The sequence below is a fragment of the Platichthys flesus genome, chromosome 7 (genome assembly GCF_949316205.1).
Source record: "Platichthys flesus chromosome 7, fPlaFle2.1, whole genome shotgun sequence".
Lineage (NCBI taxonomy): Eukaryota > Metazoa > Chordata > Actinopteri > Pleuronectiformes > Pleuronectidae > Platichthys > Platichthys flesus.
In genome coordinates, this window is record NC_084951.1 from 5,719,183 (window position 1) to 5,791,271 (window position 72,089).

At 40.7% G+C, this 72,089-nt stretch overlaps 3 protein-coding genes across 3 annotated transcripts in view; 1 reads left to right on the forward strand and 2 right to left on the reverse strand.

Annotated features, from left to right (window-relative positions):
* Positions 1-21,536: 21,536 nt before the first annotated feature.
* On the reverse strand, positions 21,537-25,463 carry LOC133956388 (keratin, type I cytoskeletal 18-like). Its single transcript, XM_062391373.1, has 7 exons — positions 25,007-25,463; positions 24,333-24,415; positions 24,087-24,243; positions 23,707-23,871; positions 23,485-23,610; positions 22,573-22,796; positions 21,537-22,372 (listed from the first exon to the last, which is right to left on the reverse strand). The coding sequence occupies exons 1-7, from the start codon at positions 25,400-25,402 to the stop codon at positions 22,246-22,248; spliced, it is 1,278 nt and encodes a 425-aa protein (XP_062247357.1). The 5' UTR covers positions 25,403-25,463; the 3' UTR covers positions 21,537-22,245.
* A 642-nt stretch (positions 25,464-26,105) lies between these two features.
* krt18a.1 (keratin 18a, tandem duplicate 1) lies at positions 26,106-32,098 on the reverse strand. The gene is made up of 7 exons (XM_062391372.1): positions 31,553-32,098; positions 29,453-29,535; positions 28,909-29,065; positions 27,412-27,576; positions 27,201-27,326; positions 26,749-26,969; positions 26,106-26,661 (listed from the first exon to the last, which is right to left on the reverse strand). The coding sequence occupies exons 1-7, from the start codon at positions 31,991-31,993 to the stop codon at positions 26,547-26,549; spliced, it is 1,308 nt and encodes a 435-aa protein (XP_062247356.1). The 5' UTR covers positions 31,994-32,098; the 3' UTR covers positions 26,106-26,546.
* Positions 32,099-69,497: 37,399 nt separating this feature from the next.
* krt8 (keratin 8) overlaps positions 69,498-72,089 on the forward strand; it is a 5,377-nt gene continuing 2,785 nt past the window's right edge. The window contains exons 1-2 of the mRNA XM_062391382.1: positions 69,498-70,034; positions 71,736-71,944. Of these exons, the coding sequence (XP_062247366.1) occupies positions 69,600-70,034; positions 71,736-71,944 (644 nt within the window). The 5' untranslated portion in view covers positions 69,498-69,599. The remainder of the gene's footprint in view (positions 70,035-71,735; positions 71,945-72,089) is intronic.

Consider the following 72,089-nt stretch of genomic DNA (forward strand, 5'->3'; position numbering starts at 1 on the left):
ATTAATTAAATATCCTTTTTTTGATTACCAGAAATATTGATCTTTATTTTTTCCTTTATTACTTTATGAACAAACATAATTTTGTATTGGACATTTTTCTTTCTCACGAGTAATATATTGTGAAATAAAACTTAATAAGAATTTACATTTGTTCATAAAGTAAGAGAGGAAAAATGAAAATGATGATTTGTGTTAATCAAAAACAAGATAACTAATGAATATCCCGAATATTAAATGAATAAATAAATTGATTTCAAAGAAGATAGCAAAGAAACACTCATGCCATGCATAAAATAGGAAAATAATACAGGTCATTTTTTACCCATGGTGTGCATGAGAAGGCTAGCGATACAAAAAGTTTTTTTTTTTTCAAATAGTAAATTAAGGAAAAATTTAAATAAGGATTTGGAATGATCAAAAACAAGTTCATTGAGGAATACCTGAAATACTGAATGAATCAAAATGAATCGTCACTTTGGTAAAACAAATAATAAGTTCATTTAGAGTTGAGGATAAAAATCAGCATACACTGATCACTGTTGACTGCATTTGGTGTTTGCTGTATAAAGTAGTTCTTTGAATAAAAGTAATCACGATGTTTTCCGATGTGAGTTGCACTAGTGTTAATATTTCCTTATGGTTTTCTCCTCTTCAGGTGGAAGTCCAATCCTTAACCGACTGGTCGGCCAGTGTCTCCTTCAGGTATCTGCTTGTCAAACACTGCCAGGCAGAGTACAGGAAGAACTTTGACAGGGAGGGCATTTCTCCGAATGGGAGGTCCTGCCTGGAGCCAGTCAGGGACATGAGGGTGATTGATTGGCTGCGAAAGAGCGAAACAACGCCATACGCTCCTGTCGCTTCCTCAATACCATCAGGTTTATTGGGGAGCTGTTCATATCAAAGGTTCTGGCTGAGAAAGCAATGCACTGCTGCATCAGGAGGCTGCTGCAAAACGGAGACCGGCCGTCTCTCTCTCGAGAGAGAGAGAGAGAGAGAGAGAGAGAGCCTCTGTGAGCTCCTCCAGCTCGTCCAGCAGGACCTGGAAGTGGTCTATTCCAGGGAGGTGATGGACTCCTTCTATAACCAGCTGGAGTTCATTGCAGAGGAAGGGAAGAGGGAAACAAGGCGCTCCCTTTTGTTGAAGGACACAGTGGACGCAAGGAAGAGAGCAGGCTCCACCACTGGAGCTCAACAAATGAGGATTGACTTTTGATGTAAAAAACTGAAAGAAGTAATAGTGTAGTACTGACTGATTAATCATCTAATAATGCAATTTTGGGAATTTATAACCGGTGTCTATCTGACGCTTCTGTACAATGTACACTGTTTGACCTCATGCCCTGAGAAATGTCTGTACTCAGTTTGAGATTTTTACTACGTTTGCAATGAATAAAATGTTCATATTTAATTTGGGTTTTATCTTTTCTTGATCACATTTCAATAAGATGATATGTGGCAAATATAGCTTTATATTTCCCAATTTCACAAGAATCAACGAAAAGCACAGAGGACTGGATAGTTTATGGGACAATAGTTGACAGAGGCACAATTCTGAACTGTTTTAGATCAACAGGGGGCACTGTTGAGCCATTTTGCCATGCCCAGTGAAAATTCCTCCAGAATACTTAATTTTCACCACTTTCTAATTTTCTGCACATTTTGGTAAGAATTTGAGCATGTTAAAGCCCTCAAAAAGCCAATTAATTTGCCTGAATAATAACAATAATCCTTACAATTTCAATAGGGTCTCACTGTCTGTCAGTGCCTGTTAGTGCTCGGGCCCTAATAAATAGCGATTGGATTGCACCCATGCTTACTGTAGACACTGGGCAATACAATTCTTCTAAATGACAATACTACCATCTTGTGATGGAAAGGTGGAATTATATTGTGTTGTCTGAACTACACTCGCATTACTGTAATCACCATTATATTTGGGTGGGGATCGAGATCAGGGGGCAGATCCAAGATTTTTCTTTTTACTATCTTGAATATAGTGAATTTTTGGGATTTGAATTTAAAAATCAAGCATGCTTATTTAGTGCAGATCCAAATAAAAATCAGGATTCAGTGAATTTACGTGCGGTTTTATAAGGGGACAGTTGCCCTGATGGAGGTATGTGCTCTACTGAGTGCAATTCTATTCAACCTCAAACTCAAGTGTCTCACCAGCAGCCAGCATGACAATGGGACAAAGTGCAGATAGAATCAAAGCTTCAGCTGCTGAACCTTGTGATGAGCTCATTAAATTAACCATTGTTTCCAAACTCAAGAATTCCCTTTAATCATTTATAATCTTAATTGGTGCATACAAACAAGAGGTTGGGACATTTTAATCTACCCACCTACGATATATTACAACAAGTTTTGCACTCGTCACCCTGCATAAATGTTGCATATGTTTTGAGGTGTACAAATATTTTTGTAAATCCTCTTGCTGCTGTGAACAACAGTGACATACATTGGTTGAACTCAGTAAAACATCCCTCCACGTCCATTATACTGATCATTTGTACTCGACTGTCACTAGGGGGCAGTGTTTACAAAGCTGTCTGCGGGATGCAACCATAGAGAGTCTCTGTTCCTGCAGACAAACCTCTTTCTCGAAGTTCAAACATTTTCTCATCGTTCACTATATTCACAGAAATAATAAATTCAGCAGTTATAATGTCCAGGGACTCTTTAAACTTAACTGAATGAGCTCCATGCTTTGCTCTAGACACAGGGGTGTGGGTCCTCTGACTCACTCAATATTGATTTATATACTTTGAACTATAACACCGATGGACACTCTTCAATATTATCCATCAATATGACTTCCTGCTTCTTACTATCTCTGTTGCTGCAGTATAAAAAGCTTAGTGGCTTTGGTTTTGCCCTGTAACTGAAGTGATACTGGACTGAGGTCAAACCAGCTGCTGACTCAGTGTCACATGTTCATCGGGCTCATTTCATTTTCTGGCACATGACAGTTATGTTTCTGTCTGCATGCGCTCCTGTACCAGCATATTATTAAATCAGTCACACCGCTATCTCATGCTCCAGCGTCACACCGTCCATTGTCACATCCGACCGGTTCAGTGACTCCTCTGTTTTGCCCAAAACTCAATGATTGACTCTGTTGCAACTGCTTGTGCGGCCGGGTCTCTGAAGGACAAGGTGTGTGTGTCTGTGCCCATGAGAATGCCTCTCTGTGTGTATAGAGGGAAATCTACAAAATGGTGTTTATAGGGGCTGTCATCTGTTTGAACATGAGGGTGAGGGTGAGAGAGGAGACCAGCAGCCGAGGAGGATTTTTCTTTCTCCCTCGCAGACTTCTTTCCTGCTGGTCATCAAAACCAGGGGCTGAAAGTCTTGGTAACTCCCAAACAGTTCAATGATTGTTTTGACAACATTGACTCCCCCAGACATTCCAGCAGCAGCCGCCTGAGCTACTGTAGACTTTTACCGTTTGATATGACCTCTCTGTTAACAACAGTTTCTGTCTGGCTAATCATACACTGGTGGAGTTATCAGTCGTCGAAAAAAGAAAAAAAGGGGAAGTTGGTGTAACTGTGCCAGAGAAACGTAACTGTACTGAGAAAGCAGTCCATTATGAAGCCACTTAACTGATGTGTTTTGCAACTGTAGTCTGGACGATCACATGTACAGTACTTCCCATTCATGTTTTATCGTCATGACAACGTTTGACAAATGCACATCAGAGTTAGCCGTCAGTGGCAAACAGGAAATGGGACAAAATCTTGGTGTTTGACATTTGTGAAATACAGAGAAAAGGAGCTTTGACAATAATACAGATGGAAGTTTGTTGCGATAGTTCAAGACAAACTCAGCACAGAGGAGGGCTTTGTCCACCTTGACTTTTAAACACTGGACTGGTCTGATTTCCCAAAGCTTTTGTTAGCTTTCCTGATGATAAAAAAAACTGTCAGATGCCTTTTTTTATCACATATATCAGGGCCACTTAAAAGGGAAATAATATTTCAAGAATAATTTCTTACTTTTACGGGAATAGACTTATACCTTCATGAGAATAAAGTCGTACCATTAAAAGAATACAGTTGTAGTCATATGAAAATAAAGTCTTATCTTAATGAAAATAGTCTGATGAGAATAACATTGTAATATTACAAGATTTAAGTGTTATACTTAAACTAAATGAAGTCATTTTGATTCTCTCTACACTGTGTTGATGGTGAAAGTTGTAACATACATACTTGGTTGGATGTGCTCAAAAGGCACTAACCTTAAGGTTGGTGGTTCGAAACCCTAGCTGCTCCAGTTAAGCTCAAGCTGTTGATGAGCAAGACAGTAAAACACTAAATTGATGATTCTGTTAGAGTGTGGATGTGTGGTGGAAAAGTGTAATAACTTGCCGCGCTGTGTGAATGTGACTAGTCCTGTAAAGCAATAAGTGGTCGCTTAGACTATAAAAAGTGAACAGTTATTATGTTAATTTAATATCTGCTCTATCCAGAGCTTATAATTATTTACAGAGAAGTTCTTTCTCATGTTTCTATCTCTCATCTGCTTTTGTGAAGAGTGACCCCAAAACACATGGCGCTTGACATGCACATATTACTGTGCTATGAATAGTCTATGGAGGATATGTGCCTAGTTCTTTAGTGGAAAGTTTTTTGTGGTTTTGACTCATTTTTCCCCCACTGCTCTCTTTCCAACATGGAACTAGAGCAGATCCCTCTCATGTTGTGATAGAATCCCATAAAGCGTTTCCATATTTAGCCGAAAGACGAAACTGGAGAGTAACAGTGATTAAAAATGGCAACCACGGTGTGTTTGTGACAAAGCTTCAGTCGTCACGTCCCTAATAAATTCCAACCATTTCAACAACAGCTCATAATTTGAAACCTATTAACTTCACATCATCAGCTTGCCTGTGTTTAGATGTTCTCATAAAAGCAGCACAATAAATGACGGTGTATTATTATAAATGATGATGTGTTGAGGTGTGTGTTCGAGGTTAAATGAATGGTTGCAGGAAGTGCAACAGCTGTCCTCACGCCAGCTCCAGCATTGTGGGCTCCTGGTAAACAAACAAATAAAATCGTTGGATATTAGGTACAGGGGCGTTTCAAGGGACTTTGGAGGCCCAGGGCAAAGGAAAACTGTGGGGGGGGGGGGGGTGGCTCTATACCAAACCAAACTCAACCCAGCTACACACGATGCCAAATCACATCATTGCAATCTTCAATGATTCAGTATCAAAGTAATTAAAAAAAGTCATACTGTGCATACACATAATCGTAAACCTGTATGTGTGCAGGTAGATCATTGAGACGTTCTACTTTACACCAAACCTCTAAATTACGACGCTGTGTGGGAGAAAGCTAGTGAGATGGGGACTTGTTACTGGGTTTCCACCCATCGTGTGGTGGCAGTCTCCTGTGCATAGCTGATAGACTATAAGTTGGTCCTTAGCAACGCAAGCAACCATTCTCGGGGCCCTCCTCTCATATCAGGGGCCCAGGCGATTGCTTGCTTTGCCTGCCCTGTTACAACATCCCTGACTGGGTTGTGAGTTTCATTACCCTATTTTTGTATTATTATCATTTAGCATCTTTCAGTTAATTTGTCAATCTCATCACTGTCATCAACCTCAGTGTCCAAACGTCATGTTGGTTCCAGGGTAGTGTATCTCACCACCCTGGCTCCATCCCTCATTCATTACTGCTCAGACTTTGGCTCCAAATACACAAGACGTCTCTATTTGTGTCTAATAGCAGCAGGAAGTGGAGTTGCATCATCCATCTTCATATAAAATCTATAATAAAAATATCAACTGTAAGTATCCCTACAAGGGGACATGAAGTCTGGTATCCTGCGCACAACACATGCTACCTCCTGTAAGCATTTTTTTTTTTTTGCTGTTGAATGTCACTGAAGTGAAACACAATTATAAATTATGGACACAAATCCTACGAATACTCATTCATTTTTATGTTGATACATATATTCTGGATGTGTTTAGTTGCTAACACGTTATAGAACCTATATGGGGACAGAATGTGGAAGTTGTGTCTATAGATTGTTCCTTATTGGCCAAAAAATGTCACTGTTACTAGACTCTACGGTCTAGTAATGACTGGCTACAGATGCCTGCATGAGTATCCCTCTGGGGGGAGCTGTGGTTTGATTTGAGTACGATCACTGTGTGGTTTCTGGCAGAAATCTCACTTAGATTCCTCAGCCTAAGAAGATGAAAAAAAATCTCTAACATCAAGATGAAAATCTTGGTGTTAGAGTTTGGTGAGGATGATAGACCATTAGCGTTGTATAATGTGATTTATGTGATGTGTCAAACTGAAAACAAACTTCCGTGTGATGGTGGAATTTATGAGGGTGTATATGACTCGTAGGTGATTGAGGTCATTTATTATCATCATGTGAAGATATGCATATCAACATTGTATAAAACAAACAGACGTGAGAGAGAGCAACACAGAATGACCAGATAGCTGATTTATCACCACATCAAAATGTCATAAAAAAGAGGTACTCTTCAGTTCTGGAGTCATAAACAGGAAACCTATATAAAGTTAACAATATGAGTTACTGCAAACTCTGACAGGTTTACAAACATAACTAGAATGCCATTGAATAGAGCTCATACCTCCGCCAAGGCCCAACACCTACAAAACCACATAGAAATTCACTTGATCCAGATTTTTGGGGGAATCTAAAATAAAAAAAATCTTTATCAAGATATATAAATTATTCTCCGAGGAATCAAAGGAAATGTGGAAACATTTTACATCTTGCAAATTTAGAGAAAGTGTCACAAAAAATCCTGGATCCACTTCCTTATTGCATACAAACAGACTAATAAACAAACGCAGAAAACATAACCACCTTGACGTAGGTTAATAATTATTGATGGGAATCATTAGTGTTTAAAAATACAGAGACCTGACCCTAACCCCAACCAATTTGCGAAAGAAGAAGGTGTGGGAGATATCTCTCCAAAACAAGAGATACGACAGAGCTTCAGAGAGATACGACAGAGCTTCAGAGAGATACGACAGGGCTTCAGAGAGAGTTTCAATGGTAGTACGCCTTTAAAAATACATGTGTACGTGCAAAGATTCCATTCCAAATGCAGAAAATATTCTTGGAACGTGAGGTGTTAAACATCAAAGAACAGATCTGTCAGATGGAAGAGGAGATGAAAAAGGCAGTAGGGAGCCTCACAGACTAGCTGACCAAAAATAAAGGACCCTTTTGAAACTTTGTCAAAGAAGGGAAACAGAGGGAGACTGCTAAAACTGAAGACGCCTTCAAGATCAGAGACTTGGAAGAAAAGTTATTGCTCAGACAATAACAGGTTTAAAAAAGGAGAATTGGACGTTGTCCAAACTACAGAGAACTGCCCAATTCTCACAAAGGAAACTCAGGAGGTAGCTCTCATAAACCAAGGAATGTGAGCAGTGCAGGATCAGCCTTGCAGTGTCTAGAGAAGGAAATAATAAAGCAAGAGCATAAATGAAAGGAGACAACAAGCTGGATGAGATCCAACAAAAAATTAAATTTCTTACACGCATGTTAATGTTCACCATGTTCATCTGTAATTTTTTAGTTGTAAAAATGTATTTTTTAGACCATGAGTTTGTATAAAGCTTCTTGGTCGCAAACTGGAGGCTAGCTGCAGTAAAGGTCATAAATCCTGCCACCCCATGTTAGCTGATGGGATATATATATATCAAATTAAAAAGTCAAATTACACATCAAATACATTTAGGTAGTTGTTAGTACACTGATTTATGTTGATAAATGTTGAATAAGTTTGGTTTTAATGATTCAACAAAAACGGGCTGAAATGCCATGACTGACAGCTGACACTGGCTCACAATTGGTCTAGTGTGTATATCTTTGGGACCTTTGTACCCTGGCTCCACCCTTTAATTGCTACTGTACAGACTTTGGCTCAAAATGTGCCAGATGGTAATGATCAAATCCAGGATATTTGGGCTATATTTCTGGATGGTCGGGGAAAGTGGAGACGCATCGTCCATCTGTATGATAAAGACACTTTTAGGTAGACTTGCACCAAATAGCAGATACAGTATAGAGGAAGTAGGTTACTAGCTGGTCGATGTAGCATTTAGCTTGTAAATAGCAAGATATTTTTCAGGAGTTGGTAGAGACCAAAACAGAACCAAATTAAAGTGAATATAGGATGTGTATGAATAAGAGACTGTTTGCTTAGTATGTTATATAATTTAGTCTGTGTTCACAATTGACTGCCAACATGTTGCGAAATTAAATCAGTTACAGGTTAAAAGTGCAATTCATGACATTGCCATCCTCTTAGCTGGTAGCATGGCTAAACCGTGGTATAGTGTGTTAGTTAATGAGCCTCAGGTGAACTGTATGGGGAAATACAAGTGTGTGACCTTCCGCACACTCAAACAGCATATTGACAAGATGCTGGCTTAATTCCCTGCAGAGATACAATGTGTTTGTCGTTTCATTCCGCACCATATGAAGCGGTTCAGGTGAAAGGCTTGTGGAGGCACAAAGTCATTTTAATTAGCAGCTACTATAATTATATCTTCTATTATCTCAGCACTTCCTCAAGCTTGTTCCCTTTGTCTCTCTCTCCTCTCTCCTTTTGCTCATTCTTTTCACAAACTTGGCGAGCACATACTGTAGCTCTCATGAGGTTCTCCAGAGGTCCGGCTCACGGAAACGTCAGTTTGGTTTATATTGTCCTTCAAATGACAAAAGACATGCATAAGAGTATTTAGAATTTAGTTGTCCCGTATATAGTCTAGCATTTATTTATGCAGGATTGAGTTTTAATACCAACTAATACTGACTACACCAAAAACCCAGATCAAACATTGTTTGATTCCTTGAAACTGGACGTAAAATATTTTTGCAGCTGATTAAACCATTATCATGTTTATGAATTACATCACCAGTGAACACACACATACTTTGTGAACTCCTCAGGTCGGGGAAAGCTTCCAGGATTATAGTATTATACAGTGATGTCATTGGGAGGACGGTGCTGGGTTATACAAACTGACATCATTGTTTGGGAAGATTACCTTAACATTCACGTTACTATTTCATTAAGTGGAACAGGTTTACGTCATGCTTGGTTCCTTTATTAGCAGTGAGCACAACGAATGACCAGGTACACAGGGTTTTATTCATCCCCATCTTTCAACCGTAGTAAGACTTCACTGGGTTTTTTTTTTGTCGCCCTTATTTTTGACAAGCTCCTATACGTCTGACATTCCCAGGCTTTTTGTTGAGTCGAGAAAAAGCAGACGGTGATCTCAGTTTAAGGTGGGGCTGGCGTTATCTAGCTCCCAGTCAATGATATTGAGATTAGGTGGGCTGTCAGGTTATGTTTGGCTTAGGTCCCAAAAGACTTTGTGCAAAAGGTTTTGTCCTGTTGTCTCACCAGTTCAAGAGATTTGGAAAGGGTGTGTGTGCCAATTTGGGGATTTAAAGGATTTTCATGTCACAGCTCAAAAGAAAAATTAAATAAAAACAAGACATTATGATAATACGTCAAACACAATCAACAATAGACAATATATACTGAGGCAGGGAGCCAGAAAGGGTTCAAGTGAGTTTTAATTCTTATACTTTGTGAAGCTTCAACTAAAGTTACTCTAATAATAATTAAAGGATCAAAGGTTGACATGCCGCATGAGTTCCTCTCAGCTCACGGATCATTTTAGCATCTTTGATTTTATGAATCACAACTTTGCTGTTTTGATTCACATTTAATACATTAACTGAAACTCTTGCCTGCCTGAAGCAGGCAAGAGGCAAGAGGCTATAAACTCTGATATAATCTGACTATACACAACCTGCTCAGCACCTGAGATGCAGATAAAGTTAGTATCTAGTTGTAAACATTTTGAGAATATTTAGCTGCTCAAGAGTCACACACAAACCTCAGGAGTTGATAGAAACCAAAATAGTTTAATTTACCTTGTTAGTGTGATAACATTTGCTTTAAGCAATAAACACAATTAATGCAATAGTTGTAGAGATAAATTATGAATTACTAAATATGTCAACCTCATGCTAACACTAGATGAAAAGTCAACAAAAATAATTAGGATCCGTCCCCTGGGGACCACGAATTTCAGTATGCAACAACATCCCAATAATTATTAAGATATTTCAGAGTGATCCAAAGTGGACCAACGGATAAGTTAAAAACAGAGGTACTTGATGTGTTAATGTGTTTTTGCATCAAATTCCATTTTGTTGGCTTGTTTCTCTGCATCAAACCAGACAACTGACTTGTTAGTGCTATCATATCTGTTTCAAAGCCAGGTCACAATTTGCGTCAGACGGTTGTTCATCCCACCCTCTTACATGGGGAAGAGCCACAGAGCTGAACTTCTCTCTGCTCTTATAAGGAAGGTTTGATGTTAACTCTAGCAGCCAAAGATGAGCAGGGACGAGGATGAGAAGCCTGATTAGGTGAAGAAAGAACGAAAAACATTAAATGGTCAGCTTAGTGTGCTCATTTGACCGACGAAATAAAGGATGCCTTCGAAATTAGATCACTGAGGGAGTCTCCCTTACATAGCCTCAGTCCTGTCTGTGCTCGGGAGCCCAGCGTTGGCCCCAAATACCACAGAAAGACCAGAAGGCTCTTCACCCTACTTACATAAGAGCACTTCTTCTGGGCCAAGACTGAAAGCATGTTGCTCTTTAAGAGGCTGCGATCAAGCTGTCCACTGTAATGGAATTCATTTCCTCTCACTCTGCCTCTGCAGCAGCCTCTCTGAGTTGTTCCTCAGTTTTTAAAGGAGTTGTTTGCAGAGTGTGATTAGAGAGGGCATTGACCTGTGGAACAGATCAGAGCCTGGTTGTGATATCATGTCAGCTGAGCCTGTAACTCTTCAAGTGTTACATGTTATCATGTGAAGTTATCATGTGAAGGTCCAGGGACGTTAATGTTTGCAGAAATAGTTATTTTATCTGTTCAGGCAGTGCTTTTATTCCCACATACCTGGAAAACACTCGCCTGGACAAGTTAATGATTACATGACCCGTGTTTACAGGTCTGAAAGGTCTCATTATTTACCTGTAAGGTTGCATGCTAACAATCACATTCCACAAAACAACGACTGTTATATTCTCTCCAACTCAACCCACTTCCCTCATTTGTCAGTTTTTTCCAAAGCTCATGCGTTGACCTTTAGTAGCATTTTGCAACAGTCCCACCCCGTGTGGGTGAGAGATAAAGACCGGATCCCAGTAGCAGTGAGCAGTGAAAGGCCTTTTTTGGTCATATAACAGCAATGGGAGTCCAAATAAGCCAGCTGCTGGGAAGAACTATGTAGACTCAGCGCTAAACTGCATTAATGCTACTTGACCTACCACTCGCAAAATTCATCGGCATGCACTGGCTGTCTTCGTGGGGGCTGCTTTGGAGATTTGAGATCAAGGAAATAGTTAAGATCCTGATTATTAAATCAAGATTTATAAAACAGTAGATTCTGTCTTCCCTCCAGGCCATGGCATCTTAAGAATTTGCTTTCTTCTGTCTTGCGTAATACTGTTGGCAAGCACTGTGAAACTGATCTGGCCAGACATTGTCGGTCCTCTCTGAAATTACACAGACACAAGAGGGAGCGAAGTACTAATATTTGCAGCGCAAGAAAATCTGAGCAAAGCAGCTCATCCCTACAGAGTCCTATTATTTTAACTGAGTTTTAACTGATTAACTGTCCATTTGTCTAGGAGATGTCAGGTTGGACTGCTCTGCCTGGTCGTACTTGCTGAAATCCAGCAGCACGTCATGTACAGCGATTACACAGGAAAGGACCAGCTTGTGGCACTTCCTGTCTGTTAGTCATAGCTGTAAGTAGTTCCCTTGGGGACAACCCTTCCACTGCGGAGGATGTGCTAAAGAATAGGTGAGAGGGTGGACGTTTACCACCAGATGCCGATAGTCCCACATAAAACACACAAACCTAAATTACTACCCAACATTAAACGGTCACATGCAACCATGTAGGAAAAGAATAATAAGAGTTCAAGACCAGAGGTTTTTCAGAGGTTAAGAGAGTGTTCTGCCTGACTGGTCTGCAGAGGACTGTGATAGCTCTGTCACGCCTCCACAATGGGGGTGTGTTGTGGTGATGACAAACATTGAATGGCCTCTGTTAACACTGTAGATGGACGTTTCATGCACAATTGGACACAAATGCAGGTACAAAAAGACAAGTTAGGACACACATGCTCTTGAATAGTATCCGTTTCATGGACACGTCAAGGATGCATTTGGAAGAGAAATATGACTCCCAGATAAAGGGAGCAAAAAAGTTGCATAACTCTCATACACATGGGCTGTCCAGCAGCTGGTGCTTCACCTTTCTCTCTGCCAAAACTAAACATGCCCCGAAAGATATACTATGTGCTGCAATGTTTAGCATACAATCTTTCTCTTGTCCCCGAGTTACCATGGTAACCCAGTAAATACAGCGCAACAGGATCCCCAAAATGAACCTAACCTTTGGCCCACAACTTAACAACAACCAGTCAGAAAGATTAACAGCTGCTCATTTTCTCTGAGCCTGTTCCCACTAAGTCAACATCTGAACCCCCAAAACATCCTGGGTAAGCAATGATATCAGATGAGCCCCCACGGCTATAAAAGGTTAAGAAGAGAGTACCTCCTCCTGAGAGGATTGCTGAGGGGTTTCCTTTAAGACCTTCCACAGATAGGAGATGGACTGTGACTGGATTTGTGTTCTCCCTGAGTTTTCAGTTTCCTGTTTTATTTCGAAGTTTTGCTCCTCGTGTGTTTCCAGCTTTACTTCCTGTCTTTGTCCTGTTCCACCCCTGTGATCGTCTGCGCCTGTTCCTCATTTGTTTCACCTGTGTTCAATTACCCCCCCCCCCCCCCCCCCCCCCCCGGGTAGCTTCACACCGCCCTTTTCCAGTGTTGGGAGTAACGGCGTTTAAGTATAACGGCGTTACTAACAGAGTTCTTTTTCAGTAACGGAGTAATCTAATTAATTACTTTTGTCATCGTTACAACGCCGTTATCGTTATTGATAATGTAAAGTGGCGCGTTACTACAATTTGGTTGAATGAAGCGTGCGGTTGTAACAAATCACCCTGTTCAAACCCCAGGGAAAATGCTCTACGCTTTTAATTTTAAGGACACGGGCGGACTCGACCTGCTGTGTACCTTGCGCGCTGCCCGACCAAGTTATCATAAACGAAAGATCCCTGGTTGGACCGATGACCTTGCTATCGGTCTAACCCCTAATTAAATAAATATAAATATAAACGAATTCGACACAAAAAGGTTGCGTATCATAAGTGTATTTAAACAAAACCCACATCAATCCTACATATCCCCGTGCTCGAGCCCGCAAACCATGGCGGCCCCGTAAACATAAACACGCTATTTACACACATTCAACACATCAATATTTATTTTTATATGTTTTAATTCTATGCATCATATGGCAGGCTGCAATCTATTGAGTTCAAATAAATACAAAATGTTCTAAAATACTGTATATAGTGTTTTTATTCTTCAATCAGTTAATATAAACATCTTTGACGTTAAATATGTTACAGAACGTAACAGCGTTATAAAACATGAAAAATAACCCCACAGTTACTTTGCTGAGTAACTAATTACTCTAACAATGTGGTAACAGAGTTACTAACTCAATAACTTTTTGGGAGAAGTAATTTGTAACTGTAACTAATTACTTTTTAGAAGTAACTTGACCAACACTGCCCTTTTCCCACATCATGGTTCGGCCTTTTGCTTTCTTATGTCTTATCCATGTTTTCCACTGTCTTTTGTTTCCCTACTGTTTCCCTACTCCGTCATCTCACATATTGATGTTTTATGTCCGATCGTGTTTTATGTCCAATGCACCAACTACACCAAGGCAATTTCCTGTATGTGTAAATATACTTGGCAATTAAAAGAATTCTGATTCTGATTCTCTCGGCAACAAACAGCCAAGCCTCATAATGATGCTCAGGTTTGCTCCATGTTTACACTGACATGAGACTTAGCTTCCTGTGGGGCAGCTGGGCACACATATTCTTCCTGTATGTATGGTCAGGTGCAAGACAACAGGTTCAGGTAAGACTCAAAACAAAACACTGACAACTAGCCCAATAACCATTATGTGACTCATTATGTCATCCTTTTTCTCTTTTGTGTCCAACTGTCATTTTGCGTGTCTGCATGTGTAATATACATGTCCTTGCCTTTGTATAGCTTAGCTATATATGGTGAGCTTTTACAGCTCTTATATTAACTTAGAATTTGTTCAGTCTGTGTCGGTGGCCATTTGCCTCTAGCAGTTTGGGTGACCGGAGAAAAATTGGGGAGAAAGGAGAGGTGGTTGGAAAAGAAGAAAGTGAAATGATGTGTGTGTGTGTCTGTGTGTGTGTGTGTGTGTGTGTGTGTGGGTGTGTATGTAAATACAAAATCACCCAACCCTCATTCAACTTCAACTATCAAATGTAATACACTCAATATTTCAACCTTAATATTTAAATATTATCATGTCGATGATGTCGATGTGAATGTGTGAAAATGTTTTTTGGTATTTCTTTTAACCCTAGAAAAAACGTCCTGGTTTTAGTAAGGATATTTAGAGAGACGCCGGAGTAATTTAGTTCTCAGAGACACACCAGCGTATTTCTCTTTCTCACCTTTTGTTTGCAGAGATCGATTTCACCAGCGGAAACAAGCTGAAGCTCCGTCAAGGTCATGTTACACAGGTCTTTTTGTATGCTAGAAAATGTCATGAAAATGAAGTATGCAGGTTTGCCTGTGTGTCGATGTGTTGGTGTGTACATGCTGTTACGATGGAGGGTCATTCCAACCTTGGCAGACTCTCCCTTCCTGTGATGGAATTCCTCCCTTCAAAAACGAATATCTCTTTCTTTCTATGATTAGAGCTCCCTCTCCAACAGCCTTCTGCAATACACGGATCATAAGACAAGTAATGAGGAAACAAAGATATTAATTTAAACAAAACTCACCAACATCTTATGGTGGTTTTGATTTATTTTATTTATTTAACTGTTGTTCCAGATTGTTCCAAAAATTATCCAGATATGCTTTGGATCTCCTACATATTATTATTTCATCCTCCAAAACCAAACAACAACTAGCACTTCATGGAACCATATATTTTGACCAAAGATTTGTCTTCTTTGTCTTTACATTACCATAGCAGCGCAAATTCTAAACATATGTTAGGACTGGGCTATTTTCTTGGCCTGTGGTAATGCTGGTTGCAGCCTACTTTCAAAACTGTAAAAGTGACCTGCATTGTGTGTCAAGTAAAAAACAGCTGCAGGAGCACAGAACCCTGAAGCTGCGGCTGCTCAAAGATGCAAGAACGTCAACAACTGACTCATAAGAACACAACACAAGTCAATATTGAAAGAATACAATTTTCTTCTATTTGTTTTACTAGTAAACTAGGTGGGGGGGTGGACTTGGTTGTGGCCATCTCATACCCCATAGGCCTTTTAACTATACTGCTAACTTTGCATCTTGGTGTCCTTTAATCATGGCCATATCCACCACTGAGGCCTTTTCAAGGCAAATATAATAACCTTATGAAGTTCTTGCCTGAAAATAACTCTTCTCCGGTGCCAAAAAGAAATTGTACAACACCAAGAAAACTCACTTTGTTATCTGATCACTGGTGTGATTGCTTGTGTGTGGGTAGAGATAATGATTAGTCTTCACTCAACACAACGGTTCTTTGATTAGGTCAACAAACCTAACAGACAGCTGAATCCACCCAAAATGATTACAAGTTGACTGCTTGTATTTCAGGGCCTCTTATACCCAGACATCATCCGACCAATAGCTGCACCCCAAAAGAGAAAATTCACTATCTAATCACCACTATGCCAATGGAGGGTTGGGTGAAGTGGTTCAGTCCACAAAACACTTTAGGAGTTTCAGGGGTATCTGTTTATCCTTTACGGGTAGCTGGAGTCAATCCCAGTTGACAGTGGGTCAGAGGCTGAGTACAGCCTGGACAGGCCTCCTATGGGAGGAAGCTGGAGTTCCCGCAGAATATTCATGCAGACATGGGAAGAGCATGTAAGCAAACAGGAAAGCCTTGGCAGACAATCCGGTTTGAACCCAGAAGCTTCTTGCTGTGAGGCGACAGCTGACCACTCCACCACTGTGCCATGCTGGCATGTTTTGTCAGTAAAAAGGTTTTGAACTCATGAATTTGGTCCAGCTGCTATAAAATGGTCTGATATGTCAAGATTGAAGCATGTTGGCCACCTTAAAGTGAAGCCGCAGTGTCTTGAATGCCCTCTAGTGGTTGGCTGCAGTGTATGTCAAATAGAAACCTCCTACTCCATATTTGGGGATCGGAAATGGGAAAAACAAAAAATTTGAGGGTGTTTGAATCCTGGATATTTTGACTACACTTCTGGATAGTGGGAGGATTTAGATCTTAACAGTCAGCGTGTCAGTCAAATAAAGTCTGTTGTTGGCTGTTGTTAGTCGACATGTGTCCAGTAAACAGATTAGGTATTTAAATAGGGTAAAGTTGAGAGTGGCTTTAATCTCAAAACCTTGCTAAAATTGTGTTCCCGATTTTAGATTTCGATAATAGTCTGAGAGGGATAAAACAGTGTGGTCCTCAAAAGACAGTATTGCTTGTTGTCCATGCACTGAAAAGGGACAGTACGTTCTGTCTCTCAAGGAGCTTGTGGACAGGAGGGTGTGAGCGAGGTTGGGGAGAAAGTTAGGGTGGAGCTGTGGTCTTGGGGAGTTTATAGCTCCTTGTTGCCACTGAGTGCTGCGAAAAACTCTCCATAGCTTCTTTTACAACTTACACTGGTGACAATTTACACTGTATTTGTTCTTCTTTTTGTTTAAAGACTAAAATACTTGTGAAAGTTATCATAAGGAGGACTTTCAATGTGAATGAATCATTCGGCATTGATGTTTTCAGGAAACAAAATTTATAGTTTTGCAGAATGACTCTAAAGGTCTCCTGAATGCAGTATTATGAACGTAATAAACCATACAAATGTCATATAACACACCTTTGTGATTCAAGATTCAAGAGTTTTATTATCAAATGCACAGAGAAAACAATTAAGCAGTCGCTGGCAATGAAATGGTTGAGTCACATATGACTGAATGTAAGATCATGTGCTCGCCCTGGACTGTAAGAGAGCTGAACAATAAATGTTTTACACCCTCTTCTCATAAGAGGTACTGGGTCCACAAGTTCGAACCAAGAATGTCTTTGCTGTTAGGTGATGGCTATACCACTTTACCACCAAACCTCACTGGCTGGTTGTTATGTTTTTGCAAAATGATTATATAGTTCAGCTGTCTCACTCTGAACTTCTTCTGTACAGTTTTATGAATCTTTAAAACCATGAAGATGTCATACGGGATACTTTTCTGCTATCCATACATCAATGAGTGGAAGCTCATGTAAACTGAGCCCTGGTTTGCAAGAGAGCTGAGTAAAAAATAAAGTGTGATACTCTCGTCTCATAAACTTTTCCCTTTCTTTTTGCTCAGACCAGAGTTGCACAGTCTCACTTGCAACAGTAATCATTTACCCTTCGCTCTGGAATGTGTTTGTTACTCATTCAGAGAAAGCCAAGGTTAACGAAAGTGCTGCAGATTACGAGATTCAAGTGTATGGGAATCAAAAAAGGTCCCTTGTCTGGAATTGAAGCAGTATCACCTATGCTACTTCATGGAGATTACGTCTTTGCTTCATCATGGACAAACCTGCAATGCTTTTGAGTGTCTGAAATCTCCAACGTCTTTTCGCTCTGTATTGATGTATTTTCAAAAGAGGATATAGGCCTCAATCATCGTACTCCTGTGGGTGTACAGCTTAGGAGTTTCTGGTCCCCAAGTTCTTTCGGTTAGTTTCCATGGAAACCAGACAGATGAGTCACTCAAAAAAAAGTTCAGCCAGTTCAGTTTGGGAGGCGAACTTTGGATTTCCATCTCTCTCTCTCTCTCTCTCTCTCTCTCTCTCTCCTCATGCAGCAGCAGTGGAAAGTGAAAGCGGTTGCTAGCCTGTGGCACACTGCCCAGTTCTGTTCTCACTTAATCTGGCCTCAGCACCTCCTCCTCCTCTGCCTCCTTCACATGTCCACTCTCCCACACTCCTGTTTTCCTTCTTGTCACTCTTTCTTCCAATCTTTCTCAATCTTTTTCCCACACTGCCTTGCATCTTTTTTTGTCTGCTCCTCACCGTCCTCAAGCTACTCAAAAGGTTTTGCGTGTTCCAAAGTCTATTAAGGCGATTTTTATATGTTTACTCATCTGGTGCTGTGAGGCCAAAAATGTGCAGGGACATTACTCTCTCTCTAATGTTCGGATTCTGACGGCAGATAATGATTATGAACACTTCCTGTGGGCAGTCTGTGTTTAGAAACAGCTTAGTCTGCAAATTCGCGAATCAACTGCAGCTCCAGTCAAGACTTTGGGGTTTTCCCAACATCTTGTGTCTCTTCTCTGCTCTCATTTTGTATCCCGTGTTCTCCCTTTTATTTCTCATTTATTTATTTCCACCCGTCAGATTTTTTTCCCTCTAATTACTAGTGCGTTTATTTGTTTCAGGGCAGGACTTATTGATTTGGATTGTTCAATGTTGTAAATTTCTCACTCAAAACCGTGCCCTCACGCTTAAATATAACCCTTCTCCTTGCGCCCACTTTGCATCTGTGCGTGTGGGACATATTTGAACCAAGATTTTTTTCTTCTGCTCTGTAATTTTTTTTTCTGCAACAAGTCTATCAAAATGTCCCAAACAGGAATTCCAAGGTGAAGTGATGATGAATGAAAATTCAGCAGTGTCTTGAGTGAGAGCATAACAAATCTAAACGTGAATCAATGAGTCCTGCTCTCATACTCAAATACCACCCTCTTGAATGAAGAGCTGACAATGATTCAGATCAGACCTGCTGCTCTCATGTCTCCCACATGTGTCCTGCACAGACCTCTATCTCTCACGCACACACACACACACCCACACACACACACCCTTCCCTTTTCCTTCTGAACTCTCCCCCCCTTTTGCTCCCACAGGGATGAGGCCTGTTGTGTTGGGAGAACTGCACAACTGAGTGACTCACCGCCGACACACCCAGCAGATGTGTGGGGTAGAGGGAAAGATCAAGAATGTGTTTCCGTGCGCTTGACACGGAGAGTGAGCCATGATTAATGGTTTATCAATGTTAAGCCAGTTAGTTTTACTATGGAAAAGGGAGGAAGAGATGAAACAGCGGTCGTATACTTTACGGGGCTACTGACCCGACGTGACTGACTCACGACTTGGAATGCGTTCTGAATGAATGAACTCCTACGTTCTCATCTAAAAAAGTCAATTTTAACTCATTATCCCTGCTGATAACGCATGATGGGCCTGTTCTTGTTAACGTTACATAAAAAGGCTCTGCTTCTGTCAAGTGAAAAGGGAGGCACATTGTGCTGGGTGATGCTATGTGCTTGCAACACTTTGGTATGTGTGGAGTTGATCTTTAACATGTGAAACGTATTCATATTTTCTTGTGATTGTAGCATATTTTTGGGACAAACACATGGGCATTGTGATCAGTTTGATACTTTATTTTCACTTTTGGTGAAACTTATTCTTTGTCGCAGCAGTGAAATATGATGTTTTAAAAAATATGCTCAGAACTTCTTAATTCTCAAATGCCCAACTGTACATTAAAGGAGTTGCTCGGTTGCTTTCATTCTTCCTGCCTAGACTGGCTCTTAAGTTAAGAGCCGGAACTGGATCTTAACAAATTCCAAAGTCCACATTGTGTGCAAACAGTACAAGCTAGGGTTTTTCAGCTGAAACTAATATGAGGCTCAAACAAATCCATGTGAAAATAAAATATCTTATGTTGAAAACAGATTATTGAGGTAAAGTAAAGTCCTTGAATATACAGTAAGTACCCACAATGTTCCAAAAGAAAAAAATACAGTTTTATACGCCTGGTTTATGATGTGGTGTCATTGTGAGATGACCCTTAAGTCTCCAGTATTCTTTCTTCCATGCCAAGTAAAAAGGGCATGGGGCATCAGCGTCACTCACTTCTCGTAAACCCACATTGTCAAGCTGAATGAATGTAGTGAAATTAAATTAGTTTTGATTATCAGCTACATTTGGAGTGAATCTGTTTCCAGCATTCTGTGCTATGAGTTCACGTGCTTGCAAAAGTTTGAGGACACTTAAAAACTCACTTTCCTTCAATTTAGTTCAAATCCCTCCCTGTCCACGCTACAATTATGGGGAGTAACAGAGAAAGGTATTGTTCAGCCAGGCCTCGTTGGGGCCCCCATAAGAATTATAGGCGATAACCACTTCTTGCTTCTTTTTATTTTCTATATTTCCCCCCATCTGCCTCCTATTGGCAGTTTTGTCATCGCTCCTTTCCCACCATTCCCCCTTGTTTGTCTGCCCACCATCTTTCATCGAGGCCAAAATATGAAACGTCTGGCTGCACGGGCTCTGCAGCTCTGCAACAAAGGCTCAGAGTGTCAGAGAAGACAGCTTTATAGCAGCTGGAGGCACATGACATTGCATTGGCAACAGACACAAATTAGGAAACCATTGCTTGTTATCAGCTTTAGTTGCGAAACCAGTCCTGATTGAAACCTGGCACAACGGCTGAAGACTGTTGAAATAAGCATTTTCAGAAACTGTGACACATAAGCATATGAGTGTCCTGAGTTCAAACTGTTAAATCATCTGCATCTTACAAAAAATCCCGGCCAATTGCCAAAATCTGTTGTTCTCCATAACTGCTTTAAAACAAACATGTACAAACAGCCTCTTACCACCACGTTATGCAGTGATTCAACTGAGACCAAAGAAGAGTTTGGTGAATCACAGAGAAGACAGGAATTAGGCTGACGAATGTGAATGTAAATATACAGAAAGCAGGGTCTGGTTTGCTTGGACTTGTCATGGGAACATTGGTGTTCTGCCTATAACGGGACAAGGCTAAACAACTGCAGGTCAAAATGTGAATTTCTCAGAAGCGAAAGAATTTCCCCAACTCACTGCAGCCTTGGGTGTGTGGGAGGATGAGGGCAGGAGGTCTGACAGGCCTCACTGTGCATGTGCGTTGGAGGAGTTGCCTTCCATATACTATACACTTGCAAGTTGGAATTTGGTTATACCTACCAATTCCAATTCACCGTTCATGTTATCTACTTCAGTCTTTGCAAATGTGTTCTCAGTGGCCCGAGGAAGTGTAGCGTAGAATTTGGTGTGATTTGGACACCCGATACGTCAAATATTGGTATTAATGGAATGAACAGGGGAGCAGTGTCTTCACAGCAGTAGTCCAGATGATCATGGAACAGCTTCCTTGCAAATAAACCAGGTAGGATGAACACAAAGTTTTCTGACTTCACTTCATAAGAAGCTCGGAAGCATATCAAAAAGGCCTGTCTGTCTGTCTGTAATAATAAATATACCAATAAAAAAAAAATAATAAAAGATGAAACATTGAGGTCATTTTCAGTGTAATTTCTTTATTTTAGTGATTTATTAACATATTCAAGAAGCCTACCACTAATATCTAACCTAAAGGAATATATCAACATTTTTGGTTGGATCACATTACTACGCCAGTTAGCAAGTTAGCTTAGCTTAGCATAAACACTACATCAAGAAGAAACAGGTTTTGTTTCTTTCAGGGACTTCGGTGTTGGACTGTTTGCTGGTTGTGGGTCAGCTTTGTGAAGTTGCAAGGAAACTCACTATATAACAACTCTACACCTTGTTTTTTTGTACCTTAATACACAAGAGATGATATCAGTGAGCTTTATGGTGATGTTCAGGGGATTTTCCTTTTTACCTTCGGACACAGACAGCCCCACTCTTTCAGGTCTTAATGCTATGCTATGCTTAGTTTGCTGTATTGGGGCATGAAACAAGTATCATTCTTCTCATCTTACCTAGGAAAAGAAAGCAAATTACCATATTTCCTTAAATGCCAAAATACTCTTTTAAGGCAAATAGGAATATGGAGTATATGGGTCATATATTAGTCTTATAATCAGTGGAGAGTGTATTAGGGCAAAATTAATTGTAATACATTGTAATTATTGCTTTGCTCCTCTACACTAATCTTAAAACAGTCACATGTGTGGTACGCCTCTGTTGGTCATTGTGATTTGTTACAGTTTTTTTTTCAGTTTCTAATCAACAGCTGTTTCTGTTAACTGACAGTTGACTCAGAAGATTCCACGTTTTTGTCCTCTGACACCACTTTGCCATCAACCAGGGTCTGAGTGATTGTCACCACTTGGGTCTTGATCTTCTTCAGGTCCACAGCATCCTCCAGTCTAAAATAAATAAACAAAAGAGTACAATTCGCTGTAGTTTGGTCTAAGTTATATAAGTCATAGTTTATACTAGAATGCTGAGCTTCAGTGGTTAAATGTAAGTACAGATGACATACTTTGACCTTATTAATGTCAATTAATATTTCCATGAGGCCAATTTGAATCTTTTCTCTGTTTTGTGGTTTCCCTCTCATACTGACCTTAAGGGCGGCCCGCCTTCCAGCAACCTTCTGTACTCGGCAATCTCAGCCTCCAGTTTCACCTTAATGTCGAGCAGGTTTTCATAATCACTTTTTTCACCCTGGATGTTTGTGCGGATCTTAGTCAGCTCCTCCTTCAGCATCAGGGTGACTCTATTGTACTTCTCCATCTCAATGTTGTTACGAAGGTTAACGTCACGGAGGGTGGCCTCCAGTGTTGCTTTCTGAAAAGATGTGAAAAGCAGGTTTTAATTAGTGACTTGACTGATACTGCACAAAAACCGACCTACCTTTTACTTTCTTTCTATTCTGGCTATCTATGGGCAGCGATAGATGAGAAGATTGATACAGCATGGCAATGAGCTATTTAGCCAAGCTTAACATAAAGACTGGAAACACAGGGAATGAGCACGTTTAGATTTGATTGCAGAAAAATAAAAAACACATCCAAAGCTAAATTAAATCCTCTAACCACTATCTGTCAAGCCTTTGATAATATTGAATATGTTAAAGCTCCGGTTGGTTATACTGGAAAAGCTCTCAACAGCAGGCTATATGTAACGGATGTGTGTTGACTGACAACTGCTAGTGGTGACTTTTCCGTGACTCGTACACTAACTGCTGTTTATCGTCACCGCTTCAGCAGATTTAGAGATGCTGATAGGTTTATAACGTTTCACCTCTGAACTGGGTTAGGCTCGTTAAGATAAGCTGGGCCTCCTGTCATTAGCTGTTATTATTATATCAAGGCCAGTAATCTTTTCCCAAACTTTCATTCAGTTAAAACAACTAACAGTTACCAAAGATGCATTTCAGGCTTCTGTGGTAAAAGTAACAACCAGTTGGCTTAAATGAGAAACTGTATCGAGTTGAGGTTGCACTTCTTATGTAAATAGGCACAAAGGTTCTTACTGTATTAACCACAGACTGCAAATCAATTTCCAGTGTCTGATATTTCCTCCTGACAGAAGTCAGTGTAGTCGTGGCGTCCTTCAGAGCTGTTGTGTTCTCAGTCACTTGGACCTTTATCTCCGTCATCTGGGTGCAAGATAAAATACACATCATTTATAGAAAATGTACTTTTCACATTATCATAAATCCGGCAAGTCAGGTCCACATACTCTGACAGATTACCTGAGATTCATGCCACATTTTGGCCTCCTCTTGGTTCTTCAGTGCTATACTCTCATACTTAGCCCTCATCTCATCCATGACCCTGGCCAGGTCTTGGCCTTTAGGAGCGTCAACATCAACGTTGACGGCAAATTGGTTTTTCTGGGCAAGCAATTCAGCAACATCCTGCCAAGAAGGAAATAATCAGGCAGTTATTACCAGAAAAAGATTGATTTTATCTTGTGTAGCGGGGTCAAGGAGACAAGAGATTTCAATCACTTCAATCACTTTTAAAACTATTTACAGTCGTTTGGGATTATAAAATAGGGGTTTCCCTTCAACTGGGATTGGACATAATCCAGTTATCCTCATGTCAATAATTCCTCCCTAATGTTCCTCACAGTCGCTTGATTCTTCTCCATGTGAATCTTCTCTTCTCTCAGAGACTCGATCTCGCTCTCCAGGTGCAGACGCTCCATGTTGGTGTCGTCCAGAATCTTCCTCAGTCTGGCAATATCAGCCTCCACTGTTAGACGCATGGACAGCTCATACTCCATCCTAAAGACACATACCATATATCAGACCTGTTCATGCTGGATGGGTGGACACAGTTTTATCTTTCATACAAATGTATACAGAGCACTCACTTGGTTCTGAAGTCGTCTGAGGCCATGTGTGCATTGTCAAGGGAGATGGCGAGATGTGTGTTCCCCTTGATCTTTTGTAATATCTGAAAGAAAGACAAAGATTTATTTTTTTAAAGTCAGTCTGTGAAAGACAAACAGAGTCACAGGACTATTCCATTCTCCCACAAGTGTTATGCTGGACAAAAAACTTTAATTTCCACCTTGCCAAATGGTAATGGTGAAACATTAGCCTTGACAACTCACTGCAACTCATAAGGAACAAAGCACTTTGTAGGATGGTTTGATTTGGGCTATGGATGAGCGAGGACACCATTATCTGTATCGGTTCAACCAACTAAATCGTCCGTATCCATACTTCGACTTTAACTGGAAGTGTGCAGGGCTTAAACAGGAGGCTTGTATTTTAAGCCTGACATGGATATGAGTTGATCAGAAGTTGCTATATTAACTGGACAAACTAACCACCCTTTGACATTTTATGAAACTGAAGGTTACCACAGGTTCTCTTTCATGTTTTGTATGGGAGTGTGAGGTGAGGGGTATACAGCTGGAACATGCAATTTCACCACTTTATTTATGATTTATGTCACTAAATTCTACACACTGCAACTTTAAGTAATATACTTAACAAGACAGATTTAATTTAATGAAGACTGAGAGATTTTTGGACTCACCTTGGCTCTCAGATCTTCAATGATGGGTTTGTGTTTGCTGTAGTCCTTCCCACTCAAACTGCCTCTTCCTTCATTGGCTTCCCTGATTTGGATCTCCAGCTTGCTGTTGGCCTTTTCCAGATTTCTGACTTTATCCAGGTAGATGGCCAGCCGGTCGTTCAGGTGTTGCATAGTTGTCTTCTCACTTGCGACGGCCATGTCTGCAGCACTGAACTTATAGAGCAAGGGGTTGTGGTCATACCCAGTGCCGAAGCTGCCAACTCGCGTGCCATAGGTGGCGGTGGAGATACTGGTCCCACGGCCGCCCGCACCTCCGATGACACTGTGGGCATACATGCGATTTGTTGGATGGCCTTCAAAACTGTGACCAGTCTTGCGTTTAATCTTGTGCTCCATTGCTAAAAGGAGTATGCTGGTGGATCAGTAGGAGATGAGGTGCGTCCTTGCACAGAGGAGTTTTGCAGCTGAGAGTGAAAGACAGAGCATAGTCCTGGTGTCCTTTATATCCTCTTTCTGCCACACCTATACTATCTATATTGCTTTCTACCTTTAGCCTTCTTTTATAGACTTTGTCCCCAAAAGTTGTGCTTCACTTTTTATATTGATTGTATAATAAAAAGAAGTGTGTAAACATGATGCCATATAAAACATATTTTTTTCAAATCTGCTGAATTAGTAGAAACACCTTGGTGAATAACACTATTCTGTCATACTGAATGTAGCAAAAGAGGAATTGGTCTGCCAAATCGTCTCTAATGCAGTTTACTCCTGAATCTACAAATGTGTTTTGTGGACTCATACACTTCACCCAAACCTCCATTGACATAGTGGTCAGTAGATTATGAGTGCATTTTTATTTTTGTGTGGACTATTTTGGGGTGTTTAACAGCAGCCAAGAGTTCAATGTGTGTCTCATATCAAAGGAATGATAATCCCACTGTTATTATTTGCTTTTAAGTGTGCTTCCACTTGCTTCATTCATTCATTATTTTCATCATGTTTTATAATAGAACCAGAAACATGTGAATGTTTGAGCGAACATGCGACACATGAATGTTTCTTTTTTAGTTTATAAGAAACAACATCATCACACAACGAAAACAATTCTGAAACGTTCTTTATTGAAATGTCTGAACATCACAGCGTAACAGGCAAACATAACTGGACAGAGAGAAAACCAAAGAGCATGAAATATTGAAATAATGTTTGGCATTTTGAACTTTTTTACTTTGAAACATTAGGTTCTTGAATGAGTTGGACTCTCCAATTATAAATTTTGAACATCCACTGGTCAGGACACAAACACATAAATAACATCATGATGAAATAAATAAAGGATGATTTAGTTTTCCTCTCATCCAGTTTTTTAATCAGCCTGTGGAAGAGCTGCAAACCCAGTAAGTTAAACCAATTGCAGCTGAGAGAGTTAGTGATGATATTTAAGAAGTCAGGAAGTCCGAATGGAAATAACATTTTGGGGGATCATATGTTAGTGTCACGATGCAGTCAAAGTGATTGTTTGTTAGTGTGCTTCAGGTCTTCAAAGGTTCTTGGTCTCTGTGCTGGAGGAAACCACCTTTCCATCCACCAGGGTCTGTGTGACAGTCATCACTTTGGTCTTCACGGTTTTCTGGTCTTCCAGAGCGTCCTGAAGCCTGAACAAAGCCATTGAGATTTTTTTTTACAAACCAGGTCCGACAGTTTTTTTTAATCAGAAACTTGGAATAATTAATTCTACTCACGCGAAGTCTTCACCGTCCAACAGCCGTCTGTATGTTGCGATCTCGGCCTCCAGCTTCATCTTCATGTTGAGCAGGGACTCGTACTCCTGCGTCTGCAGCTGGATGTTGTTACGCAGCTGCGTGAGCTCTGCCTCCAGACCCAGGAGGATGGTGTTGAGAGACTCGATCTCCATGTTGTAACGCATCTCTGTGTCCCTGAGTGTGCCCTCCAGAGACCCTTTCTGTGAGCGTGAGGTGAGCGTTAGGGTGGGAAGGAAAGAATGGGTTAAAGTTGTACAGGGAACCTGGCCGGCCGAGGACAGCTCCATAGCGACGTGTCACGGGTTGGAGCTTGTGTCAACAAGTTGAATGCAAGAGACTTGAAATGAGAGCGCTGAGTCGGTCATTGCAGGGAGTTAAGAGGGGTCTGTTTTGAGGTAAATTAAGTGTGTGCTGACAGAGGGTCCTCTCACCATGCTCCTCTGTGACTCCAGCTCGATCTCCATTGTTTGTAGCTGACGGCGCAGGTCGTTCACCTCTGTCTGAGCACCCTTCAGGGCCTCTGTGTTCTGGACAACCTGGGTCTGCACTTCTGTGATCTGAAATAATGATTGTGATTAAAAGATACTTCCATTTAGTGCCTTGTTCCTATTAGTGGGTGATAGTTTCTCTTTACTCGCTCACCTGAGATTCGTGCCACACTTTCAGTTCCTCCTGGTTCTTCAGTGCCATCTTCTCGTATTTGGCCCTAATTTCTGTCATGAGCTGAGCCAGGTCATGTCCCTTAGGAGCATCAACATCTACAGTGACTCCTGACTGGGCAATCTGGTTACGAAGCTCCATTACTTCCTGAAGAAACAATAATGGATAGAGGAGTCAATAAGCATCATCAAAAACTTTGAAAGATCTGTTCTGAATTTTGTTTTCACATCTACAAGAAAAATAAATCTGATTCTAATGCACTTAAATGGGGCAAATTAAATAATTTCAATGTGAAACCTTTTTGTGATTTCAAATAGACAGAATACCCCTTTTATCAGCAAAGACTTGAACCGTATCCCGGTTGTGACTCCGAGCCTCTTCCGAGGATAATCACATGTTACGGGCAGTTAAATATACAGGGGTCCATGGTTTGGGCCTAAACAGTTGATTGAATATTCCCTTCCATAAAACAAATGGCTATGTTTTGGTTTATGTGCGTAAATGACAGTAATTTGGGGTCTTTGGTGTTTTGTCTGTTGCCAAATGTGGATGGGAATCATTTTTTACTACGATGCTTCCCACAGTATTCTCATAAAGAAATTTCAGCTTTCTTAAAACCTCCCTCTACCCACAACTTTTTTTTTTTCAAAGTTGTTTTGAAGAAAGCCTGTCCAGGATGTTTGCTGTGTGTATGCCGACGTGGCATGGTGTGTCACACAAATGGTTATGCTTAAGGGGTTTACTTAGATGTGTCGTCAAGCAAATATTAAGTCAGCTCCTCTTAAGGTGTGAGTGTTTGCTTAGATGGTGTCTAGAGTTGTTTTAACTCTAGAAATGTCCACATACTCAACAAAGTAGCAGCAGGCATACAACCTTTGACTAATATTTGACTTAAAGGGTCATTCAATCTATTTACAAAAAAATATTCTGTGCGATGTCACAAATGAATGAATAAAATGAATACGATTTTGTAAATCAAGAACAACGGACGCATGCAAGGATATCGCTGACAAAATTACCATAAGGCAATTCTAATGGAATTTATAATTATAAACTTTAACTTTATATCATAAAATGTATTAATCTAATCCTTTTACAAAGAATTTTTTGATAAAGTTTGGATTCTGCCTTTTTCCGATTTTTGGATCAAACATTATTTGAAATTCAAAGGGGGGGAGTCTAATTTGGAAGTAAAAATGTGATGTTACTGTGCACCAATTAGAAGCTAGCATCATGTGGATCAAATCATTATGGTGCTTGCGGGGTCACTTGCTAAGGAAATCAGATGGATCCACACCACGCCCACTCAGTCTGGATGAAGCAGATTACCTGACATGTGATGGACTAACTATTAATAATTAAAAACGACGACGTGTTGACCAAACGTGAACTCATTGAGTCATGACTTAATAACTTAATGAGTCATGACATTTTTATCTCACAGAGTTTTACTTTTGGATTTGATACGGTCAAACTCACATTTTCATGGTTCTTCTTGAGGTGGATGAGCTCCTCCTTCAGAGTTTCGATATCGCTCTCCAGATTCATGCGGCTCATGTTGGTGTCGTCGATGAGCTTCCTCAAACCGATAATATCGGCCTCCACCGACTGACGGATGGACAGCTCGGACTCATATCTAAACAGCACAGGTTAGGGAAGTGAGGATTACGGGAGAAACTAATACAGCTGCCAACACAAAGACTGAGCTAACTTGTATTGTTTTACAATCCGATTGGAGGGTTATTCAACTGATAATAAAATATCTACTCTTCAATAATCTTTCTTCACAGTTTAGATAGAGTATATGGTCATCTAATTTGGATTGCAAGCAGAATTCTACTCTGTTGCAGCCACCTTTGTTTGCTGGGAAATGCAATTTATGACAACACCCCCATAGGCTATGATGCGAAGGTAATGCTTGATGACTACACAACAAATGCCTGTCTCTTTAGGCTATGTAAAACAGGGTGTGCTTACAGCTGCGTGACATGGTGTTTTACGGACTCAGTGGTGTGGTTCTTACTTTACTCTGAAGTCATCAGCTGCGAGGCGAGCATTGTCAATGTTGAGAATCAGGCGAGCATTGTCGGTAGTGGAATCAAACACCTAGAACAGAACAGGAACAAAAGAGTTATTGGGATGTCGAACTGGAGTCAGGGACATGCACAGAACAAATCAACGGCTTGGTTAACATTTACACCAAAGAGCTGACAACAGGCTTTTCTTTTATGGTTTAAGTATTACTTTTTAACACATAATAGCACCTTGTAGGTGTATGTTAAATGTTTGTTTTCTTTGCCGATGAACCTGGTTTTTGCCAGTAAAACCACAACTGGTGATTTTTACATAGTTTTTGTATGAATTCAATAAATGGGACAGAATGTGTGAGGTGACAGCACACAGTGGGGATCCAGCCCTGGAGCTGGGCTTTAGCCTTTATGCTAAGCTAAACTAAGCAGCTGCTGGCTGTTCTAATAGGTTTAGTGTTATCAATTTTCGTTTGTAAATGTGGATGGTGTCGAATACCAGATGGTTGCAGTATTTGCTTTGGCAGTCACTGTGGGGTAGATAAAGGCTGGGATAGACGACAGGGGAGGCATCCAGGTGGCAGAGGCTGACAGCCAATCAGCGGCTGCCAGACAGACACTGTCCTTCCACACCTCAGGAACATGATCTTTCCTGTCAGCAGGGCATGATGCGGGCAGGTGATTTGCATGAGGCGAGTTGTAATGGCGGTTGATTGTGTGGGCTTTTGTGTGTGTGTGTCAATATGAGTTTGCATGGGTCATTGGCATATGCTGTTTCATGCTGTCGTGCGAGTCTGTGTTTGTCCGATTTTTGCATCACGCCATAAGAAAAACAACACTGTGCTGGCCCTGGGTTGTTTGGATGACCTGTGGCCCTGGGCTGTTGGTAGAATAAATATGACCTAAGTTCCAAGAGTTTAGATTTTATGAAGCATTATGAGTATGATGCGAAATCGATGGAAAACTCCTTCTAAACTCCTCTTTGCCTTCCATTTTAAACATTTATTTGAGTGGAAAACCCAAAAAGACATACTCTTTGTGGGCACCACACTTTCCTACAGCAAAAACTGTTTCTCACTGGGTTCGTCCCAGTGGAGACCAACTGGAATGTTCCACTTGGAAATGGCTATGCTTGACTTAATTGAAAATGGAAAATGTAGCTTTTATTCAAATGTGGCAGAGACTGGAGAGTTACACAGTCCAGCCTCTCTTTCAGTCCAATCTTTTTTTCTCTCTGGAACATTCACGGGGGCAAAACCTGGAATGAATGACTGACAGATTGTCCTGGTTGTGTAATTTTCCTTCAGTCCCAAAATCCTTTTGCACTCAATAACTTCGCAAGATGTGTTTGTATGGGGAGTATCATGTACATTTTTAAATGAATGGTGTTATCAGATAAATGAATTACAAAATGTGGAACACAAAGTCACTGGGCCAATATAATAATCTCCACCCTGTAAGGTAACTGAGTTTCCCTTCTTTTCCCATCCCTTATCAGCTTCTGTTGTATGTATCCACAGTAGTAAGGACTGTACTGTATGTTCAGTCCCATTGTCCAACTGATGACAGGTTATTTGTGTTGCACCAAACAAAGAGGAAAAAGGTAATTGAAGTCATGACGTACAGGCCTGTAAATGGACCCTTCTACAGCCTGTGAATTCCCCAGACTGGTGTGATTTGTTTCTCTCTGCTTTCCTGTCTCTCTGACCCCTGATGCTCCAACATTCCTCCATCATATTGTTTCCGGTCCAGCTCTCAGCCCCTGGCCCAGTGGGCACTGTGCTGAGGAGCAGCAGAAACCCAATCAACCTCTCTATTATGAATCTACAGAAAGTCAGTAACTCTATGAAGCCGCACTTAGTTCAAGTGTATAGAATATATTGTATCGATTACATTTACAGTGGGAAATGATTTGTGCGTTTCTTCTTAAATCACACTTGTATCAAAGCTTCTAATAACATCCATCATTTCATAACTGACCCCGGGATTCATCCTTCAATTCACCTATCAACTGTTCCCTCCCTCCATCCATCTGCTTTCGCTCAACATCTAATAAATGCACATTCCCCTGTCTGCTCCCCCAGCACCCTCCTCACCTTCCTCCTCAGGTCATCCAGGATGGCCTGGTACTTGCTGTAGTCTCTGAAGTCAGGTCCGCTCTTCTCCAGGGCCTCCCTGATCTTAATCTCCAGCTTGCTGTTGGCCTGCTCCAGGGTCCTCACCGTCTCAAGGTAGTTGGCCAGCCGGTCGTTCAGGTTCTGCATGGCAAACTTCTCGTTGCCCATGATGTCAGTGCTTTTCCCACCGGCGCTCACCTGGACGCTGCTGGAGAAGCCCCCTGCTCCGGAGCCCATTGACATCCCAGCACCCAGGCTACTGCGTCCGCTGGATGAGACGCTGATGCGGCCCCCACCGGCCCCACCATGGATAGTGGGGGCCCTGTAGACAGGAGCAGAGGCACGAGTGATTGATATAGCAGAAGGCCTGCTGCTAGTGGAGGAGCGCATGGAGTATGTAGTTTGCTTGGAGGTTTTCATTGTTGCTGTAGAGTGTGAGACTCAGTGAGACAGATAAGGAGCGAGAGAGAGGCACAGGCTGGGCGGGCTGAAACGGGAGCTCACAGACGCAAGGCAGGAGGAAAGGAAAGCTGTTAAACTATATAAACCTTGTGGGCCCTGAGGTCCGCCCCTCGGACCACTCCCCCTCACCCTGAGTCACCTCCCTCTTTTCCAAAGGACTAAACCGCAGGGCTGCTCACAGCGCGATCCACAACCTCCAAAGTTGGTCAATTCTGAGGTCTCAGGGGGATTCATTAAGTTGGAGATTTGTGAGTTGGAGAAAATAAAGACATTTTTGTTATAGACTTTATTGTTAAAACAGTAAAGTTTATTTTAATGATAATCCTAAAGATTTTAAAACCGATGATAATTTGAGTTAAGTGTGTTGTACGTGACACTGACTAAGCTATCTCGATAGAGAGTCAAATTAGTTCATTGTTAATTTAAGTCTCCTATAATAAAGATAATAAAAGAACACCAGGCACAGTTCCTGGAGATTGTTTCCCATAAAGCTTCACCTTGAGAAGAAGGTTTTAATGTTGGCATTTCATACAAATAAGTGAGGTATGCCGCTCTCACAGACAATCACAAACAAAATGAAGTTGCGTGAATGAACATTGTTCACATTGAAACCTTAGACACAGTTGCTTCACTCTCCCCCACCCAAAAAACCAATGGCGACATTTCAGGGAAGGGATCGTCATTTTTTTAGAATTGAGTTGTGACACGTCTTAGGATAGGTTCTGTCAGAGATATAATCATTGCCTTTAGTCACCAAGCGTGATATCAGATCATGTCACACCTGGAGAAACGTCAAGTCCATAGTCATTTTCAGGAAGTATGGTAAACATAAACTTACACTTGGGGATTGCAAACCTCCGCCAAGGCTGATTGAACACTTACAATAAGTATTGAGATCAGACACATTCGGAGCATCAAACGGATCAGCACCAAACTCTCAGTTCTCAGTATTTACCGACAAAAAAGGGGAATAACACCCTGTCTGACCACGTGGAAGAACTCTCCCTCTTAATCGAATCCACAACAAAAGTTGATATGTTTGTATCTGGCTCCTTCCCCAATTTAATTCCACCAAATTGGTTCACTAGTTTTGCGTAAGTCTGCTAAAAGACAAACAAACTGATGCACATCAACAAAAAAAATAACCTCGTTGGCAGAGGTAATTCAAAAAATGATCAGCAACTATACAAAGTGCACATGATTTATCGTTAAAGAGAACACAATTGTTATCTTTGAAAAAACTGTACGGTGAATTAACGTAAAAAGAAGGTAAATCAGAGAAGAATTTCTGATTTGTTAGGTAGCTCCAGATGTTATGTCAGTTCGATGTGTTATCTGTTCAATGTAGCCGGATGTGTGTCTGATTGTCCTCCTTCCATAAAGGATGTGGCCAAACAACGGAACAATTCCACAGTCTCCGTGGTAGATATGTAAGAACAATGACTTTCCCAGTCTAGTAAACATGTTCCAGAAGTCCCCCTGCAGCTTTTTAACACAAGCACATTCCACTCTATGCACCTCTGAAGCTACCTGTTTACTGACTACAAACATGAATCCACCCTTTTTCCTTCAGGTTCTTTGCAATGTAAACATTTTCTTTTGTCTGTCATCAAACCTAATATTCTGTCAAATCAACAGGGAACAAAAATAAAGAATTATTTGGAAACCAAAATGTTCATCTCCCACCCACGCTTTCCTTGAACAGCATCTACTTGTTCTGCAATAAAATTCCTGTGTGTTTCTCTGTAGTAATGTTGAGTCTCATCCTCTGCACTTTTTTTGTTTGTTTTTCAGGAAGGAACATGCAGCAGGATATTAAAGTATAAAGATCTCCTGATGAAATCAAAACAACTCATGTTGTCACTGAGCGGGCAAACAAAAGGGATCCCTGCTAAGCATAGCAATAAAGAACCGTGGCAGCCTCAAAACATGTTTTTAAAATAATAATGATAATAATGACAGTAATGAAAATTCATCAAAGATTATTTTTGTAAGTTTTTGTATAAAAATGTCGACGACAAAGGCAGTGACAAACGAAGGGGGAGTCAAAGAGAAAGCAAAATACAAATCAAGGAGGTTACTGACAGAAGATAAAGAAGATGTTTTTTGATTTCCTTATCCAAAAGTGAGTCGTCCCATAACACCAGCATGAATTATGTTTTACGGCTGGCTGGTTTTCAGGTTTTTGTTTGTCGAGCAGTGATGGTGATGACTCCAACGTTTTGTCTGGCCATGCCCAACAGAGAAAACAAAGATTAACGTACAGACATGATCGCAGTATTTAAAGCAGATCATGGGATTTAAGTGTCAGACCCACTGGATATGTAAGATAAATGATATTACTGTAAGCTCGATTGGAGCTGTTCAGTGTAAACCAACACGTTTTAAATACTAAATCAAAGTTATTCAATCATTGAGAGGTGAGATCAATGACTGATGGCTGCTCTCATGTTTAAGTCAAAGACTTGAAACTTACTCGACTTGTCCAACTCCAGATCTGCTGTAAGGCGGCAGCAGTAAGGGTGGGCTGGGCTGGTGATCTCTGTAGACCAGACTGTCTCATTGTGGTTCAGCCTTCATGGTCTACATGGCCACAAAGCAGACGGCAAGGAATTGGGACACAGCTTGTGTGTAAATACAGCTGAGGCCGGAATATTGTTTGCTTAGCTTGGGTCAGCATTAAGACTGGAGGCGGGTAGGAAAAGCAGACCAACTTTTCTGAATGTCAATTATTCGGTTATTTTTACATTTCTTGAAAAGAAGACATGAACCAATGGACAGATGATCTGTACTGCTAAGTATTCAAAGGAAGCTATAAGCTGAAACTTCTTCACGAAGACCAACAACAGCACATATTGACGGCTTAGCAGGGGCGGATCTAAGGGACCAAGCTAAAATCGGATTGGCCCCTGAAGGGCCCCTTTCCTGTCAGTAGTTTTTGAATAAATAAATAAAAACAATAAATATGACAAATTGTTACGAATTATTTTTTGAAGATCAAAATGTTCTTGAACAAGGAAACATTTTCAAAATATAATCCAAATTGTGTGGCTTTGTCAAGAGCTAACAGTAAACAAGGAATGATTTAAATGTTCACCTTACTGAGAAGGGAATTGTGCATGGATCCTAGACATCACATTCACATCGAGAGCTCCCCTTAAACTGAGATGTTTATGGACTGCTTAAACAAAGAAGACACAATGTGTTAATGAGAGGTGTTGGAATGCTTATTCTTACTCTTTACAGACAGTCAGTCTGGCTCAATGCTACGGCTCATTTATGCCAAATGCTAAGCTAACCACATCCAGCTCTGTGCCTGATGCAAGGGCATGAGATCGGTATCTATCTTCTCAGTTTACTCCCGGAAAACAATGGGTTGAAGAGAAATTCACATAATGTCAGTTTTTATCAGGACAGGTCCTTTGTTTCTCCAAGCTTAATAGGAACAAGAACACCTTTCATCTAGGTGTGTGAAAAACAGTAATGTGTTTACTCATGTTTCTTGGTGTTATTACAGCTGTCCATGAACCATTCATTGGATTCTTATTCACTGTGTGGAAAACACCCATGTTATGCCTTGGATCATGTGCACGGTTTATATGACATTTTGAATTCAGAGACAAAAGTCTTCCGATCGTAACAGAAGGATCTTTTAACTTCTTTTTTTGACTGTTGTTTTTTTCATGATACTTTAATCGTTTTAAAACATAAAAGGGAAAAATATCGGGTTTTGAAAACATTTCTCTCAAACGTTTGATGTCAAACAATATTCATTCTTTTGTCTGGCCATGAAGCCACATGAGACTTACCTCCAAGGTTCTGGCCCAAAATCAAGAATTTTTCTCTGTCATTACCCTGATAGTCATCACACGACATGAATGGTTTTCCCCTTCAAGCTAAACGCTAATCTCAGTTCCTACAAGGGGCAGAACGCGGGTTGTTCCCGGACATATTAACAGTCCATGGATGACGTCTGGTTTCATCAAAGTGTTATTAAGTTGCTGTTATTATCCTGTGTACAGATAAAGTCTCATGAAGAGTATGACTTTTTAAATAAGTGTTACTAGATATTTTAGCTTTGAAAATCTCCCTTTAATATATACGTTTATTTAGGTAATCTTTGGTACATTTGCTATCTGTTTTCTTCTTCTCTCCATTTTATAATAGCGTTCTCCTAGTGTGAACCTTCACTCGTCTTGCTGCAAGGGCACGTAATTAAGTTACTGTAAACTACAGGGAACAGCAGAACACACAATTTTCTGTCGTAAAAAATAATCACTTTCAGGAGGTTGGAGAATTAAATTCAAGGGAGATTCAGTCTCTTTTGGTTAAAATCAAACTGAGGCAACCCTTCAGTGCATGAAATGAAAAAAGAGAAACAATTAATTGTTTCATAGACACTGAAAATTATTTTGGGAAAGGCACCCAAGAAGCTCAAAATGACAGTTGGACAGATCAGTCTGTGTAGCGCTGGTCATGGGAGGGGCCAACCTAAACCTCTGTTTACTCTAGTTATTCACCTGTATCACCCTTATCAGCCTCATGCAGAAATGTCACTGACCAGAATGGATCATGAGTCTGGGAAGTTACACCTGCAGTCTGACACACTCTACCAGGACTCACTTTTGCCAGATACGTGTGAGGGCAAGCTGGCAAATATGCGTTTGCGACCATCTATGGTATTTCTGCTGTTAGTGTAAAATTTCACCTGAATAGACGTCACTTTGCTGTTTGGTTCTCTTGGACGGTTTGTGTTTTTAGTTTTTGTGTTCGTCATAAGTGTGACTCATGATCATCTGATTAAGACTTGAACCTTTTCTTCTTTGCTGGGATAAAAAAATAAAAAAGATGGCTTGAATAGCCTATTGAGACTGTAGAGTCCTTGTTCAGTCACACCATCCTTTCTCTGTTCTGACCTCAGCGGGGCAGAACACCCACAGATAAGTCTAAATCAGAGTGCTCCTGTCAGACGCAGAGGACCACCATTGAGAAGCTTCATTTGTAGGTCCAGCCAAGGGATTGTCCAGTATCTGACCCAGGGTCAGCTACTCACCAGCCCTTGGGTGTTAATCAATAAACACCTCAGTCAGTAGGAGGACAAACCCTTACAGATGATTTCAGTGACTCTCCCATTAAAACACAGAGGCCTTTGGTCAGCTTACTAACACAGTCACTCATTTACTGTCAGTCCAAGGGCTGCGATATACTTGCACTGCCCACTCTTTTATCTTTGACTCAGACAGATCTTTTTTCCTCTGATTTGGCGCAACCAACATAAACAAAGATGGCGAAACTCAAGTAAATAACATTTAGCTAATGTTACGATCCTGACTGAAAAAGTGACGATCACTCAATGTGGGTAACTCCAGACGTTGCCACACAGCTTGTCTTCAAAACTCTTCAAAGCTATTTCATGGCAACTGACTCAAAGGACTCGCTTACTGCCCCAGCCTATTGTGTGGGTACTGCATTTTTTGAGAATGTGCACAACCTTTGCACCAAATGGACATAGGATTACAAAGCAGCCATTTTGAAAACACAATTGAGTTGGCAGCTTGTATATCGCTGTAATGACTCACTAAGGGGGGAAGGGGGCTGGTGGAGGTCCGGGGTTATTTTGGGGGCACAGACAATTTACAGGTGTGTGGAACATTCCTACCGGGTCTGGTGGCTCGCTTCAGACGAAGCTGAGTCACAGATCTGTTATGAGACAATGTGATGTCAGGAAACTGCTCCCGGGTGTGTGTGAGAAAATGACAAGGGTAGACACAATATCAGAGGGTGTTTTTCCTCTGAACCTGTTTAATCAAAACAAGGCACATGGGTTCTGAAGATGATTAAGCGAATGACTGGCGGCTGATTCCAGGAAGTCTTGGCTGTAAACTGTCATACAGATGGCCAAGATGAGCCGGAATAACTTTGTAACCTTTTAACAGGTTTATAATTAATGTGGGCAGGCAAATATTTTGCAGATTTACAATATGACGAAAGCATGACAGCTGTTCACCCATATCAGCACATAGGGGCCACAGGTGTATATCAGGGTGTCATCATTGTTGACAGTATGAAAGTTTACTTGAGAGGAGGAGCAGAAAGACGCCAAAACAAACGGTGAGGTAAAAGGTCAATGGTCTGGGCGGAGTGAGGTCAGGGTGGAGCTCTGGAAAAAATATATAACATGAAAGGTGTGCTGCAGATGAGTGGAATTTGTTTTACAGAAGTAAATAAAGGAATAATAAAAAAAGATTTGCATGGACGCACATGAGGCAAAACCTTTAACATCTGGTTTCTGAAATGGTGAAGTTGAAACTAAATTAAAGTCTGAAGGTTATGACTCTCTATTGAAGACCTCTTGGCATCAGAAAGGCATAATCTATCAGGAAGAATGATATCCCTTGTGGAAGTGAACAGGAAATATAACTAACAAAAAAAACGTTTGTTTTCTGCAGCTGAGATATTGCACCAGACTTTGCTTTAGCTCAGTGACATGGAGAAGTGAGGGATATGAACGTAGATTTATTTCAACACTGCAGTACCAGTCACATTTGTAATTAGGGCCGGTCAATATGACTAATAAGGTCCTCATACATTAATCAAAAACGTCAAATCTGGATTTTCCTCAAGTTAGAACGCTGAGTAAATTTTTTTCTTCTAGGTGAAAGTTGAAGAAGAACAGTGGTTTTAAAATTGTAAATGACAAACATCCCATCCCTGACATCTTTGTCAGGGATGGGAGTGGGTTGCGGTGCTGGGAAGATATCCTACAGAGGAAGACGGATTCATGTGTGTGTACGTGTGTGTGTGTGGGGGGGGGGGGGGGGGGGGGTTCATTTACGTATCTGTGAAGGTGGAAGGGATCTGGATAGGTAATGTACTTTGGATAGCATGTGTGAATGCTAACTCCTTGGAAGAAAGGATTTGTTAGGATGCTGCAGGGAAGGCTCATGAAGGGTGTGTCAGTCCTGGAAAAGTTATAGGGTGGAGGGTTCGGTCAGTATAGGCGAGCATTGCATGAGCATTCAGGGAGCTCTGGATGGGAATAGGAATTTAAAAGCAGGGCAAGGTCGGTATCTGACACACAGGAACGATATATCAGCAGGATAATTTCAAAGAGGCTTACAGTAAGATTAGACAACCACGTGCACTGTATATCATAGGCACACAACTACTTGTGGATGTGTGCAATCTTAGTCACTTTTTTTTATTCAATTTCTTTTTTTCACACACTTAAGACATTCTTAGCCACCATGTCTCCTCCTCTTCCGCATCACCACCCACATTCCGCTCTATAATCGCTCCCAGAATCGCTCCCAGAATCCCTCCCTGTGACGCACGGCGCTTCTAGGTAAAGAAAGTTCCAAACTTATCCCATCACCATGGCGACGGGAAACAAATTAGCAGGCTTCATTTTGGGAAAGTGCTCTGCTCAGCCGTTATTTTATGACCCCACTGTGCCCGCCTGATGGGCCTGTATGGAAGCTTCTCGTCAAATCCTCCGTGGAGTTGACACGCCACATTTCACAAGCGCGTGCAAGAATGTACCGCGGTTGTCAGGGTCCAGTTTTTCAACGCTGTTCCCTGCTCCCCTCTGTGTCTGAACTGCTTGGCTGCATGTTTTCAAACACAATGGATTCATTTGAGTGGACAGCCCCAGTGTGAAAAATGTTCTCCGAAGCGCTCTCAGTCTCAGTCAAGGATAAAAAGAATGAAAAGAAGGGGGAGAGAGAAAGAATGACCACTGTCTGGTTTCAGAGAATGTGAACACAGGCCAAGTTTGACTCTTAAAAGAATCAGCCATTGACTGAGATGTGAGAGGCAAGTGTTCCTGGCCACAGCAGAGGCTTTCCATTTGGGGCCAACTACATGGGGCAGATCCACGGTTGTGCAAGTCACTAAATGTCAACTCATCAAAAGTTGATTTCAGAAGTAATTAAACTCTCTCAATTCAATAAATTTCACTGCTACTCCATTACTTGGTCTGGTAAAACCAGTAGCTTATGGTGGCTGACGTAGCCAACATTGTTGAAGGGGGACTTGTTTACAAAGACAGCAATCCCCTGTTGGGCAGAATTTGTTATGTATGTTGTATCATCGGGAGCCAGAGAGCTGTCAGGAGCACTGTGAGCCCATTCCCACAAACCAGGCACACTGGCTTAACTTTTACATCAACAAAAAGCATTTGTCTATTTATCTTGGAAATCTTGACTGTCTACTGGCTGTTTATTTTTACTTGATAGTTGCCATGATGCTTGTGAATGTTACAAGCTATGGTCGGTATATGCTAGTTAAAGAGAGGTGTATCTTGGCAACGGTGTGTTTTATTACCTGAGACGAGGAGGCTATGTTTTCACCCCTGTCCGTTTGTTGATTGGTTCTTTTGCTTGTAAGCAAGACAACACAATAACGACTGAAAAGATTTACAGAAAAACCTGGGGAAGACAAGGGAACTGGTCTGGAATTGAGTCAGGAAAGAATCTTCATTAGTTGGATCATGGATCTTGATTAAACAATCACGGACATTAAGGGAACTGATATTTATGACTGTATGAGATTTGGTGCACTTTAATTGAATTAAAGGCGACTGTTGGGCCTTGGTAGAGGTGTACATGCTACAGAGTTAAATTTTGGTTGTTTATGAATGAAAAACAATTCTTCCAAAATTACCATGAGTTGTAGTTGCATGACTGGCAGTGTAAGGCGAAATTAGTGGTCATCAAGGCACTAGAAAAGCCCAATACAAATGTAGTCTATTTACCATTTACACAGCCTTACTTTAATGTCAGAGACCATATCATTAAAACAGCTAGAAAAGCTGAAAGATTAAACCCATATTTGTTCCCTTGTTTGCACTGCGTCTAAAAGCAAGTGGGTAAATCTGTCCTATCAGTGAACAGCTCCTTCCAAGCTGTGTCTATTTCAGGTACAGGGCTGACTCATTCCTCCCGTATAATTACATCCTCTCTGACTGGCCGTCGCCTCACAGATTGTACAGTAAATTGAACGTGCAGGAAGGGAGGCAACTTCAGGGAAATCCCTCTAAAAAGGGGGTATCCCCACTCAAAGGAAACACTCAATATTCCCTCCTCCTCCCTTCCCCTCCCCCCCTTGCCCTCCTCACTACCATCAAATATCCACAAAGACCATATGCACTTTCTGGAAACTATTACATCTGCCTACAGCTTTCCGCTATTTTCCTGTCGATCTTTCCATCCCCCTTCTTTTCCAAGCCACACCAGCGCCACGTTTGGTTTTAATTCTTTCCAAATGGCGGGATAAGCTTTGCTCTCTTCTTTTTCATTGCTCCTCCTACTATGGCCCACACACACATAGAGATACAGTGAGAGTACAAGAGGGAGAGGCGGAGAAAAACAAAGCTTGAGTGGTGGGCCAAAATTGTTGAGTTGATAAATATCGCATATGCTCACTAGCTGCAGCATGTGAGTATGAAAAACACTCAATGACAATCTGCAGCCACCTCCGGGTCTCTCAGTCGGTACTGATGTCTGGTCACACAGAGCATTTGTCTGTCTAGCAACCATACGTTGACATGTGCAGTCAGTGGGCTATTTGCTGACCTTTTGTGTTGCCCCTCCCTGAGCTTTTCTGTACTGCTATGGAAACCCTGTTGGGAACAATTAAATGTGACTGCATCACTGAATACTGAATACATGATGTGAGCTGATAGAGAGGTGATGCACTCGTTTTAAATTCTCAAATGGAAATACCTCTTATCCATATCTAATAAGGAAATGTCATGTTTGTGAATTGTTTCCTGTTTGCAAAGAAGTAAGAAAGCTTTCAAAAGAAAAGGGATTAAGACATCTTCACTGGAAAGATTTGTCAACATTGCGCTTAAGCTTAGCGGTTCCCATGAGAGATGTGGGCTGTTGTTGCTTAGAGACTTGCTCTACTGACTGAAGCACTTCATACCATATAACCTCTGAAGATTGGGACGAGACACTATTTTATTCTTTTAACAATCCCACATGGCAGGATTATATTTACTGTTCATCTGTCTACACTGTTTGGGAGGCCTCATTATGCTGGTTTTATTACACTCAGAAAGTGGAAGCTAATTACCTTTGCTTGCTAACGTTGGAGCCAATTATAAATAGAAGGTACTTTCAGGACAGAAAACAGATGGATTCTTTTTAGTGTTTAGCTCGCAGTGAGGGAGCCACAAGCTGATTGACAGATGCAGAGCGGCGTAAACAGGCTGGGGTGTAACATTTGACCATGTCCTGGACGTGGACTGGACCCGACCCGTTCACAGCACGGTAAACAAGTACTAAACAAGTTGAAAGTTGTCTTAAGGCAAACCACTGTTCAGAAAAGACTAACCTTGTGGAGTTATAAGTGAATTGTGAGTTAGATTGAAGCAGCCTAAGGCCCGTGCTCAGAGCAGGCTGCAGCCATCGGCATAGAACTGAGTCAGAGGATCCTAGGGCAGGGTGATTCAGTGCATATTCTAAGAAACGATATCTCCAAGAACGTTTCTATTGTGTATGCTGACTGTACAGAGTCTGAGCAGGACAATATAAGCGTGGAAATCGCCGGTGCACATTGTAAGAGTGACCCGCATCAAAATATTGGAGTCTGGGTGTGAGCATGTAGTGCCTGGCACCACCAGCCTCTGCCATACTGCTGATGGCGATATGATGTTGACCCCAACCAAAAGTTAGGGTTAGGGTGAGTCCCTGCATATTCTAAGAGACGACATCTACGAGAAAGTTTCCATTGTGTATGCTGACTGTACAGAGTCTGAACAGGACAATATCAGCGTGGAGATCTTCACTTATTCCCTGGCTGATGCCGAGTTAGTTCAAAAGCTACTGGAGAAGAAGCCTCTTACCCTGGCTAGAGCCTACAAAATAGCCCACAAGTGTGAAACCCAACTAGAAGCTGTCACACAGCAAATGCAACCAGATCTTCGAAATGCTGCAGAACGGAGACCCAGGGCTGCTATGGTGCATGAAAGCACCAGTGTTTCAGCTTTACCAATAAGAACAAAAATATCTCACCAGCAGTGGCAGTCCAACAAAGCTAAGCCTGAGAAAACAAACTCTGGAGAAGTACTTTGCCACAACTGTTCTGGGGTTGGGCATATACAGAGGAACCACCCTTCTCCGGTTCCAGACGCAGGTACATTGGTCACATGAACCAAAGGTTCAGAAGATGACATGAGTATTTAAATACGGATACATGGACTTGAACTGTGTGCTCTGCTAGACACTGGCACTCGGAGGAATGTACTGCCCCTTCATCATTACAACGCCATCCCCAGCGAATCCAGGCCTCAAATCCATCCATCCACCGTACATGTGTTGCAGGGCATCGGCCCTGAGGTTCTGGCAGTGCAAGGGAAGTCAATCTGCCAATGCAAGCCGGGGGCAGAGTTACAATAGTGAACTTTATTATGGCAGACACAACTAATAACCCGCAGGTTATCCTTGGGCACCCTTTTCTGCTGCAGGCACATGCCCTCTTGGACTATGGCCACAGAGATCACCCTCTTTGGTGACAAGTAACCCCTTACTGCCTGAATTAATTTCCAATTATAGAAAAAAATATTATTTGTGTATTTGGCTGTCATACAGATGCTAAATCAAGTGGAGATTTTAATTTCAATATAGCATTTACAGTAGATATACAATTAAGGTATGAGGCAAATTAGCGACATTAGGCATAATGAGGTATAACCTTAATTTAACAGATTTTCCAGTCTCTTGTATGTAGATTGATGCTGCTTTTGATTGAAATTGAATAACAACATATGTTTCTGTACAATCATTGATGTTCCATCATCACAGTATTTAAAATACAGCGTAATACCTCAAAATAACTTTGCTGCACAGTTCCAAAGTGCTAGTATGTATTTTCCACTTCGACCACTAGATGGCGGCAGAGTGCTTCCAATACCTTCCTTGGTGTGTGTAGTATTTGCACCAACAGGCAAAATCGTCACCTCGGATGCATTAAGACCGGAATGGGATTTGAGGGGCCTCAAAAGTAGGCTAACTGATGGCTAACAATGCAAATCATTACTTATCCTGGACCTGAAGTGGTTTCACAAAATATAAATGTCTGCCCCACACAGATATAGCATCAATCAAATTGCAGTGTGTTTGGAAGTAAACATGTAGCCACTAGTGTTACTACAAACAATTGATTATGGTTTGGACCAAAATTCCAGACAAACACCAAGTAGATACACTATGGACTGAGTTCAACAACAAAAAAAATTTCACATTATGAATTAATTTGTCTCAAGTTTAGTATGTTCATTGTTTTGCTATTATTATATACTATACCAGTGGTTCTCAACCTTTTTTCAGTGAAGTACCCCCTAACAAGAAAAAATTTTGCCGAGTACCCCCTAACCAGCGCAAAGCATTTTTGGTTGAAAGAAAGATGTAATGTGATTTATTAAGCCTTGTAACTAGACACATTCAAATTTAAAACTCCATCAATGTCCATAACATTGCTCATTTGTAGTGGTCTCTCTTGAACTATTACGAAATAAAAAGATATAAAATAACTAAAGACTTTTATTATTATCTCAATATAAATAAAGATTTGTGCACCTCAAAATAATTATCAACTTAAAGTGACCTCTTTTGGGATCATAATAAAGATATGTTCTCAAACTGAACTCATGAACTTAATTATAGCTAAACACTTCTTCCCAAAAAATAAATCATTAACTTAGTTTTAAATAAAAGATTAGCTCAAAACATATTTTTTTAATATTCATCATCTTAAAATATCTTTTTTAAGGATCGAAAAGAATACTGACAGGTAGCTTGTTTCCGTTTGCTTTGGGGAGGCTTTTCGCATCGTGTCTTGAGATGACCTGAATTCAGAAAGTTTCCTCTTAAAAAACTCAGGTGGCTTACCAACATGACTTTCATGTTTTGTCTGGAGATACCGCTGAAGATGTGGTGGCTTAATGCCACTGCTGGCTAATCTCTCCCCACAGAAAAAACATAAAGTGTAAATAACCCAATCTATGTTATTGTTAATATTATTGAAGTGTCTTTCTGTTATTTTATTGTGACATATTTGCTCGCTTTAGGGTCATACAATTTCATTTCCGCTTTTGTATTACATGCTTTTATTTTGAAAGGGTACCGGTAGATACGCGGACTTATTGTTATGAATCATTAACTTCACAACGGAAAACTTTTCCATTTTAGCGCCCCATCCGAAGAGGCACAAGCTCTCACGGTGTTGTTTAGGGAAGGCTCTCTGCTCTGCTTTCGCCATCTTTGGTACTTGTCCCTCCGTGTTTCAGCAGCATTGCTGCTGCACTTCGACTCGACTCCATTGTTGAAGTTTTCAAGGCAGGTGATGACAGGTGATGACAGGTGGCGTGTGCCAGGTTGGGTCAAACCATCGGTATGGGGGAGACTCTGTTTTTTTAGGATAATTAAATTGAAAAGCCTACTGAATATAAAATTTAGTTCATGAACTTAAACTTATATTTTATTGAATATTTGTTAAATAATAATTTTTCAAGGATTTTTGAATGGATGCTAATTTTAAATATATTTAAAAAAAATCTCAAGTACCCCCTGGAGTACCTTCAAGTACCCCCAGGGGTACGCGTACCCCCATTTGAGAATCACTGTACTATACTATAGGCCTACATGCAAATGCATATGCAACAAGTTGTGTTTGCACGTGTGGATACATTAGTTTTTAATGTATTGTATTCGTGACAGCTTGTGTCCTCTCAGTGACTACGTGTTTAAATTTCTTGGTGTGGACTAAGTGTATTTGTCTTTTTTCCTGACCTTTGAACTGGGCGTGGCCTTTAAGACCAGGGACCGATAGGAGGGAATGCAGAAGTTACCAGACACGGGCAGCCCTGCTTCCTTTCCTTTCAAAGACAGTCTCACTTCCTTCCTGCTTGAAACTTTCTCTTTTCTCTGTAGGATTTCTTGTGTCAGTTGTTGTATCTTTTCCTGTACCCACCCTCTCCCCACCTTGCTGTATCCTCTCACCTTTTAGTTGTAGTTCTGGCCTCATTTCTGCCCTTGGTCTCATTTGCTTCCAACCTCCTATTTACATTAAGTTTTTCCTTTCGTGAAGCTGTACCTACATATCACATTCTGCCATTCTCACTTTTTTTCTCCAGGCCCATCTGTCTTCCAACCAATCTGTCCTCCCTCCCTTCATCCGCCTCCCTCCCATCCAGATCTTGTGTGCTGTATTGTGAGTCCTCTAATCATTTCCTGGCTCGTTGTGTTTTCTTTGAATAGCTCCCTCCCTCTTTACCTCCCTTTCTCCCTCCATCCCCTCCTGACCTTGTGGAGGCAGAACTGTGCTTGGATCCTGTTCTGAACACGCGTCTCCCCCGCAGGAATGTACTGTTTGCACATATACAAAACAAGAGGACTGATAAGAACGTGTCTGTTCAAGGACAGCTTTCTGACCAAAAACGCAGAACTGTCAGGGGATCTGTGGAGCAAGGAAGTCAAGATTTTTCATTAGAAAAAATAAAAAGTGGCAGATGAAATCTTCAGCATCAGATTTAATAGAACAAATATAAATATCATATTTACATAATTCCCTCAAATGTCTTTTTGACTTTTTGACTGCATCATAATGTGTCTCCGTTCTTTTGCAGTGGTTTAATGAATCCCAACTGGAGAAGTAGCGCCACCACTTGTCATTCAATGAGTAAACTAGTCTACTTTCTACAGTAGACTTTAGTCTACATCTTTCATCACCTCAGATTTCGCATGATTAACACTCATGTGTGGGTGTGCTTTACCTTGACCTGAGTGACCGGATTTGACAGGTCACACACACAGACTAGCAGGCCAGAGGAGATGAGTGAACTAATAGAGTAAAAAATAAATATTTTTGCAATAGGGGATAGAAATAGGCATTCATTTAATTTTCAACAGATTTTCTGAAAATTTCGAGAATTTTGCACAATATTTGAATGGAAACTTGGCTGCTGACACATTAGTAGTCGGGCAAAACATGTACATGTGTAAAGGATACACTTACTGGGTTTGATGTATTGATTTATGGTATGTAGTTATTTGCTAGTAGACAATTACCAGTAAAATGAAGAACAAATTAGGCATCCCAGAATTTATGTCATTTAGATGACAGACATTTGTTTGCTTTGTCAGCGCTCTGTAGACGACACAAAACCTTGTTACCCCTCAATTATCGACCAATGGTTAACTCAGTAACAATGAGAGGGAGAGACCTTCAGATAGAGAGAGCAGCAGCTGGATGTTACTATTTAGTCATGGATGCCTGTGCCAATCGCCCGTGAAATGACGGGTTGGGACGCAGCAGTCTCCATGGAGACAGGACGTTGCAGCTGACTCATTGACCAAAATAGATAAACCTTAAGAGTCCCTTCAAAATAGGAAATATGGCTCATTACTGGAAACAGCGGCCTATTCTCTTGTTGCTACAACATTCCCAGGATCTCGCTCCTCTGATGCTCAAGAGTAAGGTTTACCCAACAGTATCGGATTACATGCAAAAACATGCAGTCGAGCCACACAATGGCTCCATTTACTTTTGCCACTGTGCTGAACACACAGCTGGACAAGGCCGTACTAGGAAATAACAGACCAACATCTGTCACTTGTGTCTACGACCTTTGGCCAGATTCACTTCAGCTTTAATTCATTTAATATTCTGCATGCAACTGTAAAGCCTTTTATTTTCTTTAATGAAAGTAATTTCAGAGTACCCACTTTTCAGTGGTTCCATATTTACTTATTGCATCCTTAGCAGAAGGGGGCAGTATAGTGCAGGTGTTTGTTGTACAGGTAGAAGCAACAGGTTGTGTCAGGTGAGGAACATGATTATCCACCATGTTTAGATTCCTGTGGAGCTTCACCCTCCCCCTTTGGTTTTACCGGTTACTGTTCTATGTTGTGTAATGTTTGGCCCTCCTCCCTGTGGCCATGTGGGTTTATATGATGAAGGTTAGTTGTTGTGTGTGTCTGTGTGTGAGGAGAGGACCGGGAAATGTGGACATTCATTAGATAACAGAAACTACTTTTTGGGGAATTGCTGTGTGTGTGTGTGTGTCTGTGTTTGTGTGTGTGTGTGTGTGTGTTTAAATAAAGAGAAATGTAACCTGAGAACAAAGCCAAACATGTAGTGTGTATGTGTTTCTATGGATACAGTAAGTCTTCAACAAATTGTAAGTTGTTGTATCAAAAACTACTAAACTTAAGTGGATAAAAATTAGCTTGCGACTAAACATCGTCTGGACAACTTTGATTTTTAGATCCTTGGATTTAGGATATTTCAGTAAAGTAAGGACATTTTCTCTAATCCTCCCTTCCTGATAAACCTTTAAATGGCAGTACAAATGGTTAAGACCTGGTTTTGCGGTTATGGTCAGAATGAGGTTTATGTTCGGTTGTTATTTATTTGTGATGGTTGTCATAAGGGTTAGGGGGCTGGGAAATGTTGGTTATGTCACTGAGTGTCCTCACAAAGGTGGGAGTACAAATACTGCTGCTATGTGTGTGTGTGTGTGTGTGTGTATGTGTGTTCTTATCAGCAGGAGGCAAGCCAGCAACATTAAAGGTGTTTTTTACTGGTTTCCAAAACAATGTGAAAATAATCTATGCATTCCTGCATGCTGATAAAAACAGGTTTCTGACTGTTATCTCAACACGGCATACAGAGTGAGTAGGAAATAACAGGTCTGAACATTGGACCCCTCCCTGATCCGCTGCAGCCGAGTCTTACATTCCCCTCACTCAGCCTCCAAACTTTTAATACTCGTTACCATTTCTTTGTCTCACTCGTTCTTTCCCTCTGCCTTGCCTCTAAAACATCTGTCTTCTCTTTGTCCAGAGAGAATAACAACGTTGTGTCTTTGTTCTCACCTATCAGGAGGACATTTCTTGACAAGTATTCTCAATCTCCAGGCTCTGGATGCCAAGAATGGGAAAAGGCTTCTGGCTGCTGCGGCAGTTTTTTTTACCAAGACATGTTAAGTGCACAGTACAGTACAGCATAGTGTAAAAAAGAGCCTGGAGAGGGATGGAGGAGTCAGAGGAGGTGGAATTCAAATTAGCCAATCAGGTCATCTCATTTAACAGCATTAGACATTTCAACTCGACTGACTTTCTCTCCGGGTTAAAACTGGAGGAGCAGAGGCATACAAAATACAAATATACGATATTCCATTTGATCTGCGCAATGCTAACAAACCTGTCAATTACTAAGTCAAACTAGACCATTGAAGTCCTACTTATCCAAACTACCATTCCAGGGTGTATCACGCATCTTGCCCAATGTCGATGGTGACCCCTTAGTTATAAGGAGTATGGCTAAGGCTCCATTTCCCACAGAATTAATTCAATCTATAGTGGAAACAGGGGTGCAAATGCTCAGGCAACAAGGTCACTCTCACAGTGAAGGAAACAATCAGACAATAAATTGCAATCTGCAGAATCATCCAACAAGGAGGTATAGTTCATGGGATACTGTTATAATTCATTTTCTTTGAGATAGCAGAGAAAATGTTCGCTGATGTCATGACAAAATGAGAGCAGAAATTTAACTGCACATCCTGATTGGCATAAACACCTCGGCTGCAGAAGTCCAGAACTGCTTTATTACAAAATACACATCGGTGAAAACAAAACTGAATTGCATACAACTACTTTTCTTTGACGACCCTACAGTGCTTACAGTGCTATAGTGCTATCAGCATCAGTTTCCCATTACTGATGTCATAAATGATAAGATGTACAAATATGGTATGTTTTGACAAAATCATTGCACCACTCATGTTCTTTAACCAGGGTGTGTCTTTCCTTTCAACAAACCCTTGTGTTTTTTTTTTCTGTTGATAAGCCATAAATGCAGAGTTGTGAAAGGTTTTAAAGATTGATGGCTGGGTGTGAGGGTGTTGACACACAGACCAGGTATAGATCACCATCAATTATTGACACAGCGAGTCACAAGAGGTGTTGAAATATCTCCTGGACATAAAGGACAAAAAAAGGTCTTCAGCGTTACATATCTGTGTTACACAAACAGGTCCAGCCCCTACAGCTGTCAAATGAATTATTTTGGCATTATTCCTAACTGTATGTGGTCACTTCGCTTCCATGAACAAATTCAGGTACAATCAATACAAAGGAGCTCTGCGTAGAAGAATGTATCATCTTGTCTTCGACTCATACTACTTGTACTTTGTCTGAGCATTGTTCAGGAGCAACGGATTATTTAAATTACAGTGAGAAAATTATTGTCTTACTGAATCTGAACAGGAAAATGAACCTGGATGTGCCTCTTTCCTTTTTCCTTTCACACACATGCAACACAAAGACACGCACACACACCTACACCCACACCCACATGCAATTTCTATTGTTTTTCATTCATTTCCTCACCCTTTCAAACCTTGTTCATAACTACAGCTTCCCTAAACCTAGCCCACAGCTAACTTCACTGTAACCTAAAAACATGTCTTTGCACTACTATGTAACAATTTTAATCATGGAGTCTTGTTCTTTGTTATCATAAAGACAAAAAGTCCTTGTGTAAACATATAGGTCCTCACCACATTAGTAATAAGGAGACCACTTACACCACAGCTCCAGGAGGTGGTTTAACCTGTTGGTCACTAAACTAAAGTCTACTAACATCTTTCATCACCTCAGATTCCGCATGATTAACACTCATGTGTGGGTGTGCTTTACCTCGACCTGAGTGACCGGATTTGACAGGTCACACAAACAGACTAGCAGGCCAGAGGAGATGAGTGAACCAACTGGTTCTTGTTTGTTTGCGCCGACATCTATGTTTATATGTGCATGTACAGTTGGATCCATACCTGTTTGATGTGAACACACATGGTTTTGGGTGCAGTGGCAGGGCAGTTGAAACAATGGGAAATACTTCAAAGACACTTCCCCTTTCACAACAAATACATTAGGTAAACCTTCAATCCACCTTCAATAGCCCCCGCCCCCTCCCCTGCCAGACGCACTCACACACCCATATCCCGACACTACAAAGACCACTCCCTGATGATCCGCTTGCTGTGGGTCAAGTCACAGATAATTTACTCCAAATGTGGTTCTGAATTATTGAACCAGGCGTGGTAGTTCACTGGAAGTAGAATATACAGCAGTTATGTAATGATAAGATAATACAAGATAAATTACAAATGAACTGAGTTTATGGTGGAGTAGGTGAAGAGAATTGACTGGTATTTACTCATGGCTATTTTACTCGTGGTTTTTACTCATATAAAAGTCACTAAAAACAAATCAATTGAATTATTATTAAATTCACCCAACAGTATGTTTAATGTGGTGACAGTGTGGGTATGAATGCAGCCATGCAGCACAAAGCTTTACCAGCAAATACAGATATCCAAAAAGTGAGTCTACACATGAGGAATTCTGGTGGAGTTCGCTTTTTCCATTTGCTAATTAAAGGTTTTTTTTGTGTTCAAAGCTTTGGCCCTGAAGGTGAAAAGGTCATGAGGCAAGTCTGCTCATGTTAAAGTTCCTCCTCTTCAGCCAGCTCCTCAGAGAAGAATTATGGGTTGTGGGCTGAAGACAAGTGAGGAATTGGACACCTTACATTCTTGCCTGAAACCCATAAATCTAGCTCACCCTCCACACTGGAGCTCTTGTTTGGCTCTGACTCCCTCTTTTTTTTATTGCACTTTCGCTTCATTCCACTCCCAATGTTTATCCCATAATCCATGCTTGTCTACCTCACTGTTTGCATGGGAAACTGTTTTTTTCGAGGCTGTGAAGGCTTTCTCTCTTTCTCTCTTGCTCAGATTACCTTTTGCTTTTGGTGCTCTCTAGCTCCCCCCATGGCCTGTGAATTATAGCTTCTACCACTCTAAAGTGTTTTTTCCTATCTTTTAAGTCATCGTTTCTCACATTGGGGTATGCGTACCACCCGGTGTACGCCAAGTGGTTCAGGTGGCGGTGGTTACAAACATGAACAAATAAACGGATACGTAGAAGTTTGGGATTCACTGTTTTAAGTTATCATTTGGGAGACTTTGACAACGATTATTGCTATCTTGGTCATAAAAAAGGTTGATAGAACTTTCATATCTGTCTGATAAATCTGGGATTGGGACCCTTAGCAAAACTTAGTTTAGCATCAAGACAATAAATGGATGAAACACCTAAACTGAACTGGTCATTTTATACTTCGCTTGTGCAAATGAGCTAAAGATGCTCTGGGAGGCCTGCTTCTTCCAGCCTTTATGCTATGCTTAGCAAGAGTTAGTAGCTTCTGGCACAGTATCGAGTGTAGTTTGCCTTGGATAATATAAGTTTACACATAAAATGGTAGAAAACAGATTTAAGGAATCATTATGCTCATATTCATTTTTTATTTAAATTATTACCTGAAAAGATTTACATGCTCTAATGTTCAGAAAACAGATCTTCTATCTGAAATGCTCAGTTTTTGCTCCTGTATCTTTAAGGCCCTCCTACCGATAAATCGTAGTCTGCTCTGATTGGCCAGCTGGCCCTCTGTTGTGATAGGTCAACTGTGTAGGGAAATGTTGGCCTGACTTTGTCATGGGTTGTGCCAGACCAGCCGCGAGGCAAATATGGGTATTGTGATGTCACATGACATTCTAAATGAAAAGGAAAAACTGAAAAAACATTCTACGTCTCCTTTAAATATAGGCTCATAAGCTTCAGCTCACATGCACATAGTGCAATATAAAGTTCTGTAGACACCAGACTGCAGATTAGTGAATTCACCAAAACAGTGGACATTCCCTTTATTAATGAAACAGCAACAGAAACAGTTAACATGTGTCTTTAGAATGCCTATAATGATTTTCCTCCAGATTAAGTTTTGTCTTCACCTATCACTGGCCGCCGTCATGGCAACCTGATCTATCAGTCTACAACACTTTACCCTCCCTCCCATCCTTAATGATGATGGCTCTCTTTACTTGTGTTTCTTTGCTCCATTTGCCCATTCTGGCACATTCCAATCCTCTGCCATCATACCTGCTTTTCACAAAAGCCCAGCAGTCCACCCATTTCTTTAACCAGCAGTAAACCAACTTCAATACAAAGAGTCTTTACTGTCTCTGCGGATTTTTTGCCCACTGTGACCAGCTACTGATCAGTGAGTAAAGAGTTAAAAAAGTGTACGAAATTTTCAGTAAAGTTGGTTTATTTGTGTATTTAGCCCATTTTCCAATCCCAAACATTTATAACATTTTAACTCGTTTATAACAATCCCATATATTAATTTGTTTAAGATATTGTAGCTTTTGAGATCCATTCCATTGGTTTATAAAGCCCCAGTGTCAAAGACTGAAAATTCTGGTGCAGTGAGCAGGCATCGAACCTTATACGCCCCAGGAATAAAAACCCTTTATGAGTCATTCGTGGTCAGGACAGGAAGCTCATATCCAGATTTCAGGCTTAGATTCGAAGATGCTCAGTTGAATTTTGTTATGCTTCTGCCACTTCATTTTTTCTCTTCCTCACCGAAAAGTAGCCATGAGGGAGTGAGTCACGCCAACTTTATTTCCCTTTCGTGAGTGCCTGCTGTTTGGCTATACAATTGTGTTTCTCTTTTATTGTTCCCCTCTCATCATGCCAATGCACAATTTTGCTTACCTTGGAACGCGTTAAAAGCCTAATTGTTTAACCACATTTCAAGTTATGTTTTTGGGGATGAATGCAGCGGGCAAGATGTCAAAGTCCAGGCGTTTATGCTTGGGAAAGTGATCACCAGTTGCAAATACAATACGAATTGTGATGTTGAGCAGCCAAGACTGGGACCAAAAGTGAACACCTCAAAGACCAAATCCTGGCTGTTTGTTGACGCTTGTGTTCCACCAGCCATAAAAAAAATATAGCTTATCAGTTTGAATTATCTCTCTGTCCCTGAGCCAAAGTGACACGCCTTGGCAGGAGCACAATGGCTGTCAGGTCGCCCTTTTTACCCCTCTGCTTATGTTAAGTCCTTGTGTTCGTTGTTGCACGAGATGGTATATATAATGTATCCCAAAGTGAAATTCAATTCCCTTTTTCAGAAGAACCACAGGGAGCTGCAGCTCTTATCATGATGTCCCAATTTGCCCAACTTTCCTCACAGGCATAGTCCATGAGTGTACAACACTAGCATGATTAATTCCTCACACTGCGGTAAGCAAACACACACACACACACACACACACAAAGACACAGACACACACACAACCCTCAATGTCATTTAACAGCTGTGTTAAGATTTGAATAATTTGCCGCATTCCGCTACTGATCATGAAGCACGTGTCCTAAATGAAGCCTCACTCTTGTGTGCTTCCTGCATGGTCCAAAGCCTCACAGCCTTGTGCTTTTATGGTGAACTGACCCAGAGCTCCACTTGATCTTTCTGGCATTTTTCTCATAGCTCTGTTATCCTCTGTCTCTGAGTGAGGAGGACTTGTCAGGAATATGCCTCTGCAGCCCAGATCCCAGATCTTATTTTAGAGCGCTACATGCAGAGTTTTCACATACAACATTTTCTTCTTACATGTGTTTCATGGCCGCAGCACATTCTACTGCAACACATTACAAGGTTTTCTTCAGTTGAATCCTGTTCATCCAAAGATTTGCATCATACATTGGCTGCAGTAGTTGGATCAAGCAGAGGTGTGATATAAACAAAAGGAAACATTGCATATTAAAGCTTAGTAAGAAATTATAGGTTAACATTTAATTTCAATTTAACCTTTCAGAAAATATTGAAAAGAGAACATATTTCAGATGGATCCGCTAACGATATCTACTTGATATGTTATCGCCACATTTGCTGCTATAATACATAAAGAACAGTGTAACAAAGATAAAATCTGGTCTCAATTGTTAACTGGTCTGGCCCATGCCACCCACACTAAGTGGCATCTGTTTTGTCTGTAAACCCAAATTACCCCACACTACACCAACTTGAAGAGGGCCTCACTCAGCAGCTGAACAGTGTGGGCCCAACTTAAACACTGCAATCAGGCGTTTGTATATCCTAAGCTTTTGTGTGAATTCTAACAGAGACACACCCAGATACCTACTTAGGCCAAAGCAAACAAGTCCCAAGATGTGAGAAGTGGATATTCTTATGCTGTGTACTGTGGCTCACTATAGAAAACCGGTTTGTTTAATGACACAAATACACTTTACACAGGTTTTTTAGACTTGCAAGTTTTTCCTAACCTGTGAGACAACCTACTGATACCAGTTCATGATATAATCCTTCTCTCCCACAACTTGTTTTGGAACATTCTTTGTGACAGGCATGCTGCTTTACTTAACGTCAATAAAGCAACAAGTTGAACAGGAGTTCATGTAGACAAGAGACTTATTTAATCCATTATTAACTTTATATACATTTTTCACTATATCAACTTATATTACCAAACTCTTGAAATGGTTTCTTTGTCATGGAGATCACATGGACTTATTGGATCCATATTTGTTCACACTAATATGGATATTTGCTAAACAAACTTTTTTTCTGTGCATATGAGCCTCTCATCTAGGTGCAACCGGCCCCATTGGTCACTAAAACTAACATTTTTACAAACACCTTCTTAACTGCAGATCTTCAAAACCTCTGGTTTCTGTGTATTACTGTGTAAATGTAAAGCGGTGTGTTTATGGAACGATGATGTCACAGCTTACTTTATGCATGCACACTGTTGCGTTGTGTAATGAGCATTCAGAAGATCCAACAACAATGGTGGCTATACCGTAGTGCACCATATTTCCAACAAGAGTCTGCCTTGCTCGATATACCTTAGTCTTTGACAGATCATTGCAAGAGAACCATTTTGTTGCCTACTTGCCTGGAATGCTTGTTATTAGTCATTTCTGTCTGCTCCTCTGGATGAACATAATTTGTTTAAACAAAGGTCACATGGACGGAGATTTCTTTAAAACGTAGGTAAAAATTTCACGACATAACATAATAGACAACCATGGGTAGTAATAAAGGCTCCTGGGAATATCCGAAAGTAATAAAATGCTCATCAATGTAAAAGTGGCAGAATAACACAACTCTGCTGGACAGCGCTGCTTGTAGTCCTCTGTGAATCTTATTATAAATTTAAATATGATGACATCAATACTAGTAGTGGGGAACAGTGTGAGGTCTTTCTGCCAATCACTGCTTACCAGCTACACAGGGAGGTGGAGCTACAGTAGAGGGCCTGGGAGGAATGTCATTACTTGTGTTTGCAGCAGAGAGTGACCAAACGTATTGTTACCGTAAATATATTTAATGAACACATGACCTCGGGAGATGTTATGTGAATGCCTTTGAGGTCAGTACATTGACAGTATTGGCAACCTCATTAGAGGGAAAGTCTACATGATATTGTTTATATGGGTTTATTTACAGCATGTGATGCTTTCTGTAAAAGTGGCTCAATATTAACTTCCCAACATAACAGTGTTGAGCACACATAGACACTCTAATTAAAACATTCACGAAATATCTAATGTTTAAGTCATAAAGTGTCTGTTACTTTAATTGGTTTAGCAGTTTATGGGTTCATTCAGTTCAGAGTTAGACTCAGCAAAGCACTTTGATTAAACTAGTGCAGTGCCTGTTCTAAAGCTGCCTGTGTTGATGCTCTGGAGCTACTTCAGAATCATTCCTTGTCATTAGTGAGTCCTCCACAAACAGTGGGCTGGATGAAGTCAACAGTTGAAGGTGCAGAGTAATGTTGGAAACTTTGTGATCATCCTAACTGCAATGAAGCCGCTACGCATCCATGATCTACTTGAGTTTGTTCTTTTGCACTGATTTTATAGACAGTGCTTTTTAATTAAATTGAACAAAAGTTGCTTTACTAATGTTAATGTGGGTGGCTACAATATATATTATTAGTCCGTGAAGCAATCAACACAATCTTCGAACCCAAGTCCACATCTTTTCAAAATACAGGCTCTGTAATTCAGCTTGATATAAACCATTGTAACAAAAAGCAACACTGTGCTTTGACTTTTGTTACTCAAGAGGAAGCGATTAGATCAGCACTTGTGAATATCTGTGACAGCCCAATATGATGAAATATCAAAATGGAGCCCAGTAGCCAACAACTGCTGTAGTTTAGTTGAATGTTATTAATATTTAATGTGACTAAATCACACATCATTTGACACTTTTTTCTAATGAATGGAGCTCAGACACATATTATATAGCATTGCTGGGTTATGAATCATACAGGATGTGGCCTAAACAGCAGTCAGCTATGAACAGATATGCTTGTGCCTTATTCAGATTTTACACGACACTTGTAATTACAGGTGTTCAAACGCATAATTATTGAGACACACACACACACACAGACACACACACAGACACACATACAACCTCTATCCTCATAAATCCAATACATAACATGTGAACATCTGAAACGTTTTGCTGCAGCATGAGGATTGGAGCGAAAGTCTCAGTCTGATAATTACCACTTGTTGAGGTGGGTGTCAATTATCCCTACCAGGTTCTAAAATGCTACACTGAGCTTTTTCTCTACAAGCCCCAAAACATTCACTTTTCCAGGCTTGACTCCCAATGTTTTTCCTGTGACTTGCCTTTTCCATGCCGTTTCTTAGCACCATGGAGCCTCTTGGATGTAAAGCTCTGGCATTTCAAACACACTGCTGGTATTGTTCTGGGGCTCCACTGGGGTGGTTGTCTCAAGTTTATGATGTTTAGGAGAGTTGCACTTTTACTACTTGTACTTACACACACAAAGAAGGAAGTCTAAGAGACAGTGAGTGAGAAGGTGGGATTAATAAAATACATGTTTCTCTATAATTACTGTAAATCTATCTGTCTGTCTGTCTGTCTGTCTATCTATCAGCAGATTATGAGTGATTGACTCCCCCTATATGCGGATATTCCAGAGTCTCATTGAGAAATTGGCTATTTAAACACCCTGCAAAAATACCAATAATTAACCCAGTGCTAGAAATTCTGACTATAAGCCATAATATTTGAACCATCCTAGTTAGATGATGATATTTTGTATAAATATAATTAATATATTAGATATTTAGTACATAGTTATAGGCAAATTGTGAAATGATCACTTGCAGAAACCTTCTGTTTTTAATTATAACTTCATGGAGACTCATTGCCATGAATCAAATTGAACAAAACTGTCTTGACAGTTATAAATTGAATGATTAAGTTCCTTGACAAACCACAGCTTCACATGATTGTTGTAACCTCTATTGTCCTTTTAATAAGTTTTAATCCAAGTGCAAACACCAGTCTTAAAACTCTCTTCACCGTAAGCCCTTGCAGAAGAGCTCATACTGTACAAGTATTAGTCAGCCCTTTTGCTGAGTTGCATAACACTCAGCACTGTAATCCTTTATCTAGTTTAAGGATTTCTGGATTCACACAAACCTGAATTTTTTTTTTAGAATGCAGACAAACCACATGCACAGACAGCTACCACCAGGGGAGCAGAAGACACAATTCTGCTTTCTGTCTCACTGAAAGTTTGTAGCCTGAGGGACGCTTCAGAATGTCTGCCGTCTCATGTAGTTCAAAAGGCAGATCATTCCTCAGTGTTGTCTTTAATCAATGAAATGTTTGACGATCTGTTCAGTACATGTGAGTAATGAGTCCACAAGAGCCAGCTACATCAGCAGGCACTACTTTAAGGGGCACTTTGGAAACACATTTACCACACAAATAGTTTCTGTACTTGCAGTCAGTTAAAAAAAAGCTTAGACTTAATCGGTACAGCTTAAAAAAACACACACTGATTTCCTGTTTCTATTTAAAGTCTCTGCTGACGTTTATTTGTCTTTGCATTGTTCTTCACTCAGGAGGGATCGCAATTTTTCACATCTTCAGCTTAGGAGCACTCCGGCTCAGAGTATGAGCCTCAGTACATGGTCAGGAATTTGTTTTGCATGAGAGCTACGCCTGTGAATGAGTCTGCCTGTCTGTCCAGTCTGTTGCCAGGAAGAGAGGTGACTCGCAAATCTCCAGTGACACACGCATGCGGCAGTGTTTCCACGGATACGCCAGCTACTGTAGCTGCGCTGCATACATAATTACGCATTGTATGGTTCAATGTACCTCCGTTTCCATGGCAACCACAGCCAAAGTCTTTCCATGGCAGTCACACGTATGCATCTGGCAAAGTCATCACTACTCTGCGGTAATCCCCATTGCCATAGCGACCGTGGGTGTGGCGAAAGGGGGGTAGAGTGACATGGAGGGTGGGCGGAGAAAAAGGGTGTACAGAGGAATCATATGAGGACACGCACATTGAGAAACATGAGAGGGCCATATGGGATGTGTGTGTCTTCATATAAGCAGAGGAGACAGTTGAAATAAAATGCATGTGTGATTCATCTCACCACTCACACACATACACACACAAACGCAAGCTACAAGTAAAGTCTTTGTTTTATAAACCAGGACATGCTGCTGTTCAAAAAGAGAGGAAGGAAAGAGCAGCGGGCAAAAAAATCAAATAAGGAACCAAACGTTTGTGGTCACTAGTAAACTGGGCGTGAGGCCACTGAGCTGAGTAGGACCAGGTTTTTCCATGGAATATGTTTTTGACTCCTCCCACTCTCTTCCCTCTTAATTTTTATATCTGCATTTTATTTCATTCGGGCAAACTGCTGTGAAAGAGTTATAAATATCAGCCTTACGTTAGAAAAAATAAGATTAAAGTTGGTTTGTCGTCCTTTAGAGTGGATTTACAGAAGTGTCTTCTTGTGGGATTCGTGTGAGTTTTAAAAAAGTACAGTCTTAAAAAGCCAAAAGCACACAGAAAGTTAGATTTGTAATGTTCTTTCTAAGATAGATAGATAGATAGATAGATAGATAGATCACATTTCTTATCATACAAGAATCACGGGCAGCCTTAGGATTCTTAATCATTTAAAAAAAAATAAGGGGTTTGAGACGTAGACAAAAATGCTGCTGTCTCATTTGTAATTTACACTACAACTACCAGATTTGTATCAGTTGTAGATAGCTGGCTCATCAAGCTATAGCATTAATGTGGTTAAAATGCTGCAGGCTGAGACTGTATCTGTCTGACGGAACCCTGCAGGTCTGTTGAGCAGGATTATCCAGAACGCGCATGTGCAAAAATCCTGCTCCTTCTCTAAAAGCCCTAGTCTTTCTTAACAAGGAATGATAGATGACAACTGCTTCTAGATATAAGTAGCTAATAGTGTATTAAGGCCAGAAAAGGGCAGTATAATAAGATGAAGTGCTGTGTAAATAATACAATACATACAATATCGTGTTAATTCACTTTGGGATGTAAGGGGCATCAACTTCAGTATCTCACAAACTCATCACGATTTTTCTGTAGCTTTAACTAGTCAAGCACTGCTTGTCTTCCTGGTCCTGGTAGAAGTTTACTAGCCACTTTACGTGCAAAAGGTCTGAACCAAAGGCACAACTACACTGATAAAAACTGATCATCTTGATGATCCGTGTAGCAGACAATATAATAAAGAAATAGTGTTGAGCCAGTCCTGGTGTTATATTAGGACAAAGACAATTGGAAAATCTGTTCTGATGTGCTCTGTGGAAAAACAATTTTGCAGTAGTAAATAAGTTAACTGAGCGTGTCAGACTTTTCTCTGTCAGGTTCAGCCTCAGGGATAAGGGGTAGAGTTTAGACATCTGGGTTGAGCTTGGAGTAGAATGCTGGTCCTTCATGTCATGAAGTGGACAGTAGAGGTGGTTCAGGAATCTAATAAGGATGGCCAACCGGGAAGGTAACCCCTAGGAGGAGCTGGAAAGTGTTGCTAGTGAGAGGGACATCTGGGATACCCTGCTTGGTCGGTAACACCAGTGACCCAAGTCCAGATAACACAAGGAATAGCTGAATGTATGGATGGATGGATGCTATTGATTGGAACAACTTGTTAAAACAAACAAACAAACCATTTAATTTACTTTTCTTTGGAAAAGCCCCTTCCAACATATCCACTAAGCTCTTTGTATACTAAGTATCACTGTCTTTTCAATCCCATGAATGCAAAGCTTGATGGGCGTGCTCTACTTATTGCATAGCTATGGTTTAACAATTTCTGTTGGGGAAGGTATTCTAGTGGATAGTTTGTTTTAGACGGATATAACCCCATTGCACTCTCCCCCAAGTGTGAGTGGTTACCTGCCTAGAAGTCAGTGTAATCACATAGCTGTCATACAGGAGTTATAAGCAGCACTCTGGAATGAGAGGCATGCCTGAAATAACAGTGTCTGGTCTGGAGGATGACTCAGATCTAAAAATATAAGATTTTTACTGCGGGGTAACAGACTGATGCTGCACCTGTACATACTGGGAGCTAACCTTATGGTGCAAGTTAAGGAGTTGAACTATATGACTAGTTAGCTTTGGATGTTTTCATGGGCTACGGGTGTTTTCAGTGATTGAGGCTGATTAGACCTGTCCGGACAGTGTTGGAGTTTCCGTAATATGTTTGATTGACATTTACATCAAACTCTTTTAGCTCTGTTGCACCTGATTGACAGGGCAAATTGCTCCTCAAATATTTACACTTCTATACATTTTAAAACCCAAATATTTCCCCTGTAACCTAAAATTTAAATCTACAAAACTGGGTCAGAAATTGTAATTGATAAATAGCACCAATAGCTTTTTTTTGGGCTATGCTTGAATGAAACAGGGCTGTTAAGAGCTGTTTGATATCTGACTTATACGCTGAATGTTACTGGATGACGAACATGCTATATTTGTTGCCATTACATTAGTGGGAAAGAAACTGTCCGCTCTCTTTTACCACCATTACCAAGTTTACCATGAGGGTTACGTCGTATATCAAAAACTCTGTGACCCGTGGAAACACCCTATTTATGGGTAGGCACTGGTTATATTGCATTTCAATTCTACAACCCCCATGAAAAAAAAAACAAAACATCATGCACTTACACAGACATATATGACATTAAAGGATTTAGCCATTATCTCACATTATTTGTAAAGTGCATTCCATTTTCAGTTGGTAGGTCAGCTCAAGGGTCCTGGCATTATGAATGCTGGTTCACACAGGCAACAAAATGGAACTGAGCCATCGCTGGTGTTATTATTTTCCCTTATGCCTTCCCTGTTATGACAGTTCGACAGGTCTGCTGTGAAATACATTGACTCCCGGAGCCGCTTTGCCTTTCACTGCATTAAGAAAGATCCACATGGACAGAAAAAATCTGCACTCACTACACTTTTCAAGTTTTAATTTTTTTGCACAGATGTCCAATAAATCTAAGCTGTAAGCATGAAGAATTGTACTAGACATATTTCAGGCCGTCTAAAGGTAAAAAAATTCCTATTGATAAAAGAGATAAGAAAGATATGAAATCACCAAGGGGAATGTAAGAGTGCAGATTGTAGGACAGATTGCAGCTCTTTGTATTTAAAAGGTGCAGAAAACCTTGTTCTGCTAACATAGGTGTAAGTAATGTAGTGACTAGTTTTTAAGAGAAGAGAAGTGTGTTTGAAAGTTTCATTAGTAGAACTTTATAAATAGATATGGTGAGATGACAGGTTTGTCTTGAATGTAAACATCTCCAACCAACCAACTCATATAGAAAACAATAAGTATGAAAGTTATCAAATCGTGAACATATTGCACTCTGATAAACAGAGTTGCAGAACTGCTGAGGAGAATATCTCCAGAAATATAACCATAAATCTATGGATGATAGATTAATGGTTGGCAGAAGACAATTATTCAGTTTTTAGTTAAATGTTGAATAAGGCAATACAATTTATTGTCTGCTGTCAAGAAAGTTTCCAAAGTACTTGTTTTAATTCACCAGTAATTTGGGTGCCACTCATGGTTTCGATGGGAGGATAGTCAGAGTCACTGGAGGAGGTGGAGAATACCAATGAAATCTTTACCCTTTTAAAACCTGACATTTTAACAATATTTATTTAATATTTAAATATCTAAGTATTTATCTTCTGTTGTAGTTTCTACTTTGCTTAAATATGCTGGTGTTCAACTCCTGTTGGTATGCTAATTAATCGGCTTGAAAACTTTGAAGGCATGACTGGGACTGCTCTTAACTGGTTTAAATCCTGCCTAAATCTTTTTCTATAAATCGATAGGAAAGTATTTATCCAGCTTCTCAGATATGCAAAGTTCCTCAAGGATCTGTTCTTGGTCCTTTACTGTTTATAATATACATGTTACCACTGGGTCATGTTATCTGTAATCAAACATTTCCTTTCATTTTTATGCTGCAGACCTCTTCTCAAAGTCTTCACTCATAAGGTCTGCAGACATAAGATCCTGGATGTTCTTCGATTTCCTTATGCTGAACAATGTTAAAACCAAAGTTTTGGTTTTTAGACCAAAATCCCACAGGGATGCTGTAAATGAGTCTTTAGCATTCCAGCATCTACAGTGCACCCATGAGGGCAGAAACCTGGGAGTAGTCTTTGATTCAGACCTGAATTTCTCAAAATATTTTAACAATATCATCAAATCAGCAATTGGTTATTAGGAGTAGGCTATTGCCAAATTTAGATAATTTCATCCCCTTCAGTGATGCACAAACTGTTATCCATGCTTTTGTCTCCAACCATTACCCTAACTCATTATTTGCAGGACTCCCCCAGAAACATATCAACCGTCTCCCAACTTGATAAAAAAAAAAAAAAATGCAGCAAGAGTCTTACAAATACCAGAAAGTATGAACACATCATCCCCATTCTCGCTTCATTGCAGTGACTACCTGTCACACAAAATTGTATTGCTAGTTTTTAAATCTCTTAGCGGTATTGCCCCCTCTTATCCAGTTGTGGTCTCAGATCTGCAGATCAACTGTTGCTCTTGGTACCGAAGGTAAGGCATGAAACTGAGGGTGGTTGAGCTTTTTCTGTAAGGGCTCCACGACAATGAAATAACCTTCCACTGGGAATCAGACAAGCTACAGAACATTGTTTCCCAAATCTTGTTTAAAGTCAATATAGCTTTTTCATAGATTTCTGCTACATACTTTTTCTCTTTCTACGTTTGTGAAGCACTTTGGAAAGTTGTTTTTGGAAACTGAAGTATAAATACAGTTGTATTATTATAATTGTTATTAACCTGTCCTTTTTCTTCTCAGCATCTGTGTATCTATGATTAATGATAAATTATGGGCAGACTGAAGAAGTTTAAGTATTCTTTATTGTATTGATTATTTTAGAGTGAGTGTAAGACGGATAATCACAAGGAATATTTTAAGTAGTACTGTGAATGGGATATGTGTTTGAGTTTTGTAAAGACAGCATGTTTTTAAAAGGATAACTTAAATGATAGACATCTGTGAAATGTTTGTTTCTATTTTACTGATGATCAAACTCCCCATGGAACCATAAAGTAACAATGCAAAAATACAAAGACTCAAATCTACATGATGTTATCGCTGAATGAAAGTCAACCTCACACTAAGCTACCGGAGGTTACTTTCTAATCCAATATTTACCTAGAAAATCCCACATAATCTGCTGTTCCTTAGGAAAGTGAAGCAAAACAGGTTGGTGTAATAGGAGAGAGGGTCATCCTTCACCACTTAATGGTATGGAAAGTTCAACTGCAACACAATGAGGCCTTAAACACAAAGGGCTGTTCACAGTACAGGGGGATGGGGGCGTATCCTGTCAGGAAGGTGCTGCTGGACAACCTCAAGTTATTCTTCAGCACAAACATGCGGTCCAGTAAAAATCAACCATGTACAGTCGTCAAGTTTCACACATTAGAAATGCTTGTGTGAAGAGACACCCATTATAACCCACATTAATAAAACAGTTTAGTTGAGTGTAGGAACAAGTTATTCCTGAGATTTGGATAAGTTTCGTATGATGATTAACAATGGTTGAAAGGTCTTTCCGCCCAATGTGTCTTTTATATCTGAATGGAGCACTGTGGTGAGAGAGAGTCACACCCATCAACACACATGCAGACAGCCTTCCTCCCACACACAAACACACACACACACACACACACACACACACTACAATAGCATGTGACACTCTCAGTCAGAGATTTGTTTGTGACAAAGAGAGGTGCTCTGAGATGTTTATCCAAGCTGGTGTGCACACAGTTTAAAGGTTCGTCTCCATGTACAGTCATTTAACCTGCTTTAATCCTGTTTGTCGGTGCTCAGCTCCAGTCAAACAAGAAATATCAGCCAACTGGGTGGCTTATGATTCGCCGACAGATACAGTATCGGCTTCAGGCTATTGATATTGGATTGGCAAATGGTGACAATCACAGTAAGCATGTGATAGGTCCCGATGAAATCCTCATCACCACTGATAGAGGTGAATGGAATGAATGACAGGTAAATTCTGATAAGGCCCTTTGCAGAGTAAACACTATGTAAACCTAATCACAGATACAGAGATGTTACCAAATCTGCCTGTTTGGAATGTTCTGTTCTGTCACTTGTTTGTGTGTTGGAAGTTGGGTGCAGTGTGACGGTAGAAAACTTCATGTTCATCCTACCTGGTTTATCTGCAGTGAAGATTTTATGGTTTGAATTTGCCTTATTACTGTTCATGTGTGTGACTCAATAAGCAATGTATGAAAAGCTAATATCAGATCAGTGATATAACTTTTCAATATAAAAGACCTGAAATCCATCTTGATATAAAGCACGGCAACACAAAACTTACTTACTTTGAAGAGATATTGTCAAACAGTATCATATTATCAAAATGATCTGGTAGCGATTATATCTCAGTATATTGGCGAAGACATGTTCCACAGACTAACTGAGCACACTGCCCCATCCCCACTACTCTTAACATTTTGATAATGACAGTATAATAATAATCCTGGGCACAGACCTCTGCCTGCGTTTTGCAAACTTCAAATAATAACACTTAAAAATGCTCCAAAGAACATGTCTTTGTTCAGGGTGACACAGTCACACGAGGCATTGTTGATGTTTGGGTGTGCATGTCGGCTCCCTTGTGACCAGCAGTAACCTAAATCAAACCTTCCCGGTGAACAGTGATCTTCAGAGAAACATAACTCTGCCTGCATCTGTCATACTGCTCATTCACTCATAAAAACTACATTCATTACAATATACAAAGTGATTCTGATATCTCCCGAGGAAGAAGAGGAAGAAAGACGTTAATGTCATGCGCATTATACAACAAAGTTAATAATGCTGCTTCTCTTTGGTCCATTAAAAAACAAGCATAGTTCAATTTACTATAAAACCAGACAGTAAAGTCACAAACCTTAAATTACACTGATATGGAATCAGAGCACCTCCAAATGTACCAGGGAGGGTGATAAGCACAGCAGAGTCGAATTGGCTCATCACTCCCCCTGGAAACGCAGCAGAGAGAGCTGATACAGGGAAAAGACAGACAGGAGAAACACATGGTGAAGAGACTGAGCTGAGCTGAGCTGCAAACGAAAAGATGTTATGTGACTTATGTGGATTAATGGGATTTATGTTTGTTAATTTGAATTATATAAAAAGAACTATGAAACTAGTCAGTGGCTGCCGTCTGCCTGTTGTTGGGACACCCACAGTAGGGAAGGGCTTTGTCACAATATGATATTGCACATGAATGAGCATAGGAGAATTGCACAAGGGCAAAGTATTTCAGTGTTTAATATTAAAAAATCCTTCAGCCTTTATTCTAGCAGTGATTAACGTGTGGATTTAGTAGCAGTAAATATATTTATAATGTATAAATAAGGATGAAATAATAGGAATATTGCTAAAATAGGAAATGGAAACAAAAAGTAAAACTAATTTAAGCAGGAGAGAATGCTGTTACACACAATGGATACAACGGCAAAATGCTTTATTCCTGTTGTCAGCACCCCTGCCGAATGCAGGAGGGATTTTAACGTCAGACCAAATTATCTAATCAAATACTATTAGTCACAACAACTATTTCCAGGAAAAGTCAAAAGTGAATGGGTTTTTAGCTTTAGCCTTTTAGTCAGTTATGTGATCAATACAGGCCCAGAAAGATACTCCTCAGATGCTCCATTCTTCAAAATATAAACAGACTGTAGCTCAGCAAGGATAATGAGAGTCATAGGATCCAAAACATCTTTCATAATTCATGGTGGGATTACTGAGATTCAATTAACTTCCCAGCGCCCTCAGAACAATCTGTGCCTGTTCATGTGGGTTTAAATCAGCTTCCTCCAAAAACCTGGTGATAATAAATTATATTCACCTCAGTCATGTGGATTTCACGTCTTTATTTTCATAATATTACATCAAACTTTCCTTATGTGGCAAAATTAAAAATTCAGATTCACTAAATTTTATCCGCATTGCCACGTGGTCTTTTTTCTCTCTCTGTTTCGGATAATCTAGTGAGCCCTTTGTGCTTTCCACACAGCAGTAGCTCTTGAGTTGGCATCCATTTTGGCTGAAAGGGGATGGGAGTGTATTTTATTTTGGTACGTTTCCATGGTGATAATGAGGGCAAGAGCCACTAGTGGGAAAGGAGGAGGGTTATAGAAGATGGAGACGAGAGAGAGGGCACGATGGAAGGGGGCCGGACTGGTAATCCCAAGACGTATGAGTCATCATGGTGTGGGACTGGAGGAGGAAATGAACGAGGGAGGATCGGAACGCTGGTAGGGTATTGGTGGAAGGACGGTTGAGGGTTAAGCCGACATGTTCACTGCTATATTTTCACCATGCAGCATGTTCTGAAACATGGTGAAGTTACAGGACAGGCAGGAATACCTGCAGAGATAGTCGTATCATTCTTCACTGGTGTTAATGCATGAGGGTTGTACCATAGATAGGTGTTTATAGAGAATAACTTGGTCACCTGAGTAAAGTGCAACTAACGCTGGCAGTCATATGTAAGCATTAATAAACTCTGACACTCGTGTTCATTGTTCTTTAAACCCTCAGGCTCAGTGGCGTTAACCTAAAAAAACCTCTCGTTCAACAGTAATGAAATCCAGATGGACAGAGCACTTCACCTGGTTTGCAGATACGAGTTTACAGAGCAGTACATGTGGTATGTATTATACTCTTGCAATAGGCCAGCGCCCAAGAAATGTGAACACCCCTTCAAAATACCGTATTGTTGGATACCACTGTGGTAACACTTGTGGGCTGTAATTTCCATTATGTATATATAACTTACATATAGCTGATGAATAAAATATATATATATATATATATATATATATATATATATGTATATATAGGCATAAAAACTGGTGGACTGTGCTGGTCGATAGGGTCACCTTTATACTGAAGCAGGCACTAACTGTTTCCCCTGTATCCAGTCCATAAAAGCTGCAGCCAGTGCCATTTCACTTCGGGGCCCCGGGCAAAAAACAACCTGGGGGGCCCAACACAATTGTCGATGCTGTTGACTTATATGATTTGCCACTCAGGTTTGCCTGGTTTGTCTAACCTGTTGCACTGCCCCTGGCTGCAGCCACAAATACAAACATGAGCGTGGTATCAATAAATCATTTTACTCTTGCAACAAATTAGATAAGTGCATTCCACAAAATGATGACGTATACCTTTAAGAAGACAGGATGAACAGTGTAGAATAAAACTTGTTGGGATTAGCTGCTTTTGTGCAAGTTTTATGCGCATTCACTGTACATATTTTCGCACTGCACATATTTCCCTGTCTTTACACTATATATTTATTAGTCTCATTACATTCATATTTTCTATATATTTTAAATACTTCTCACACTTAAGTATTGCATGTTACTTATTACTTGCTGACGCCCTTTTGACTCTTCCCCATCATGGGACTAATAAAGGAGTATCTTATCTTATATTATTAATTATTATTGTGCATGACACATTGAACATTGTGAAGTAACAGGAAGGACGCGAATGGGACAGAAAATTGTGGCAAAATAAATGTTAAGTACTATCAAATTTACTCTTATTAATTAAACACCATTATATCACATTTTACATTCCACGTTCACTGTCGTATGGGCCAACAGTACATCAGCAACAACCCCCCCCCCCCCATACACACACAGGCACAACTTATCGTTGCATTATACATACACATTAATGTACACCTGCATGAATGTGAATGTGCACACCCACTAGGACACACCGAAACTTTTTGTGAGCATTTTCTGCTTAGTTATTTTTCTTTGAAAAACGTAATCAGACCTCCAGATCCGACTTGCTGAATCAGCTGTGGTGTGTTTGAGTAACTTCACAAGACTGGACACACAGAAATGTGACTGCCCGACAATCCTCGCCAAAGATAAGGTTTTCTCTAACAACAGAGAGAAGCGCATGTAGAAAGCGCAGGTAATGGTTTTGAGTGTCTGGACAATGTGTCATGGAGGTGTACAGTTACAGCCCTGCCTCCCTCTCTCTCCCTGCCCTTCAGCCAATGGCAGCTCGGGCCAGGCTCCTCCCACATCATCAGGCTTTAAAACTCCTCAGTAGTTTCTTCTCTGTCTACCAACTCTGGTCTCTCCCCTCTGCCTGCCTGCCTTGCAATCCAAGCCCTTCGGTCTGACCTTCCCAGGCTCACAAGTCCACTCCAGATTTCAGAATGTCCACCTACAAGAACACTTCGTATAGTGTAAAGTCTTCTTCTGCCCCACGGAACTTCAGCAGCAGTTCCTATGCTGGACCAAGCTCTGTCTCACGCAGAAGCTACGGTGTCCAGAGCTCCTATGGAGGAGGACAGAGCAGGGGCTTTGGAGGATCTGGCATCACCAGCAGCACTGCCTACAGCGTGAGCTCAGGCATGGGTGGCGCAGGTATGGGAATGGGCTATGGAAGTGGCATGGGTGGCGGCGGAGGTATGGGAATGGGCTTTGGTGGTGGCATGGGTGCTCAGGCCCCCATCACCGCAGTGACTGTGAACAGGAGCCTGCTGACCCCCCTGAACCTCTCGATTGACCCCAACATCCAAGTCGTCCGCACCCAGGAGAAGGAGCAGATCAAGGGCCTGAACAACCGCTTTGCCTCCTTCATTGACAAGGTAATATAGGGCAGATACAGTGGAGTCCAAAACTCTGAGACCGTTTTCAATTTAGAAGTGGTCTTATGGTTTTGGACCCTACCTTCGATGTGTGTACCAGAAAGTTATGGTTAATCAGGCACTAGCCTTTGCTAGATTCTCCACTCCAAACAGGAGTAGCTTAAGTTGGATGTAAAACTCAGTCAAAGTGTAGTCAAACAGTTTCAGTGCTGTGACATTGTTATGCAATATCTGATATCAAGGTCCATATGTTAGCCACATGTCTCGTCAATGCTGATTTCCTCACTCTTGCTGCGTTCAGAAAGTTGATTTATTCCCCTCTCTGCTTTCATCACCTCCCACAAATGCAGTTATGGCAAAAAAGATTGTATGCGCTCAAACTTCAGGGCTAGGCTCTCTATCTCTTTGGCTCAGAATGCCCTTTTATAGTGATGAAAAACAGATATGCAGAAAGGAGAGACAGAGAAAGACAAAGACAGCGAAAGAGAGAGAAAGCTAAGGGTGTGTCAGGGCAGAGCTCGGTGCTTGTGATACCAGTTACCTTGGGACTGGTCCCTCCCTTAGCTTGGGTGTGGCTCTATCTGCTGGCCTTGTGGCCTCCACCCCTCCCCAACACACACACACACAAAGTACTTAGTTATATTGTTAACCTCATGGCAAAAACTTCTTGGTCCCTGACAAACTTTTTAAGTAGAGCTCATTTGGCGAATGAAAACAAAGACCTTTAAGTTTTCAAATGTGCATTAAAGTCCAGCATTGGTGTTGTAGTCACGGGTGTTTTTGTCCTTTAAGGACTCTGCAGTGGGTTAATATTTAAAAGGCCAGTTGGTTTCATGTTCTTGTCAAGGCCAACTGACTATCAACTCTCTTTCTCCCTTTGACAAGGCAGATAAAGTGGATTTTGCATACTTATCAGAAGGGAAAAACTTTTGATCTATTTTCTCGTATCAGTATTTACTCGTGTTAAAATGAGGGCATGGTTGGATGTGACCTGAACTCTAATTTTGTTACATCTGCTTTCACTGTTTCACATTTGTTTCATAAGTCTGTACCTCCCCTCGTCCTATATGCTCACCTGCTACATGGCCTCTTCACTCCCCCCCCCCCCCTCACTTGGTTCTTTGTTCTTGTCCGTCATCACACCTCTAGTAGTTAAATATTTACTCTTCTGCATCTGCCTGCGGATGCATTTTGGCATCAACCCTCCTCTGGCCCTTTCTGCATTTGTCTTCCCTCAACGCACAAAAACAGGAAGACAAGGAAAGAGAGGGTTTAAGTGGATTTTTCCTCCATCACTGGTGTTTTCCAACCTCTTCTTGTTCTACTTCCTCTCTGCCCCCTGTCAGGATGCACATGCGTCATGTAGGCCTTCCTTTTTGGATTGGTAGGGCCAGTGTGGAAACTCAGCCAGTTTGCAGACCACAAATACAGATAAGAACAAAGACTGTAGACAATGAATGAATATGAGGGATGGTAATGTTAACCGCAAGGCAATGTTTTAGCAAGAGAAAGCGAAATTATATCAAGAAAATATCATTCATTGATCTGAAATGAGTAGGATTAAGTTTCCATGTGTGTAAGTCATTGATTCTTTGTAAAGGTTTTCCTAACTAATTCCTTTCTCAATGAACAAATGTGGTTATGAGCGTTGCACTCAACCAATGACATTTGTCTCTCCCTGCATCTCTCTGTGGCCATCAGGTGCGATTCTTGGAGCAGCAGAACAAAATGCTGGAGACCAAGTGGAACCTGTTGCAGGGGCAGACCACCACCCGCTCCAACATCGACGCCATGTTTGAGGCCTACATCACTAACCTGCGCAGACAGCTGGACAGCCTTGGCAACGACAAGATGAAGCTGGAGGCTGACCTGCACAACATGCAGGGCCTGGTGGAGGACTTCAAGAACAAGTGAGTGTGTTCAAACGTGAGGATTTTTGTGTCATCAGGCCTTTGTTTTGTTGCAAAAAGGCAAATGGCTCATAAATATAATATCATTGCATTCTTCAACATCAAGACACATGTTCAACAGTTCGAGTTAGATCTGAGCTTCAGG

What these genes read in the sequence shown, in the direction of transcription:
- LOC133956388 (XM_062391373.1), bottom strand. Translation starts at nt 25,402, where the DNA reads ATGGAGCACAAGATTAAACGCAAGACTGGTCACAGTTTTGAAGGCCAT. An exon ending in TGGAGAAGAATCAAGCGACT is followed by an intron (nt 23,872 to 24,086) that starts GTGAGGAACATT and finishes CCTTCTTGGCAG; the next exon opens with GATGTTGCTGAATTGCTTGC. An exon ending in AAATGTGGCATGAATCTCAG is followed by an intron (nt 23,611 to 23,706) that starts GTAATCTGTCAG and finishes TCTTGCACCCAG; the next exon opens with ATGACGGAGATAAAGGTCCA.
- krt18a.1 (XM_062391372.1), bottom strand. Translation starts at nt 31,993, where the DNA reads ATGAAAACCTCCAAGCAAACTACATACTCCATGCGCTCCTCCACTAGC. An exon ending in GCTGATGACTTCAGAGTAAA is followed by an intron (nt 29,066 to 29,452) that starts GTAAGAACCACA and finishes TGTGCTGTTTAG; the next exon opens with ATATGAGTCCGAGCTGTCCA. An exon ending in TCAAGAAGAACCATGAAAAT is followed by an intron (nt 27,577 to 28,908) that starts GTGAGTTTGACC and finishes TTGTTTCTTCAG; the next exon opens with GAAGTAATGGAGCTTCGTAA.